This window comes from Euphorbia lathyris, chromosome 2, assembly GCF_963576675.1.
Source record: "Euphorbia lathyris chromosome 2, ddEupLath1.1, whole genome shotgun sequence".
In the NCBI taxonomy this organism is placed as follows: Eukaryota; Viridiplantae; Streptophyta; class Magnoliopsida; order Malpighiales; family Euphorbiaceae; genus Euphorbia; species Euphorbia lathyris.
In genome coordinates, this window is record NC_088911.1 from 103623400 (window position 1) to 103695488 (window position 72089).

Genomic DNA, 72089 nt, shown 5'->3' on the forward strand with positions numbered 1-72089 from the left:
GCGATGTGTATCGGCGAGACACAGTGCTGTGCTGGCGTGCCTTGCTATTGGCAGGGCCGCCTTGTCTCGGCGAGACACAGCGGGAAAAATAAAAATAATCGTACTAATTTACATGGATGAATTGAAGTGCGGATAAAATGTTCAAAAGTGCTTAAAAGGGAACGAAAAACGTAATGTAAAGAGGTTCTAATCTGGGGTGCCTCCCAGGAGCGCTCAATTTTATAGTCTATGGAGCTTATAGACTGTCCTTCTCCCTCAGGACGGATCATCCAGACGGAGATGATCGATTACTCGAGGTCTGTCATCATAGCACTTCAACCTCTGACCGTTAACCTGGAATGTCTGATTCTTATCGTCTTTGATTTCAACCATACCAGAAGGGAAGGCTTGTACTACGGAGAATGGCCCGCTCCACCTGGATTTCAGCTTACCAGGCCACAGCTTTATCCGGGAGTTAAATAACAGAACTTTGTCCATTGGCTCAAAGTTGCGCTTAATGATCCGCTTGTCATGCCACTTCTTCATTCGTTCCTTGTAAATCCTGGCATTCTCATATGCTCCTAGTCGAAATTCCTCCAATTGATCCAACTGCAACAACCGCTGTTCACCTGCAATCTTATTATCAAAGTTTAGAAACCTAGTGGCCCAAAAGGCCTTGTGTTCTAGCTCTACAGGCAAATGGCATGCCTTTCCATACACCAATCTGTAGGGAGACATGCCGATTGGCGTTTTAAACACGGTTCTGTATGCCCACAAGGCGTCGTCGATTTTTAAAGACCAGTCTTTCCTAGATAGGTTCACTGTTTTTTCTAAGATGCTTTTCAACTCTCTGTTAGTTACTTCTACCTGGCCACTAGTCTGAGGGTGGTAAGGTGTGGCCACCTTATGTGTGACTCCATATTTCTGCAAAAGCTGTGAGAAAAGCTTATTGCAGAAGTGTGAGCCGCCATCACTAATAATGGTGCGAGGGGTGCCGAAACGCGTAAAAATGTTCTTTTGCAAGAACTTAGTCACAACCCTCGCATCATTACTAGGTAAAGCAGCAACTTCCACCCATTTTGACACGTAATCGACTGCCACCAAAATGTACTCATTGTTAAAAGATTTGGGGAAAGGACCCATGAAGTCTATCCCCCAGACATCAAATATCTCACAAACCAAAATAGGACTAAGAGGCATTTCATGTCTTTTTTATATACTTCCAGTTCTCTGGCAATTATCACATGACTTCACAAATCTAACAGCATCAGCAAAAAGAGTGGGCCAAAATAGGCCAGATTGTAATACCTTAGCTGCGGTTTTGGTCGGGCCATGATGCCCACCTACCTCTCTGGAATGGCAAAAAGCTAGAACTGATTCTACTTCACTTTCAGGGATACAATGCCGAATGATGTTGTCGCCACATACCTTCCATAGGAAAGGATCCTCCCAGTAGTACTGTTTTACCTCGTGTAGAAATTTCTTTCTCTGCTGATAGCTCAAATCTGGGGGTATGACCTTTCCTGCAATGAAATTAGCATAGTCAGCGAACCAAGGTACTGATAAAATTTCCATTAACTTCTCATCAGGGAAGGATTCCTTGATGTCCTCAGAGAGGATCATCTCGTCCTCCTTGTTCTCCAAGCGGGAGAGGTGGTCAGCTACCACATTCTCGACTCCCTTCTTGTCTCTTATTTCTAAATCGAATTCCTGGAGCAGCAATATCCAACGAATGAGTCTAGGCTTTGCGTCCTGTTTAGAAAACAAGTACCTCAGGGCAGCATGGTCACTATACACAATAATCTTAGAAAGCACAAGATAAGATCTAAACTTGTCTAAGGCAAAAATGATAGCTAGCAATTCTTTCTCTGTAGTGGTGTAATTTACCTGAGCTTCATTCAAAGTCTTACTAGCATAACAAATAGGCTGACAAATTTTATCTTTCTTTTGACCCAAGCATGCACCTACAGCTGTGTCGCTTGCATCACACATTAGCTCAAATGGCTTGTCCCAATCTGGACTAACCATAATAGGGGCTTTCACCAATTTACTTTTAAGTTCATTGAAAGCATCTAAGCATGCATCAGTGAAAACAAAATCGGCATCTTTCAAAAGCAATTGAGTTAACGGCCTAGCAATTTTGGAAAAATCTTTGACGAATCGCCTATAGAATCCTGCATGCCCCAGGAAGCTTCTAACTGCTTTGACATTACAGGGGGGGAGGTAGTTTATCTATTACTTCGATTTTAGAAGGGTCGACCTCTATCCCCCTTTCAGACACTCTATGCCCTAACACTATGCACTCTTTGACCATAAATTGACACTTCTCCCAGTTAAGAACTAGGCTAGTGTCCTCACAGTGTTGCAACATCAACTCTAGACTTTGTATACAACTTTCAAAAGTAGATCCAAATATGGAGAAATCGTCCATGAATATCTCCATGAATTTCTCAACCATATCACTAAAAATCACTGTCATGCATCTTTAGAATGTGGCGGGTACGTTGCACAGGCCAAATGGCATTCGTCTATATGCAAAAGTCCCGTAAGGGCAAGTAAAAGTGGTATTTTCCTGATCTTTCAGATCGACCGGTATTTGCATATAGCCCGAATAACCGTCTACAGTGCAATAGAAACACTTACTTGACATTCGCTCTAGCATCTGATCGATGAATGGAAGTGGGAAGTGGTCTTTTCGTGTGGCGTCATTCAGCTTCCTGTAGTCTATGCACATACGCCAACCAGTCACCTTCCTCACAGGGATTAGTTCATTTTTCTCATTTAACATCACTGTAGTTCCACCTTTCTTAGGAACCACCTGCACAGGACTAACCCAAGGACTGTCAGAAATGGGAAAAATTATACCTGCATCCAAGAGCTTGATCACTTCAGCCTTCACCACTTCCTTCATTTTGGGGTTCAATCGTCGCTGTGGTTGAACAATTGGTTTGATCTCGTCCTCCATGTAAATCCTATGGGTGCATATGGAGGGGTTAATTCCCTGTATGTCTGCCATCTGCCAACCAAAAGCGCCCTTGTGCGTGCGTAGAACTTCAATCAACTGTTCTTCCATATCCCTGGTCAGCTCAGAAGAAACAATTACAGGCAAAGACATAGGTGGTTGCAAAAATGCATACTTAAGGTGAACAGGTAATGGTTTAAGGTCAAGGATCGGCGGTTCCTCAATGGAGGGTTTTGGAAGGGAACCAGAATTACTTACTAACTCCTCAACGTGTCGAATCCAGTAACACCTTTCTGCTTCTAACTTACTTAATTCAATAAGTTCGCTTTCAGGCACTGTGATCTCGGCAGGTGCTAGACTTTGTTCCTGATCTTCCTGGAAGACATCTTCAACAATAACATCGTTAGTACAAATAAAATTACAAGAAGAAGTGTCTACCGGATACTTCATTGATTTCACAATGCTGAATTCCACTTTCTCATCGTGTAATCGAAGAAACAGCTTCCCTTCCTCCACGTCGATAAGTGTCCTCCCTGTTGCTAGGAACGGTCTTCCCAAAATAATGGGCACCTGATCATCCTCCTCAATGTCCAGAATTACAAAGTCTGCAGGAAAGATGAACTTGCCAACCTTCACGAGTAAGTCCTCGACAATTCCGGTTGGCCTCCGTACTGAGCGATCTGCCAGTTGAATGGTCACTGAAGTTGGACTCGGATCTCCCATTCCCAATTTTCTGTATACAGAGAGTGGCATCAAATTAATACTGGCACCCAGATCACAAAGTGCATACTTGAAATGTGTACTACCTATGGTGCAAGGAATGCTGAAACTACCAGGATCCTTAGATTTTTTTGGCAGATTCGTGCTCAACATAGCAGAGCATTCCTGGCTCAACATTACAGTCTCATGGTCCCCTAACTTCCGTTTTTTTATGATTAGCTCTTTAAGGAATTTCCCATAAACAGGCATGTTTTCAAGTAGTTCAAGAAAGGGAAGATTAATTTCAATTTTCTTAAACACATTTAAATTTTTTGCATATTCCTTATCTAATTTAGTCTTGCGACTTGGATAGGGTAGGGGTACCTTAGTAGGCTGAACATTTGGGTCCGCAAATAGTTTAGGGTTAGGGACATTTACCTGAGCTGGAGCGGGGGCGGCTGGGGAGATTTTGTCGGCAAGATGCGACCCAGAGGGGTTGTCTCGCCGAGACACTATAGTGTCTCGCCGAGACGTCTCCAATGGCGGGTTGTCTCGCCGAGACACTATAGTGTCTCGCCGAGACAACTCGGGCGATGTCGTATTTTCATCGACCGAGTCTCCTAAACCGCTTCTTACCCGATTGCCACTTCTAAGTTGGATGGCATGGACCCTTTCCTTCGGATTTTGCTCACTGTTTGGGGGTAGTTGTCCCACATGACGTTCAGAGTTATTCCTTGCCATTTGCCCCAACTGTGTCTCCAACTGCTTCGTGTGAGCTTCATTCTGGACCATACGAGTTTCCATTCCTGAGACTCTCCCGTCTATCGCTCCCAATACTTTTATCATGGCATCCACCTTATCTTCCAGGGTGTCTTTTTTCTTTTGGTATTGGTTCTGATTTTGCTGAGGTGGTGCTGAAGGGGTCCCTTGATTGGAATTCTGAAATCCGGGTGGTCCCAAGGCTGCTTGGTTGTTGGACCAACTGAATCCCGGGTGATTTTGTCTCCAAGCAGGGTTGTAATTATTCTGATAAGGCCCATTATGCTTCATATAATTGACTTGCTCTAGCACTATGGGGCATTCTGTGCTTCTATGCTCTCCCACGCAGATTTTGCATTTGAAGACTGGCACGGGCGCTGGTTCGGACTTTTTCATCTCAGCCAAGACAAGATCAAGCTTTTCTGCCAAAGCTGCTACCTGAGAGTCTGACTCTGATGTCCCTACCGACTTTCATGACGGGGCCTCCACAGCAAATACACCACGTCTTGGGGTCGGCTTCTCTATCTGCCAGTGCGCACTATGCTCTGCTAGCTCCTTCACAAGGCTATAAGCAACTGTCACTGTCTTACTGAATAAATTACCACCTGCAGCTGCATCCAAAGAAGCTCTGTTAGCAGAAGAAATACCAGAGTAAAAGAGTTGTACCAAATGGTGCTTTTCAAACCCATGATGTGGGCACTTTCGCAAGAGCTTTTGGAATCGTTCCCAAGCCAAGTGTAGATTTTCACTCTCAAACTGTTTGAAACAGTTAATATCGCTCTTGAACTGTGCCGTCTTGGACGGCGGGAAATACTTGGCCAGAAATTCACTGACTGTGCTATCCCAATCCGCTAGGGATCATGGTTCCAATGAGGCTAGCCAATCTGGTGCTTCATCCTTCAAAGAAAAACGAAATAATGTCATGTATACATCTTCAGTAGTAACATTATTATATTTGAAAGTGCTGCAATAAAGGGTGAATTTATTCAAGTGGGCATTAGGATCCTCATGGTATTCTCCACCGAATTGTCCCGAATTTTGGATCATTTGGATCATCGCTGGTTTGATCTCAAAAGAAGCTGCTGCAATGGCAAGCTGTACTAAGCTAGAGGTAGTTGTAGGCCTCGTGGCCTTGAGAATCTCCATGATAGAAGGTGCATTGGCCATCTCTTCCGGGTGAGGAATTTCCTCTTCAGGGGGGATGTCGATTTCTTCCACCCTAACCTGCTGTCTGCGTTCTTTCCTTAACCTGCGCGTAGTTTTATCAATGTCAGGGTCAAAACGCAAAAGTGAATAACTTCGAGAATGTCGGTGCATAAACTAAAAACAAAACAAAATAGCGTCAAGATCAAATTTCGATTTTTTTTGACTTAATGTGCACTCGCGTGCCTCCCCGACAACGGCGCCAAAAACTTGATGCTCCTTGGATATATAGCAAAATTAAGGTCAAGTATAAACCTATCGCAACAAGTAATAAAGTGTGCAAGCACAGGTCGAACCCACAGGGAGACAGGATTGCAGAGCCACTAAGTCTAATCAAACGTCCAAATGTCAAGACAAATAGAATTGGGATGGAATTGGCATTAACTAAACATGCAATTAATTATAAAGAACTGAAAATTAATGCTAGGGATAACAATTGGTGAGATTAATGGATGAGAAATCTGGGATTTCGGATCCTTTGGTTGAATCATATATCTAGGTCGAGAGTTAAGAGTTGTTAAATCATATCGGAATATAACGGCAACCATTCTAGAGAAGGTATGAATGTGATCAGTATTCTAAAACCCCTATTCACATGTGTTCAAACAATAGCTTGGTTAGGCAATATGTTCTACAACGTGTAAAGCATTACTAAGTCCTGTTTGGTTGAACTCTAAGTCGTAGCCCGAGTAAGAACCGCACTCCTAGTGTCCTAGCGAGGTCTGACTGTATGGGTTCAGTATAGATTCTCTCCTCTCGGTCTCGAATCTATCTAAAATTCTATTTCCTTTCGGATCAAGACATTAAGTACAGACAATCAGATTACAGTTGACAATCAAATCATACCCTAACTCTAAACCCAAATATAATCATTCACACCAAATTCACCTCCATCCCAGATCGGATGGAGATTAGCTCATAGATATGTAAATCAACACAATCATAATGATAAAGATGAAATCCATAAATATATATTGAAATTCAATAGAAGAGTACAAAGGAGAAGAAAACTAGACTGTCACTCTAGTGATCGTCGATGAATCCTCGATTGAAATTCGCCAGAAAATGGAATGAGAGTAATTGAAAATCCCAATTGTTATAAATGAGCCAAAGCCTAGCTTCTAAAATGTGGTTTGCTATAACAATGGCTGCTCAAATGTTTCAGAAAAAGAAGATGATGATAAATAAAAACCTAATTCCCTTTTATAGTCACAACAAGAGCTACAAGGGCAAAAAGATAAATTACAGGAATAAAAAATGGATATTTCCAGGTCTTCATAGGGGCAATTTAGCAAAAAGAGCCGGACTTGCGTTGCTGGTTCGCGTTCTGTCTCGGCGAGACAGTAGTTGTCTCGGCGAGACAGCATGTGGCCGGGTCCGCTTCAGCTCCTCGTTCTCTCGGTTGATGTCTGATTGCTTCCTAGAGCTCCGAGGAAGTCCAAAAAGTCCTGAAAGACACTAATCATGCCATAAGGTAAAGGAAACATAATACCGACCTAAAACACGAAAACAATAAACAAAAACAGTTGAAAATAACTAAGAACAGTGAATGAAATGCACCTAAACATCTATGAAATATGGAAATATCAGCACGCCCGCACCCTAACCACACGTGACAAGGTTGAAAATTAGTATATTCCGAAAATATCGCTAACAGTTAGTAAAAGTTAAGCTTAAAATTCACTGTAAAATATGTAGAGACTAAATTCATTTTTTTTTCAAATAACTATAAAACTAGTTATATATATATATATATTTGAGAAATGCTTATAATTTATGAAGAAATACAACAAGCAAAATGTAAGAATAAAATCTTACATAATTATAGATTAATGCAAATACAATATCCACGAAGGGATAAATAAGATGTCTATCACCAACTATTTAAGGATAAATAAGTATTTTTTTCTCTCTCGTTACTTATTGAACATACTACTAACGAGTGTGATAATAGTTGTGAGGAGTTAAATAGATGTGCATCACCAACTATCTAACTTATATCAAAATGGAATTGAAATTAAAATTACATAAACTAATCTATGCTTGTTACTTTGTTTATTTTAAATATGGCCCGTATGAGAAAATGTTAATGTGAACTGAATCCAAATGCACACCACCAAATTAAAGATTGACACCCCAACATGTATGTTTCTAGGGATGTTAATATAAATTTTACACCCCCCAACAAAGGTAAAGATAATGATGCATTTTTCATTCCGCCTCTAAGCTCCAACAATTACAGAGATAAATATAAAAAATCCTTATTACAGATGATAGAAAGTCTTTGGCTGAAGTAGGAGGATCTCCATGGATACGTAATTGGAAATTCTCATGCTCATAAAAAATATTTGACTGTAAAATAACAAAGAAAATTGATTGGAATATCCGCTTGTGCTGGAAGTGATCCCTTGAAGACACTCTGACGATCAAGTCAATATAAGAGGAGTTAAGAGTGAGAAAGAGTTACCCTCAATAGTTTCGTGCTTTGGGATATTTATAAGTTTTGTATAAGATGGGGTGGGGTATCAATTGACTCTAATGCCTTAGATACATGAGTTGTTTAGAGGATTTCTTCCGGGAGTTCGGAATCGATGTGTCTAAAATTGATGGGTGGGATCGATGTTGAGATCGTTGGTCAACTTCTCATATCCTTCATTAGATGTACCCCCTTCCTTAGTGGAAGGAATTACTAGGTGCGACGTCTGTGTGTTTCATATGGGGGGGGATTTATTGTGTTTTCTCAAGCATGCTTTTTGGCTGTTCCTATAATGTAATTATTACGGAGGCTTTTAATGATTTAGGTGGTTGGACATCCATCATTATCTGTCATGTGCCACAAATAACACTTTTGGCTTTCCGGCTACTCCTATAAAAGTTCCCCCTGCTTTTTCCATTTTGTGCCTGAAACTTGCTCTTCTATCATCTTCTTTTGTTTCTTTCCATTTTCTTTGGAGCAACGATGTCTTCTCCGGTGACTTTTTTTTATCCTTGTTTATAATAATCTTTCCTCGAGGTCAGTGATTCGTATCGTTCCTTTCCTTGTTTTCTCCTTTATTAGCATCCTCCCCCCTCTATTTTATACGAACCTTTAAGGTGATTAGAGTATGTTCGGTAGTGTTAAAAAAGGAGCGTATAATCAGAGATAGGACCGTCCGGGTTAGAGAGTCTTGGTGAGGAGTTTTTGGAGGTCGTAGGTAGGAAGAAGACGATGCCTAAGAAGGTGTATATATTATCGCGGTCGGGCGGTGGAGTGATTCGTGAGAATCAGTTTATGGTGTCGATTAGTCTACTGCGACCAGACGCTGATTTATCGGTGGTCGACGTTTACTATGACATGTGAGGGAAATTATGGCCACAGGAATCTGGTAAGAATAGTTCCTCTATTGGTTTGCATTGTGGTACAGTGAAACGGCCACATGCGCTAAAGGTAAAAACCTTACTGGAGGCCCACAATATCATTATCCCTAGGGATTTAGGGGCGATGGCATTATGTTATCGTCTTGGTCAGCCCCTCATTTTATCAGTTCCATATTTAGAGGAGAGAGCGAACAATCATTGTGCTCAGAACGAGATGGTGGTCTATGAGGAATAACTGGATGTAGGGATGTGGTTGCCTCTGTTACCGGTTTTCGTGGAAGTGTTGTGCAAGTTTAACTTTGCTCGCGCCCAGATCACATGGGGTGGGTGAAGGATGATGATGGCGATGTATTCACTATTTTAAGAGGCTGGATATCGACTACTGGGGGCGGTATTTTGTGTTTCTTCGTTTTGTCCCAAGCCCGGTCTCGCAACATGTGAGCTTCCAGCATCCTCATTTCAAGGCTTTGAGTGGGCTAAAATCGAAGGTTCTTGAATGACGCCACTGTTATATCAAGGTGAAGACCACCGACCATGCCTTTACCTTTTAGGTCAATTGGAATGCGAACCCCCACCTAGCCTAGTATTTGGTTGGTGGCAAGAGAGCTGACTAGGAACGAGGATGAGCTAGTTTATAAGTTAAGACCCTTTACAATATATTTAGTAATAACCAACCAGAAGACTCTCGCACTTGCAAGAGGGGGTGAAAATCCAACTTTACTGGGCTTGGGGATGCACCCGCACGTTGTGGATGACACAAATATCATATCGAATTGGTTCCTCTCGGGCTTGCTGCCTTTTGGCTGGTCCTTAATTTTATTTTCCACTTGAACAGTTAATTTTTTTAAAATTATGAAACATTCAATGGTTACAAAGCAATTTAATTATCATCTAATGAAAATAATTTCATGATTAATTTTATGAGTTAAATATGGATATTTTCGTTCACTTTCCTGCAGTCTATCTATTTGAAAGACCTTTTCTTCAGTTTCATGTAGTGAGAACACCACAAAATCTCTGAAAAATTTCGCTCTCTTTTTCGTTCTTCCCATTGTTCTGTTTCTGTGGTAACTTTTTGCATATAGTTGAGTTTGTCCAATGGAATTATTGTATCTTGGAAGATGGTTGCTTCATTGGAGGACTTAAGGAAATTGTTTCGTGGAGGCGTCGACATTTTCTTCATGTGTTTTTTTATTCCAAAAATTGAAAAATATTATGTATTTCTTTTCATTTATTTTGTAATTTTGAATTATTAATAAAAATAATTTTATTGTTGTTTTTTTATTGATAATATCTAACATTTTCCTAACCATTCATTTTTATGTTAACAACGCAGTTCTAAAAGGGTGATATTGAGATTAAAGAATTGAAAAAAAAAGTCCTAAAGATCACAATATGAATGAAAATAAACCGAATCCTACATCAAAATTGAAAAGAGAATGATCGACTTATATTAGTAATGCGAATTTTCAATAGTACCGGAGCTGCCCGTAACCGGCTCTGGAACTATAACATTTTAAAATGTGAGATCCAAAAAATAAAATATAAACTCAAACAAAAACCGATAATATCTTAATGCCATTAAATCATACTCTTATACTAAAAAAACAATTACTAAAAAAACAATTGGGACAAAAAAAATCATCCTAATTCCATTACCTCCTAACTTGTTGCTACTTTCTAATTGTGGAATAAATGGTCTAAATGGCTCTTAAACTTAACATTCAAGATTAATTTAATCTAAATTAAAGTTTATGTACCAATTCAGTCTTTAAGTTTGTAAATTTCGACAAATTGGACCAAATTTTGTATTTTAGTATAAAAATTTATTTTATCTTAATCAATCTGTCCAATTTACTAACTTAAGAACTGAGTTAATATTTAAACTTCGATTGGGGCTACATTGATTCCGATTGTCAACTTTAGAAACTTTTTAAATCTTAGAGTATCTCCAACATGTTTTTAGTTTGTCTCGATGGAAAGTTAAAAATCAATTTCAACAATTTTTTCGTTGCTCCTTAAAATCTTTGCATCTATTAAATAGAATCTTTTTCCACTGTTTTTTTTCTTTTTAATTTATTATTTAAAAAAATTTTTTTATATCAATAATAATAATTAATAATTTTAATAATAAAATAATAAATAAATAATAAAAAAAATGAATACAAGATTAATTGGGTAAATTACACCCATGGTCACTGAACTTTATCCATTTTCACATTATGGCCACTGAACTTCATTTCTTTCCGGTATGGCCACTGAACTTTACACTTTTTAACACCGGTGGCCACTTAACGTCTCAAAACGATCGTTGATGGTTAAAAATAAAAAATCCAAAGAGTTAATGATATTCTAAGGAACTTTAATTCTTGAAATTTTTCGTTTTGAGGTCATTTGGGTGTTGTTTGGTTAGGAAAGAGAAAGTGAATTTTTAGAGAGAGAAAACTCCAAGAAATGTAATTTTCGAAAATAAAAAATGTGGTTTCATGGTAAATGTCGTTCTGAACAATATTAATTCTTGAATATTTTTATTTTGAGGTCGTTAACGATCGTTAACGGTCATTTTGAGAAGTTAGTTAAAATTGAGTGGCCACCGGTGTTAAAAAGTATAAAGTTCAATGACCATACCGGAAAGAAATGAAGTTCGGTGGCCATAATGTGAAAATGGGTAAAGTTCAGTGGCCATGGATGTAATGTACCCCAGATTAATTAGAACCGAACTATTCTCGATTTTTGGTGTATGCGTGAGGTGAGTACTAGATAGATCTGTGAGTACATTTTCACGTGAGACATCGAAAGGTGAAATGATTTGGACTTACCCCTCGCTTCTAACAATAAACAAACCGACTACAAAAACAACCAGGGTCAATTCCGGTATTTAAAACTACTTTTTCCATTTACAGCCATTAATGCACAGAGCTTTCCCAGTTTCCACTTTCTACAGTTAGGGTTTTAATTTTCTTATCTAAGTGCACCGAAACCTTGCAGATTTTTCTCATTTTCGTAGCTTGCGATATATAATTGCCTCTCACCGATTTGCTGCGGTAAATCGATCACCGATATTTTCTTGGGTGGCGAGCTGCTGAAATTATCCCCTTCTGATCTGATCTATTCTGGGCTTTAGCGCCCTGTGGCCATTGAAATCCATGATCTTCAGTGTCTCATGGACCCCTCTCAACTGCACTCTTCTCCTTCAATCAATAATGAAGAAGATGAATGGGGTATTCTTTTATTTTATTCCTTTTCTTCTTGTTTCTTAGTTATCAACGGTAAAAAAAAAATTTTGATTATTGTCGCCTTCTAAGCTTTTCAATTCTGCTAAAGTGGTTACGCGATTGAAATTGGACTAATTGTTTTGTGATTGCTGAATTGAGTATATTGGATAGAATAATATGCGGCAAAATTGCAAATGTGGTGGTTATAACTTATATGTTCAATTGGGTATGTCTTTTCTTGGATAATTAAGATGTTGATAGCTCTGCTGTAGGCTTAATTTGCTTGGTATTACTTTTAGCATATCTCTGAACTTCTAATATCCAACTTTTCAGTAGTTGTCAAAGTACTTCCAGATCAATAAGTATTGTAGAATTCCTCAGAGAGAGATTTTACTTGAATAAGCAATTATTTTGTAGCTAAACAAGCTACTCTCGTGTGAAGATTTTCTTCATTGAGAAGCAGGAGTTAGGACAATTTTTTGGAAGCAATAATAGAGGGTACCCTACCCTACGGTGATATATTCTGATGTTTGAAGAAAAAGGACAGTGATTTGTACTCTGAGCATTCTGAAATAGCTTTCTTAAGTGAGTCATACGTACTAATTAATTTTTGTCGTATATAGGTAATCCTCAATGAGTCTGTCTGAGGGGTAATACGGGAAGTTGATATAGATGATTTGACTTTTGGTGATGGACAAGAGAGAGACATAACACAGCTAACTATTAACTGATGAAAAACAATTTTTAGCCTATTATTGTGGTCCTGCATTAAGGAAACATGATTAGACTTGAAAGTTATACTAATATGAGAACTATGTATTGCTGGAGAAGTTACTATCAGAAGGAAACAATTTGTTATAACATGTATTCTAGACTATTGGGAGAATTAGATATTTGCTTCCAGCTAGTTCATTATCTTTGTTTTTTTGTGTGGTGATCAGCAGCTATATTTAGTGACATCTCTGCAACTGTGGGTTTAGTAAGATTTGAGTAGTTCAGAGTTGGGTTAAGTTCTCAATGAAATTTATGAATTTAGATGTTTGATGCATACCTGTTTATGATATACTGTTCTTCCGAACCTATGGACTAAGGCTATGATTATTGCACCATAATATGTAAGCTGTTGAACATGATGATTTTAACAAGGAATTAATCAAGAGATGCTCTAACTTTTTTCCTTGAGAACATTTAATTGAGATGTCATGCTATAATGCCATTGCCGTTTGCCAATGTTATTTGGACTTTTTGTTCTCTTCTTTCTTGCATATGCTATAATATAAGACCCTCTGGTTATTTTCTAGATGATTATGGTATCTGGATGTACAAGTTAACCGCAGACTGGGTAATGAATTTGGTTTTGCACTCTGTTATTTAAAAAAGTATTGTCTTTGATAGCATGTAGAATTTCATACATGGATGCAAAGTTAACTATTTGTTTGTTGTTCGAAATTTTGCATCTTGGCTATCTTACGGCTGGTGTCCAAATGATTGCATGACATCATTTAGCATATTAGAAGAGGTTCATAACCTTAGCATCCTTTTCGAGAAGTATTAAGGTATTGTAATTGTTGCGTTCCCTGTGTAACAAGTTGAGAAATGGAAACTGCATGCGGTTTTTTTCTAACTAAGCAGGGAACGCATGCAGTTTAAACACAGCTTTATGTTAAGAAAAACAAGTCGTATAATCTTCATATTTCGAGACATTAAGCTGTGTTTAGCTATAGTTATGGTGGGAAGGTTACTATTTTTTCCAAATTGCAGTATCCTTTTCTTGGGTATGTGCACTGCATCTTATTGTTATTGAGTTATGAAAATTGTTAAAAACATACCCATTTATACTGGCAATCTCTGAACTAGTATGTTTTGTGCTAGACACTGATGGATTTGTGATTCCAAGCTTGGGAATCGAAGATCAAGGTTACGGTGAATCTGATGCTTCTAAAGTAGAACCTTCAAAACCACCTTCTCCTGAGGTATGCTGTTAGATTTATAATCAGATGTGTATCTACTCAAATTGCTTGGAACTTATATTTCTTAACATGGGTTGGTAATTGATTTGTTGAAGTGTTATGTTGCATAGGCTAAAAAGGAAGAAAACATTTACTTAGGACCACATGGGGCTCCTCCTTCGCAATCAAAGCAACAAGAGGTGAACTCTGGTGGCCGTAAACAGCGATTCAAGCAGAAGTTGAAGGAAGCAGATAGGAAAAATAGTGGAACAGGAAGGGAAAATAAGTTGGAGAATTTGAGAGAGCTAGTGGGTGGTGGTAAGGGAAGTGGCTACTTACAAAAGGGTGCTTCTCCTAAGGATTGGTTGGATCCTCATTGCCATGAATCACAGTTCGAGAAGTGGTCTTCACATTGAGTGGAAAATTTGGTACCTAATATTATCCTGTGTTTTTCTTTGATAAACTGTTTAAAATTTCAAAATCCGTTTGTATCCATGTTTATTGAAGTAATGTAATATGACAATAATCCTCTCTGGGACAGTTGCTATTGCTTTAAATGCAGCAGAATATAAGATGGTAATTGGCATGGGTTTTGCAGGCATTGTTTTATGTTATCAGAAATACGAGACTAAGTTAAGTTGGGTTTGCAATCCAGCTAGTGGTATTATCTTTGGGATAGGGAATTAGGGATTATCCATGACTTTGCAAAAAGAAAAAAAAAAGTTTGGCTTTGTAAAATTTAGATCCTGTACTCTGTTTGGACTTTGAAAATTCATCAAGCTTAAGAAAAATACTGCTGATAGGTTTAGATTTGAAACACGAGCACTACCAGCCCACAAGATTCAAGAAACCCAGTTTCTTTTTATTTAATTTAGGGGGACTTCACCTTAACACTATAATAGTGATATTTTTGTTGCAAAAATGTCAAAGACGTGAATCATACCATTTTAGAAGATGCCATAAAATTTAAACTAATATTCTTCAAACGTTGTTTTCTAGCATTTTCTAAAATTTAAAATGCTTGTAAGTAAAACAATTTTAAATTTTTTCAATATCAGAATTTAAGATGCACAAATTCCAAATAAAAACGTGAAGAGAGAGCATTTTCAAATCAAAATTTTGATTTTTCTATGCAAACTCCAATCTGCTTCGGGTCATTGTTCGGGTCATTGTTGTCTGTTTCGGCTCACCACATTGCCACCTGTCGAAGAGAGACACTGAGGAAGTACTTCAGAGGAAAACATCATATGTATGATCTATGATGTCTGTCTAGTAAGTGTCTTGGATCTGATCACTTTTGATCCTTTTATCCTTCATCTTCTTTTATACATGTCTTTCTGTTATGTTTAGATTCTTCCTCGTACCAAGGTGTTTTTAGTGCAAATGTCCAAGGTAATTGTTGAAGTTATTGAGGCTCGCGCATTGAAAGTAGAGAATAGTCAACTTACGCCTGAGATGGCGGATCTTCAGAGCTTCACGCGACTGAGGAGGTCGAGGAAATGCTAAATGATAGGAAGGAAGCTAAAAGGATATATCGCAAGAGGAGCTGATGCAATTGGGGAAGGAGTTTGCTCATGAGAAAGCTAAGGCGACGGAGCTGAAGACTTTTTATACAACTCGAGAAGCTTGCTATGCGCTTAAATTATCTAAGTACTATCGCTCTTAATACCCTAGCATGGTTTTAGATTTCCGGGAAGTAGATCTTCACAAGCTTGAAGAGGTAGAGAGTTTCCAACAAGCCTTTAGAAGGGGGTAATGTAGCCTCCATAAGTGCTCAATCAACCCGACAACAATATGCGACTCGTAAAGCTCCATCAGACAATCCCCAGTCTCGTGATGCTTTTAATGAGGAAGTCGACTAGTCTATTTAGGAGTTTTTACTTTCTGTACTTTTTTTTTCTATAAATATATTTTCATATATACAACAATTTGAGATTTTCATGGATCTCCAATCTAGAACTCTCTTTTTTGAATATTAGGCTCTCTTTTTTGAACTAAACAATTTTATTTTCATGGATCTCCAATCATAGATTTTTTTTAGAATATTAGGCTCTCTTTTTTGAACTAGCCTTTTGATCAGGTTCTGGTGTGAACTTTTAAGGCGTTAAAGTTCGCAATATGTAGCTCAAATTTTAAAGTGGTTCAATAAGAATATACACATACAGGACCATGATTAATATATTCTTCCATGTATAATATGATTCAATTTTATGCCATGCAACGTTGTACTTGTGCAAGATTTATATTTCAGACCGAATCTAGAAGTTCACTCTTCCTAAGTTGTTCAGTTAAGAACCACTAGGTGGTTCTGAAAAAATATTTCTGAAAACGCTACTTCATTTCTTCCAATAGCACCACACTATTTGTTATCTTCTTCGAAAAGTCACCCACTATTTTTTTTTTTAAAATTTAGAACTTCATTGAACGTTTGTCGTTTGAATATAATTTTTCTATAAATACAATTAGCTCTGTAATATGAATTTAAAATTGTCTTAAGGTATTTTTTTCTACTCTACCACTCACCATAAATTTTAATACAAAGCAATTATTACAAAATTCTAGAATTCATCGCCAATCATGTCATGATAGTTGATAATGATTTCTTCGACCCTTCTTTCTTTTTTTTTTTTTAATCCTGGTGAGAATTTTCTAATAGTTGGATGGCTTTACTTTTGGTTACATTGATATAATTGATGATAATGATTTCTTCAATCCTACTTTCAACTTGATGAAATTTTTTCAAGACAAATAAACATCGGAAAATATTTTCCAATAAATTTTTTTCTAACCTAATATTTTTCAAAACATAATATTTTTCTGCAAACAAAAGGGGCTTAAGAATAGCAAAATTTATGAACATTTATATAAGAAATTCATTGAAGCTCAAGTTGGTGAACGAGTCAAATTCAAATGACATTTGAAAACTAGAACTGGTAAATTTATAAACAATAAAAAAAAGGTGAAATAGGGATAAATTATAATCATGGTATCTGACTTGTCTTTCATAATTTGGTACTTAAATTTCACTTTATACAAAAAAAAAAATACTGGAACTTAAGATGAAATGACAATATAATACATATGACTTACCACAACGCTTACAATTAAAAATGTGCGTGAATTACAATTTAGTATCTGAATTTTAACTTCTTTCACACTTTGTTACCTAGGCTTCATTTTTTAACAAAATGCATAGTTTGACTAAGTCTTTGACTTAAATATGAACCCACATAAATTGTAAACACAATTTAACCATTCATTTTCATCTCTAATCTGCCCCTTCGCTCTCCTTTATTGTTTATTTTATCTTTCAAAAATAATTTCTTACCTATTTTACTCTCTAAAAATTGAAGAAAAATTCAAAAAATTCAGAATCAATGAAATAAAAAATTGTTAACAATTTTTTTTTTTGATTCAAGGCTGGTTACCGAGGGCAGCAACGGACATCCCAGCTAGGCTGACACCCCCACGCAAAAACCCCCGAACCCTTTATTAAAAGCACAAGGCAAAACAAAAAATGAAAGAATGAAGAAATATTTAGATACACGGATTAAGAGAAGCGAAAATTAGAACCTCCCCTAATATCTCTAAGAAGAGCCGAACAACAAAAAACCGGGACCAAGTCCCACCAGTTGTAGCTCGCTGCTGATCTACCAAAGTTAGCAAGAATATCTGCCACAACATTTCCTTCTCTGAAAACATGAGAGACAGTCAGACAGATAGAATGCGTTAACTGGATGCATTTGAGCCATTCCTGACGAATCTGCCATGGAACATCACGCGATTTACTCCTGAAAATATGCACGACATAGACTGAGTCACTCTCTAACCAAATATTCGACCAGCCCCGATCAATAGCCAAACTAACTGCTTTAATTGCAGCAGATAACTCAGCCAGCGGCACAGACTGGCATGTTAACAAATTTACCGTACCATTAAACTATGCAAATTTTCTCATAATATCCCAAAATTGATTTGCTTTTTCATCAACTACATCCTGAAATTGATTGAAGTATTATTCCTATCACATCATCTGCTAACAGCATCTCCTCTATATCACTAAAAACTACAAGGTGTTGGTCCCGTGTGATTAGTTCCAGGGGGTTAAGAACTAATATAACTTTTTTTCGCTAATTAATCTTGCTGAATTAATTATTTCGATAAGTTGATTAACTCAGCTTTGGTCAGCTTGGCCGAACTTAGCATAAGACAGCTTTAGTCAGATGCTGACTAAGACTGTTTTACTTGAGAGTTGGGAATCGACACTTGCGTGGTCAGTTTCCAACTCAGCACTCCAATTTACTCAGTGTCAGCTTCTAACAGTTTATATGCTGAGTAAATATAACAATCAACACAAACACATATATATATTTGAGAGAGTGAGAAATTACTCAGTATCACTTATCCTGGTTCGGCCTCTCCGCCTACGTCCAGTCCCCAGAATCCTCCGGGCTTTTAGAATCCAATACTGAGCTCTTTAAGGGTAGAGCACAAACCGATTACAGGCAGTTGAATATGAAAGAGTACCTTCCTCTATTCGTCTACTCAACTCCTACTAAGTGCTACAACCCAATACTTAGATTTCTCTACTGCTAAGTACTAAATACCAAGTACTCAGCACGCACACTCTCAATATTACAATTGATCACACACTTGTTCCTTTTAAGATAAAGAACACTTTAGATGATTACAAACAATCAATCTAGCATTTACACAGAGAATGTAAGATTTGGTGTAAGCTTTCTCTTTTGTTTTGAGTGCTTTGAATTTGTATCTTTCTTACTTGTAATTTTCTGTAAATCAGCAATCTTCCAAATGAAATCCCTGTCCCTTTTATAGTTGAAATGTGAGGGACAAATCATTTGAATTTGATTTGTCCGTTTGAGTCCAAAACGGCTCTTTTGGGGGGACAAACTTCTGGTCAGCTTCAGATGTGCAGGCCAATCCTGTCTTCTGAATTCTTCAGACGTCAGATTTGTCTTTTTCCTGCAGACTTTGTTTTCTTGTGGCAGTTGTCTTTTAGCAACGAACAGTTGACCCATGCATCTTGGAATTTGGCTTTTGCGTAATTCAAAGCTACTATTATTGGTCCAGACAGTTGTCGAATTTGTCTTTTAGCTAACGGATCATTCATGCTGTCTTGTTGATCACTCAGCTTTACTCTGATAGGAACTGTCATTGTTTGCTTGCCAAAATTCATGTTGAGTCTTCTTTCACTCAGCTTCCTAGGTCAGCTTCGTTTAATAAGTCTTTGTTCTGAAGCAGAGTTCTCTTCTTTGATGCTGAGTTCCAATCTTCACTCAACTTTATCTTCGTACGTTTCTCTAGAAGATTATTTTCCTTCTATGATGCTGAGTACAGCTTGTGTAGTATCATGCTGTCTTTTATCCTGTCTTTCTTTGTGATATATATATATATATATATATATATATATATATATATATATTTAAACTCAACATTGAACAGACTGATTAGTACAATTAAATCAAAGCACTTAACTTTAATTGTCTCTTAATCATGGGTTAAACTTAAATGATTTTGTCAAATCAAAATCTTGTGGAAAGGTGTTTCAACACAATGATCGTGTTGTTGGTTATTTATTGGCTAAGATGGAAAGAATAAAATGGATATCATAGCCATACCATCTCCGTTCTATGTACTCGTCGCAAGTTAGATTTCTCCACCGTGCATGGCTAGATTCTGAATTTTTTGGATATTTTTTTCAAATTTTAGGAATTCAAAGATGTAAGAAATGGTTTTAGGGGGAGAATAATGAAAATGGAAGAGAGATAAATGAGAGATTATAGATGGAAAGAAATGACTAAATTATCTTTACAACTTAAATGAGTCTCATATTGAAGTCAAAGACTTAGTCAAATTATGTCACGTCAACATTTTTAATAGTTTATTTCAATACAAAGTTGAACTGAACATACAACTTTAGATTTAGGTAGGACTATAATCGAGCCGAGTCGATCCGAGCTTTGGTCTACTCATGCTCGACTCGTCAAAAAATTTGACGAGCTCAAGCCCGAGATTTTGTTTGTGAGCTGTTCACGAGCTTATTCACGAGCTTTGGTTCATGACTAGCTCGTTAATTCAGTTCATAAACTTCGCTCTCGAACAACTCATTAATTATATTGATTTGGAATTTCTTTAACATAAAACTGCATAGTTTTGAAATTTATAAAACTAAAGTTTACACAAAAATACGTTGTTTTACATTTCCCCTTTTATAAAAATATTATTATTGAAAAAATAATCGAACCAAACTTGCTCAAGAGAGTGTTCATGAACATTATGATCAAGATTGCTCATAAACCTATAATCGAGCCTGCTTGCAAGCTTTCGAGCCGAACACGATTAAACTTTTATCTTTATTGTGCTCTTTTGGGCATACTCCTTTTTAGTGCACTTCGATTTAATTTCTTGTGTAATTTTCGCAATCGAGTGATAAAACTGAGATTGGCTTTCTTTTCATATAAGAAGGGGATAGTGGATAACTCCGATCAAGAATGGATTGCGCACTTCAGCCTCCGACAACCTTGTTATTGAATTAGATACTTTGAAGGAGGAGAAAATATTCCCTTATTGCGGTGATCTTTTTTCTCTGGCGAACAAATATGCCATTGTTTTTTTTATTTCTCTATTTGTTTGTTTTTCTAACAAACAGATATGTGGCTGCTTCTTTTTATTTTTTTAGGCTCATTAGTTTTTTTTTTCCCTAACAAACAAATATGACATTATGGTAAAAGTAGATCTGTACATGGATCGGGCTAAAGCTGGGTTCGGGTCGAGCCTAACGTAGAAGTGGAAATGACAATGACGTGCATTGAATTTAGAAATTATTAATAATTAATTATTTAATTAAAAAACACATAAATTTTATGCTTATTTAATTATTTAAATTTTATATTCTAAAATTATTATATCTAAGTTTGGTCAATTATCTATTAAATGAACAATATTGTAGGTTAAAAATTTAATTGATAATTAAAAAAATTAACAATGTTTTAGGTGTTTGGTTAGGAACGGTTGTTTGCTTATGAAAAGTAACCGTTTACATAAACATAAAATTCATGCTTTTCCAATAGCAACCAAACAATAAATCAGAACAACAAACAATAAACACAGCAATATCAAACCGCAGATAAATCAATCCGACCTCAGTACTTAATTGAGTTTTAAGCCAATAATAAAAGTAGTAAGAGAAAGAAAGAATTTGGCACAATCCACAACAATGGATAGCGATAGGGATAGGCACATTCCATCCTTTGGCTTCATTTTCTAACCAGAGGCTCGCACTCATCTCTTACAAAAGATGCTACTTCGCTCGAATATCAAATCGGACCCGTGTATTCTCCTGATCCTCTCAAAACTAAATCTAAGCCGTCCATACCTCTCCCCCTTCTGACAGTTTCATCCTACGTGGAATTTAACCGCTTTTTAAATCCGGATTTCAAGTCCGTCCTGTAAAATCAATAAATAATAAAAGGCCCACTATTTTATTTATTAATTAATTAAATTATTAGATTTCAAAAATATATATGAAAATAAATGAGTAACGAGAAATCGAACCTTACAAACGTGCCCCAAGTGTGCGTGAGAGAGGGAAAGTGTGTTCGAGCTCTAAAGACTTGACCTTTGAGCTTTCAAATCATCGAATTAGGGCTCACTAATCTCAGTAAGTTCCAAGTTTTCTTGCTTAATGCAATTACGTCTCTATTACTTTCCAATTTTCATGCGATTTGCTTCTTATTTTTTCTGAATTCCTCTTGTTTGGTTGCTGTTCTGTTTGACACTTGTCCTGTGGTTCAGAATTATTTTTTCAGTCGTTAGGGTTTTTTTTGTTTTGTTTGTTTCGAAAGGAAATCTTGATTTTGTTTTTCTCCAGTTGTTTTTTTCGCGTTCTTTTATGAGAATTTGAATTCTTTATCCTCTGTTTGATGTGAATATGCTGAATTATGCAAATGAAGATTTTTTTACCTGAAGTGAACTAGTTTTTTTGCAATTTGAGGTTAATAAATACGTTTAGCTTAATTCAGCTTAGTTTTAACGCTTACTCTGTAAGAACAGGGCACTATGGGCATAAACATTTGAACTTCCCCCCCATCTGTTTCTTAGCTTGCAAACACAGGATTTTGCTAAACATTTTGGAACATTTGCTAATTTTAATGGTTTTATCTTTTTTTCCCTTCTGTTTTGGGCTATGTTCATTCCCGTCTAGATCTTGTGAGCGCATGTTAATTAGCACTTTGAAGGTATTCTGTGTCATCTATTAGTGCATTTCTTAATGACTTTATGGAAATTCAATTGTTAATTACAATTGTAATGATTGGTATGATCTATGCTTGTTTTTATTTCAATGGGCCATTCATTTTCGTACTGCCTTCCACTTGAATATTTTGTTCTAAAAGGTATGCTTTCTCACTGCATCGCAAAGTATTGATAGGAAATTTAGCTGTAAAATTCACGGTTATCATGTATAGCAATACACTATTTTTTTTATTGCAAGAATCAACTAAATATGTGATGTAATATTGTAGGAATATTGTCTATTATGGGGTTAAATATGACAATTTTATGAGTTTTTCATGTCCTTAAAAAAATAACAATTTACTGATACTTATAAGTGCATTTGAATTGAACTTGTCCTTTTTCTTTTGGATTTTGTTGGTATGTAGACCCAGCTCTGTTTTTGGGCGTAAATGATCTCCGAGTATCTCCTGAAATTACCTTCTGTTGCAGATTGAATGCTAATGGGTGAGGATGAAAGTGAAGCGAAGGTTCCTGAGATAGAAGAAAATGGGACAAGTGCACCAGACAAATCTGATCAAGCTTTGACCAATAAAAAGGAAGAAAACAATGAAGTGAAAGACATGGACGACAATACAAAAAATAACAAGGAAATTGGTGCTGAAAAGATGGATGAAGACCCCAAGGTAAATGGAGAAAATGAAAGCACAGAAGAAAAAGAAAAGGTGGTGGAAGAAGAAGAAAAGGAGCAACCTAAAACTGAAGCAGTGCAAAAAGAGACTGTGCCAGAAGGAGATTCTGAGGTTGAAGAAAAGGAGGATACAAAAGAAGAGGTGGTGGAGGAGGTTGAAGAAAAGGAGGATACTAAAGAAGAGGTGGAGGAGGAGGTTGAAAAAAAAGAGGATTCCAAAGAAGAGATTGAGGAGAAGGTTGAAGAAAAGGAGGGTACCAAAGAAGAGGTAGAGGAGGAGGTTGAAGAAAAGGAGGATACCAAACAAGAGGTGGAGGAGAAGGTTGAAGAAAAGGAGGGTACCAAAGAAGAGGTAGAGGAGGAGGTTGAAGAAAAGGAGGATACCAAACAAGAGGTGGAGGAGGAGGTTGAAGAAATGGAAGATACCAAAGAAGAGATGGAGGAGGAGGTTGAAGAAATGGAAGATACCAAAAAAGAGGCGGAGGAGGAGGTTGAAGAAAAGGAGGATACCAAACAAGATGTGGAGGAGGAGGTTGAAGAAATGGAAGATACCAAAGAAGAGGTGGAGGAGGAGGATGAAGGAAAGGAGGGTACCAAACAAGATGTGGAGGAGGAGGAGGTTGAAGAAATGGAAGATACCAAACAAGATGTGGAGGAGGAGGTTGAAGAAATGGAAGATATGAAAGAAGAGGTTGAGGAGGAGGTTGAAGAAAAGGAGGATACAAAAGAAGAGGCGGAGGAGGAGGTTGAAGAAAAGGAGGATTCGAAAGAAGAGGTGGAGGAGGAGGTTGAAGAAAAGGAAGATACTGAAGAAGATGTGGAGGAGGAAGTTGAAGAAAAGGAGGATACGAAAGAAGAGGTGGAGGAGGAGGTTGATGGATCTGAAGAGAAAGAAGAGAAGGTTAAAGAGACTGAGAAAAAGGTTTTGAAGCAACGCAGAAAAGGGAAGAGTGGTGGGGAGAAGAAAAATAGCAGGGAGAAAGTTGAAAAGAAAGGAGTAGTGAAACAGAAAAAGGAGCCAGAGCCCAGGACCCCTGCCCTTGAAAGGCCTCAGCGTGAGCGTAAATCAGTTGAAAGGCTAGTCATTTCTATTGAGAAAGATGCTTCCAAAGAATTTCAAATTGAAAAGGTTTTTATCATTATTATTTTTTTTCATTTAAATATCATGTTGTAATTTCATGCTCATTTTTGTATATTTGATTGTAAAATATGTGGGTATTTGAATTTTGTTATATTCACCTTGTAAATTGCAGGGCTGTGGTACCCCACTGAAAGATATACCTAATGGTATGGTCTATGTTTTAATTTCCAGTTCCAGCTTCATTGATTTTTGAGAATATGATTTTGCATCCGGTTGCTTGTTTTGGCATCTTCATCTAGTTATCTTGTTTAATTTGATTTTATCACTAAAATGTGATTTTACTTCAGTTGCAGGAATGTTGTCTATCTGTCTTACAGTTAAGTTAGAACCATCTAAGTATAGTTTTGGATTCCTTCCCAGTCATAAAATTTTGGAACTGTTGGGCCTATTCTAGATCTTGCGATTTTGTTCAGCCAATGGATTGAAAGCAACTGAGTTTCTTGAAAGTATGTACCATTAAACATTAATAAGATTGAAGGAAAATCTAAGCATTTCCGTTGTTATGCCTTCTTTTTTTGGTTAAAAATGTTTGAGGCATGTATTTAGGATCATGTATTCAAGGCTTATCAGAAACTCTGGTCCAGGCACGTGTGATCTATTGTATGTGAAATTTGAATTGATGTGTAAATTATGGCATGATATTGGTCGATGGAAGCATCTAATGGTTTAGATTCTAAATTTAGTGTAACACTCTTGATTTTCAGACAACTTAGAAAGAACTAAATGCTCTGCTATGTTTATTCTTCCTTTAGGAAGAGGGGATTTTTTGTTCACCCTCCTATAGTTGGAAAAAATCATGAAATGCCTTGAGCTACTTGTAGACTTGGGTATGGTCCCCATTGACCTTATTTTTGCAAGGGTTACAACTTGGTTGAAAGCATGTGGACATTTCTCTTTGTTGTAAATTTGCTGGTCAGATGTATTTCCCTATATTTCTATGCATAGCATTTTTTCATTTTCTGAAGTAAATGATTTCTACTTATTTTCTCTCAGTTGCATTCAAGTTATCCAGAAGGAAGAATGATGATACATTAAAATTATTTCATGCAATTCTGTTTGGGAGGAGAGGGAAGGTAATTCAACTGCTATTTAGTTTGTTCTTGTTTGGACTGCTTCTTTCCTATAAATGTGATCCATATTGGTGTTTAGAATGTGTGAATGCGTTATGACGTTTTCCCTTTTACACATGAAACTTATATTCCTCATTTTCACAGGCATTTCAGATCAAGAGTAATATATTCCGGTTTTCTGGTTTTGTGTGGCGGGAAAATGAGGTAATTTATTGACATTTTTCAAAGATAATTTTCTTTAGACATGATATTTGATTGATTTAAGGGAATAGTCCTTCACTTGGTCACAACTAGAATATGCTTGGCATGATATTTGATGTTGGTGTTATTGTTTTTTCTTTTTATGATCTGTCATTATTGCAGGAAAAACACAGGATTAAAGTAAAAGAAAAATTCGACAAGTGCAACAAAGAAAAATTGTTGGAATTTTGTGATATACTTGATATACCTCATGTTTCTAAATCAGCTACAAGGAAGGTGAATTACCTTTTTATGATCTTCAATCTTTATTGCATATGAATCTTCAGATGGTAATCTTGCGCATGACTTAACTTTTCACTTCAGAGATTTCAAGTTATGCATTAGATGCTGCATGCTTAATTTCTTACTGTTCTAATGGTACAACATTTACCTTAATCTCCTCAATGTCAACACTTAATCTTTAATGCATTGGAAATGCACATGCAGGAAGATATTGTTATGAAACTGATAGACTTCTTGGTGGACCCTCATGCTACAAGTTCTATGCTACTTGCCGGGAAGGAGAAGGTTTCTTAACCCTTTTTACTCGATCTTTCATATTCTAGGATACTAAATATTTCCAGCTGCGGCATCTATATTAACATTTGGAGTTTTACCTAATTGTCAGGAAAGTAAGACCAAAAAGCGCAAAAGAGTGAGAAAAAGCTCAGCCTCTGGGGGTGCATCTTCAATCCGTTCAGCAAAGGTATATTATCGTCATCACAGTAATAGATGCATTACTTTATTCTATTAAAAACATTCTGTATAATAGATGCATTACTCTATTCTATTAAGAAAATTCTGTCAACTTAGCATAGCTGGTGGATTGTTAAGATGGATTATTGTCTCATTAACAATTTACATCAACAGTGTGCTTTGTCAGCAGACTTTTGGTGTAGTTGCTTAATTGTGCCGTTTGTATTTTTTAAGTAATGACGTATCCTGAACATGATATCCTGAGAGCTCGTTCATTGAATCTTATATGTGAAAGCTAGTTTGTTTGATACCACATAAGTCATAACATATGATTGATTATTCAAGCTTTCTACTTTTGAGCTTTTATATTCATTTCTTTCCCTTGTATTTTAGTTGTATGGTTATTGATGCTATTGGCTATATTATCAGTTCACCTCATTTAAATATGTTTGGAACATTTCACAGAGACGAAAAAAGGCTGAAGATGCTTCAACAACTGATAAAAGAGATAAACATGATTCTGAAGATGAGTCAGAAGAAGAAGAAAAGGTAGAGGAAGAAAATGAGGAGGAAAACGAAAATGGCGTTCCAGAGAAATCTGATACTGAAATGCCTGGATTTTCTGAAAGTATGCAGAACGAAACTGAGGAGGAAGAGGAATCTGAAGAATATGGTAGCAAACGCAAAAGAAGATCAAAAAAACCATCTAGAAAAGCTAAATCCAAGAAAATTACAACTTCCAGTAAATCTATTGCTCCACAGAAGGTTGTAGAAAAAGATTTATCATTGAAACATTCTGAAGGTGATGATGACAGTGATGCAGGTAAAAAGGTTTTCTCGAGGAAAAAGAAAAATGAACAAGTAGGAAAGGAGAAGTCCTCAATTCCCTCAAAATTGAAGGAGAAATCAGGTAATTTTGTTTGTTCTTGGTCTGGAACCGATAAGTTTGTATCTAGTTGGCATCATTGTGTATTTGTGTGTATATATATATTACTTCAATCTAATTGCAACTTCTCATAAAAGTTAAGTATACCCATAGCATTCATTTCCTAACTGAAGTTTCCCAAAAATCACTTTTGTTATGCTAAGCAAAAAAAGCTGCAAAAGGGAAGGAAAAGGCTAAAGTCAAGGAAGAGAAATTGAAGCCATCTGATGATGAGCTTAGAGATGCAATATGCGAAACTCTTAAGGAGGTGGATTTTAATACGGTAAGATCTGATACTGAGCATGCTTCCTGTGCTTCTGTAAGTTGTTCATTTCAAAAGCAAAATGTAGGCATGAAGTTATGGCTATTATTATATAGAATGTTGAGCTGCTTTCATGTTCATGTGACTCCCATCTTTATGAATGCTTCCATGAAGCTTGTTTAGTTTTTCTATTTTATGTTCCCAATTATATTGTTTCAGATATGATACTTGAAGAGTTGGCTAAACATAGGGTTAAAATGAATCTGATTTTATGAAATAACTATAAATACTTCATTACTGTCAGCTATTAATATGAAGTGAACCTTTAACTATCACTTCGAGCTTTTAGTTCAATTGGTTCCATGACATGGTATCAGAGCCAGCGTGGCCAAGTGGTCCAGGGTTCGATTCCTGGCAGCCCCATTTGTTGAGTTATTTGCAGGACATGGTAATATGGGCCTGTGTTGTCACGCTTCAAGCCCAAGTGTGCTTTCGCGTGTGGGAGGTGTGTCAGCTATTAATATGAAGTGAACCTTTAACTATCAGTTCGAGCTTTTAGTTCAATCGGTTCCATGACAATTACTATCATTTGACAAACTGAAGTTGTAATTTGCTTTTTGCAGGCTACCTTCACTGACATTCTGAAGCAACTTGGTATGCATTCCACTTTTATGTGATTTGATTAAATTCTATTGTTCTTTGAATATTAAGAAACTGAATGGAGTAACAATAGCTTAAAACTTTCACACAGTTGTTCTGTCAGACTTCATACGATTTAAAATTATGCTCGAATGATCCTGATATAACATAGCTTCTAAAAATAATCCGTGGTTCAAAAAATTGAGATACATTTAGATTTGATAGTGCCTATTGTTAAAACAAACAATACTGGTTAATGGGAAATGAGCACCTGTGTTGATTTGAATTCTGGTTGCCTGAAAGATATGTGGATGGTTTTTACAGCTCAGCAATTTGATACTGATCTGACACAAAGAAAGTCATCCATAAAACTTATGATACAAACAGAGCTGACTAGACTAGCAGACGAGGCTGATGACGAGGACGGAGAAGAAGGTGATGGTGATGCAGAGAAGGACGAAAACCAATCTGCGGGTAAAGAGGTTGAAGCCTGAGACTGGGACATTGTACAATGACTTGTTTGATATAGTAAGGTATGCCTTGATAAGCATTACATGTACTTGTTTTAGCTTTGTCACTGTAATTTACTGTTAGTGTTTAATTTGCAACCTAATGTAAAGAAGCCAAGCAAAACTGCTGCTTAGCACACGTCGTGTACACATCAGCATAAGATGTAGGAATTATTCTTTTGTTTCAGTTTAACAAACCTTTTGAACATTGATTTGCTTCATAATTTTACTTTTATCTTTGTTGATTGATATGTAGAGGGAGATCCTCATCTTGTTGTTGATAAATGCCAAATGCTTAATGCTATTATGGTCCTATCCTATCTATGCATTGTGATGTTGGTTCAATTGTCCACTTCCATTCGTGGTATCTTCCTTTATATACACTGGTGTATTGCCTGAAATGTGACTGGAATCTGAAGAAGTGGATGAACAACTCAAAATGTTCAGAGAACATGAGATGCCGCAGGCCATAAATTTGGTCATAATCTAGTCTTAGACTAGTGAAGAGCTAATGCCCAGTTAAAATTAAGTACGAGACTTGCTTTCTGTTATCTGAGCTCAGTTTTTATAATGGGGAATAAAATACGAATCTTATTAGAATCTGATTGAACATCAAACCTAATTTACATGGATCATTTAGTCGGATTGGATGATTCTAGTTGGTCAGATCGGATGATGTAATAAATAATTAAATAATATTATTTTTATAAATTATGTATAAAAAAATCAATTCAAGATGACTTAATAGACTCATTATTTTCAAAAAAAATTAAAATAAAAATAAATAAACAAACAAGCTAACTCACATTATTTACCTAATCTGTTACTGTTTGATCCCTCTAATGAGTCGACCCTTGGCCCTTACGTCCACCCCAAAATGGCGCCATAAAAATCAATTTCGATGCCATGTTGTGTGGTGGGGGGTAATGGTTGTAACCCAACAGTTGGGTTGATCGCTAAAGATTCTAATGGTAACATCATGACATCAATAGGTATTTTTGCTGAGTGTACTTGGGTTCAGGTCTCATATGGATGAGAGTATCTGGCTTCACTACTATTTATATCAAATATGATGCAAATATAGTGGTGGATGCATCGTCTCGAGGACTCCCTTCCTAGTTCCTCTCTCTATTTTCAGTATGTAGATGCAACATCCTCATTTCTTTTCTGATTCTTTTCTGCTTAGTGGAGAACTTCCTCGGTAGATTGATTCAACACGATATTGATTCTGGTTTAATCACTCCATACTCTTATAGTGCTAATGTTGCTTTCCCGACTCATTTTCTAATATGAAGGTGATGTTTTGATTTTCATTAAATCCACTACGAGCAATGTTCGGGAGTTGAATAATATCATTCAGTTATATGGCAATCTTTCTGTTCAATTGGTCAGTAAGCAGAAATCTGACTTCCTTCTTAGTAAACATTGTTCGTCTCGACGCTCTAATGTATTGTCTAGCCTTCTTGGCATGAAATTAACGACCCTCCTTTTTACTTATACATTTTTAATTGATTTTCATTCCTTTACTAGGTTAGTACATTTCAAATGGAATATGGAATATCACACTTATTTAAGCACTTAGTCGATTAGTGAATAGACTGCTAAATTCATTGTATTTAGTATTTGTTGATTTTACGTCTGATGTAAATCAAATATACCCTTAGAAAAATGCTCAATCTCAGAAACACATATGAATGACAATTTATGAGATCCAGCAGTTGTGGGTCTTTTCTTCACTATTGATAGGCTTTTTTCCTTCATTATGTACTGTTAAATGATTCTAATTTAAGGGCTATCTTCTTATCTTTAACATTTTATTCACATATATCATATCATGTCTAGTATATATATATATCTTTGAACTTTAATTAAGTTGGGACCTCCCCTATTCACTTTCATCTATTGGAAATCTCTATTTGGATACCCTAAAATATTGCTTAGCTTATATACATATATGCTTGAAATTAATTCCAAATGGCAGAGTAGATAGGGCTATATCTGACAGAATTCTCTAGATCGTGGAAAACTGAGAAATGTAATTTACTCCAACATCATCAACAATAGTTGTGCTTTTAATTTTTCGGCTTTAGTATCTTCGTTACCACTGGCTGTCTCCACCTAATCTTTGGTTGAAATGTAATTTTGATATACCATGTTTGGTCAATCATTTCATTTTAGGTTTGGGTGTGGCATTAGCGGAAGAACTAGAAATCCAAAGTCGGAGAGACTAATTTTAGCGTTACATGTATTAAAAAAAATAGTAGCAACTTGCAAATCTTGTGGTACCAGGAATGGATCCTCGAGACAATGCATCCACCAGTAATTAGGAATCAATGAAGAAGGATCATCAGTCCTTGTCGACCTCTCAGCTTGCGAAGCAGGGTCATTTCTTTCAACTTGACGAGGCTCAGAAGGAATCCCTAATTGAGCAGCCAATGTATAATCTCCGTAACCTGTCTTTGTGGAAAGTACGTTCTCGACCTCAACATTATCACAAGCATTATGAGCCTCTATTTCCACTTGAACTGGAGGATCTAGTTCATGGGAGGAGAGTACCGTGTGAACTTCAAGGTCAATTGAGTCCATAGGCTCTATTAAGCCCTGGAAAAGAATCACTTTTTTTTTATTTACCATTGTAAACGTTATAGAAATCACATCGGATGTATCTTCTCTAGTCAGAACTTCCACTTATAGGATCCGTGAATTTCGTGCTAATGTTTCCTTCGACCATCGCTGGAGGAACATTCATGACTTCAAACTCCTCCTCTTTACCTTCCTCCGAGGCATGTAAATGAGCTGCCATGATTTCATGAAGATACATGTTAATAGATGCACTTGCATCCAAAATGGAAAAGGAAAATAAAGTCAAAAGGCTAATCACCTCTATTGAGGCTTTGATATCCTTTAGTGTCTTTATATATGCTCTTCCCTTTTCGATTAAGAAGAGCTGAAGGTATGTTCGATTGAATCATATCCAACATGACAAGGTAAGGTCATCGAACATAATACACAGACAAAAGCTTCAACCCAGCTTCCTCTTCTTCGGTCAGACTTCGCTCTTTCACCTAAGTGCTTGAATTACATGGATCTTCATTCCATTTAGTTTGAAAAGCAAACCCTTTATTCCAAACAGGGTTAAAGGGAGGGAAGGGTTTCCCTTCAGCTAAACCCATTTTGGCTTAAAATCTATTATGCTTTGTATCTTCCCTGTTAATAAAGCTTTTTTATGACAACTCATTTGCCAGTAGATTATATTGTTTGTCACCCTTTTTCAGAGGCTTCCAGACTGAAACAAAGGTTTGGATAAGTTAATATCCAAATCTTAGCAAAATTTCACGAAGTTGAGAAACTCCAACCATGCATTTTGGCAAATTCGGCAGGGACACAAATTGAACTCCCTCAACATGTTTACCATCTCATCAAAAAGGGGAAAATGCATACCCTATTTCAACAGATGAATAAAAACTCCCAAGTATCCTTGGGGAGGGTCAAACGCTCTTTGCTTATCAACTGGAAGTTGGGCATCCATCTCATTCAACTTGGGGAAGGAAGTCATGATATTTATATAATATGTTATCATCAAGATCGATGGCTCATCATAAATTAAGGGGTTCACCTGCTTGGAAGAACCAGCTTTCTTAGACGATTAGTCTTAGCTTTTTCTTAACAGTCTTGGTGATTTAGACTTTTTGGGAGCAATTTTGCAGTGCATGAAATGAGTATCAACACTAAGGGCTTATTCGAGTTCTTCCGTCTCAACCCTTCCATACAATAAGGGCTTTATTCGAGCTCTTTTGTCTCAAACCTTCTATACAACAAAAATAAAACAGGGTAAGAGAAAAAGAAACTTACAGTTTAGGAACTTGGAAAAGAGGAATGAGAGATGCAAGAAAGAGCAATAAATTTTTAAAGGGCTTTGATGTGGTTTTTATAGTTTTATTAGGAAGATGAAGAGGTGACACATTTAATTAAAGAGATCGTAATTATCGTGCCCTATCCCAAAATAGCCCAAAGGCCTAGAAAAGGGTAATAATAACCTTGATTAATGCAAAAGTGCGTGCAAAAATGACATCTGTCAGGAATTCGAAAGGTTAGTAGAGAAAACAGAGAAATGATGTCATGTTTCTCAACTCACATGTCTGCCAGAACCTGATGACGTCACTACCCTCACACAAGGGATAAAAATAAACATAAAAAAATAACATGTCACACTCTAAAAAATGAAAAATAAAGAGTTTGGAATGACACCTTTTGTAACACAACGAAAGACTGAACTCAAGGGGATTCAAACTTCGGTCACACTATGAAACGAAGTCCTAAAGCACTTTAGACCGGAAGATTTGGAAGGACATCTAATATCACACCATTCTTTATGAATACATGTATAATAATGAAACACCCCCTGCCTTAAATGTAAATGCTAGAGCACTTCAATAAAAAAAGGTCTTAAATATCATACACATTCTGAACCATATCCAATGGCGTAATTAAAAAAACCAGAGGGACATCTTTTATAACCGTTATTGAATGCTCCATTAAATGAATGACATGTGGTCCTCTACTCACATTTAAAGCGAACAATCTAGATTTTCTATAAATATAAGGTACATATAGTACTCAAAAGGTATTCATTCATTCCTATTTGTTCATCTAAGTTTACATACTGCTTATTATCTGTTTCTTTACTGACTTAGGAATCAGAATGGGGATTGTCGGTTATTGACTCTCTTTGACCATTTTTTTTTCTTATCTCAGGCACCCTAAGATTCCAGCAAGCTTGATTTAAATTCCCTCACATCACACATCAGTCCATAAACTAAATTAGATTATTTAATTGATTAATATATGATAGTCTATAATTTAGTAAAGACAACTATATAGATTCGCCAAATAAAAGAAATTATCATTCTCATTATTTGTTATTTTAATAATGAAATCATTTCATTATTAATATTGTTTGTATATTAGCTTTATAATACTATTTGTAACTACTAGTTATTTTTAAAGATTTTTAGTCACTTGAAATTGTTTGACCAATATATAATAATTTAAGGCTGACTTATGAGAGTTGATTGATGACCATTTGATATATGGAAATACAAATAAAACTAATGAATATATATTAAAGAATATAGTACTATATTAATTTACTATGAGATCATTACATGAGTTAATATGATAGATCGTGCCATTCAAAAATTTTAGACATGATGTTATTATGAATTTTTACACGAATTCAAATATTATCTTTGACGAGATAATCACAAAGGCTGTGATTGTGTATAGCCAAAACCACGTAGAGGATTCTTAAAAAAAAATTAGAGAAAGATAAGTAATAAGTGTTATTGTATCTCTTAATATCATTTTGGAAAAAATAACACTTATTATTTATCAACTTGAGACTTTTTTTAGAAACAAATTTAAATATTTAATGGATAGATGAAGTTTTGGAAAATAAGTAAAGTGTCTTTGTATTCTATTCTATAAGATATTTTCAATGATATATCATAGATTCAAAACGGATAAATAAGAAATAAGAAATTAGAGTTCAAATTGAACTACTTGAATGGTTGTACAGAGTAAAAACATTTAAATTGTTTTAAATTCGGAATGATGATTACTAGAAAATTAAATTTTAGTAATGGAACTAAATGAAATTAATGTTCATTACTAATTCTATTAAAATATTTTAGTGGTTATACTAGTTTTATTTGTTATTAACGTGAATTAATCCAGTAAAATTAATTTTTTTATTAAGTGAATCAATTCTTGAATTAATTGAGACGGAAAAAAAACAGTCCAACAATCTGCTAGAGTTAATGTTCTTCTAATTCGAAACATATAACAGTTCATCATGCCTTTTTATTCTTCCATTCATCTAGTTGATTCAAAAATTTATTATATTTAATTTGTTGTAATTTTATTATTTCTATTCTTCAATTTAATACAATATTTATTATGTCGATGTTATAGTTTTTTAGATACCGGTAAATATATAGCCTTGCTCAAATGAATTAATAAGATGATCAATTCGATTTGTTTTATTAGTCTAATTCGATACTGAGAAATACTATTTTTCAACAGTAAAAGATGACACTGACTGTATAATTATATTCAATCTAGGTACGAGACAAAAAAGGATTGTGACATAGTGTCTTTTTAGCCACATCAACTTATTTAAAATAATTTACTGACCATCTGAATTTATTTAAAGTGACCTATTGACCTCTTAAACTTACTTAAAATGATCCATTTGTCCCTTGAACTTGCTTAAAGTGATATAAATTGCAAATTGCCTAAATCCATAAAAAAAATCAAAACTTAAAAAACAAAAGTCTATTTCGTAATTTTAAGTCTTTAAAACAAATTAACTTTCTGTTTTGTATATTTTATAATATTTTTATAATTTATAGACTTAATTATGATTTTGGGTAGTCATGTCATGGGTCTTCATAGCCGCAACCTTATTAAAGCTATTAAGAGACTTAGCCCCTCATTTGATATCCTTGAGTTCAGCCACATTTTTCGGGAGCAGAACCGTGTTGCAGATCACTTGGCGGCGGCAGGCCATGATGGGGTGTTAGGTGTTTCTACTCTTACCGTTCCCCCTATCGCTCTTTCTCCTCTTCTTTTAGAGGATAGGATTGAGGTTAGCTTTCCTAGGCTAATCCCGGTGTAGTTGCTTGTTTTGCTTTGCTTTCCTTTCATTTTCTACCAAAAAAAAGACTTAATTATGACACGTTAAATAATTTTAGGAGGCTAATGAGACAATATATAAATTCAGAGCATCAATCAACTATTTTCAACAAGTTCAGGGTCAACTGATGTATTAAGCCCAAAGTACAAACAAAGATGAAAGAATAGTATCTTAATTCATTAAATCTAAGATGGTGACGAGACATGATGAATCACCTTTTATATATATGCTATTTGATTTTGGAATTCAAATGAAAATGATAGTTATTTTAAATTACCATAAATAGGCGTAATAATAAAAAAAAATAGGCATAATAAAATCAGTTTTTATTATTTTATATTTTTTTAATAGTTTATCTAATTTTTCAATTCGAGTCTCATTAGACATCTTTTAAGTGCATCTGCCCACGATAGATTCCAACTCAAAATCTAGTTTAAACGATTTGAGATGCTTAATCATTCAAAAACAGCTTTAACTGGTTTTTATTTTATTTTAGGGTAAATTTCAAATAAAACCCATATGGTTTCACTAATTTTCATGTAAAGGACTATGGTTTACTTTTTGTCAAAACGAGATTGAAGTTTTTAACTTTAGCAAAATAAAGACTTTTTCGATTGATACTATTAAAATCACCATCGACGACTACAAAAATGATATATTTTAAGAACTACTAATATTCTAAGCAACTTTAATTCTTCAACTTTTTTATTTTGAGATTATTTAGATAAAGTTTGGTAAAGAGATAGAAAGTTCCAAAAAGATGATTTTCGAACATCGAAAATGTAGTTCCATAGAAAATATGACATTGAACAACTTTAATTCTTGAAAATTTTGATTTTCAGGTCGTTAAAGATGATTTTAATAACATTAATCCAAGTGTGAAATCTCAATCCTCGTTTTGACAAAAAGTAAACCACAGTCCTATCTGAAAATTAGTGAAACCACGTGGGTTTTATTTGAAATTTACCCTAAATATATATAGACAATTTTTTTAAAAGAATATATATGGCAATGCTAATAAAAGGGTTTGAAAAAAATTTTTTTTTTAATCAAAATGTCTACAATATTTACACTGTTATTAATATAGTTAAAAAAAAACCAATAAAAATTTACAAAACTGTTTCAATTTGTAGACAAATTTATTTTGAAAGTCCAATATGATAATTAAATAACGGTTTAATCAGTCTTTTCAAATAGATCTTGCTTGAAAACGTATAGATTAAATTTATCCAATTTAATACGTTACTTAAATTTGCACTTGCTAAAAACGTTAGGGTTTAATTCAGTTGTAACCCTTTTTTTTATATACATTTTTACTTATTTTTATTTTTGGTAATGGGCATTATATATACTTGTCTCGCATAAACCTGAATTCTTTAAGCATTTCTTCTTCTGCTCATAAAACAGGATTCCAAAGTTGAATGATGGCAGACTCAGATAACGAATCAGGCGGAGGAGGAGGAGGAGGAGCGAACAATTATTCAAACGCAAACGACGGAATATCGGCGAGAGAGCATGACCGTCTCTTACCCATAGCCAACGTTAGCAGAATAATGAAAAAAGCTCTTCCCACAAACGGCAAAATCTCCAAAGAGGCCAAAGACACTGTACAAGAATGCGTATCGGAGTTCATAAGCTTCGTCACCGGAGAGGCGGCCGATAAGTGCCAGAGAGAGAAGCGGAAGACGATCAACGGCGACGATCTTCTCTGGGCCATCTCCACTTTAGGGTTTGAGGACTATGTGGACCCCTTGAAGGTTTACTTGCAGAGGTTTAGAGAAATTGAAGGGGAGAAGAATGCTGTGGTGCGTGAGATGGACGCTCCTAATCCCGGTAATGGAGGAGGTCGTTTTGCTGCTGACGGCTACACTGGTTACAAGGGCTACGTGTACGGTTCCGATGGCGGCTTGTTTAATCCTACGGATGCAATTGATTTGGGAAAAACTGGTGGGGCTAGTTTTAGTGGGCCAGGATCTGCTCTTGACAGGCCCAGATGAGCATAATGAGAGTGGGCCAATCTTGTGATTCATAGAAGAGAAAATTATGGTAATTAAATAACTAATTTTATTTTATTTTATTTCTTGAGAATTACTATTTTATTATATTATATTATATACATTAATGCTATTGGTTGGAACTTTGAAGGGGTAGGTAGATGAGGCCGAGTAAATTGCCCTTTGGGTTTTGGAAATTTTATATTATTACTTTGAGAGAGTTATATATTCTTTGGATTTTAGTTTAATTCTATAATAATCATTTCTAAACTTCTATATTTTATTTACATATTTTTAATTATTTTCTGATTTACATTGAATTTTTAAGATATGAAAAGGCTAAGAGATGTCTCGGTCAAGTATTGAATATTAATAAAGTGTTGAACTTTAGTTATGGAATATTGTAAAGTATAAATATAAAATTGCTGGATAAGTAACAAAAGTAAAAATAAGTATTGAATTAAAAAAATATGGGATTTTTTTAAAAATTAATTTATGAAATATTTTGAGAAAAATGATAATTTCAATATATTTAAAGAGTATATATATAATTTCTATTATAAAAATATAGAATGTTATTATTGAGGGATGAAAACGGATGTGGGTTTTGCGGGTGTTAGATATTATTTATTGCGGGTTTTGTGGGTATTAGATATTATTTGATTCTAACGGAACTATCTGAATGAATCATGTATAAAAGGGTTTGGAATGAGATTCAGATTTAGAAATACATTTATGACAAGTATGATGCGGTAATGAGAATACTCTCAGGGTACTTGTGCTATGTAACGTGCGATGTATTTGTTGATTTGTATTTTTTACTTTTTAAAGTTTAATAAATGCACACTTAAAAATGAAGGGAAGCAATAAAGAATTTAAATATTAAATATTTGATGATTTGTATTTGTTGTTGAATTATATATTATGTTATTTAGAATTTTAAGTATTTGAATTTTTGTTAAATTTGTTAATGATTTTGTTAAATTTGTGGCATATTAAGTTTATGTATGCGTTGTTAAATTTATGATTTGATTTATATATTTAAACAGGTAAAGTTACCCGTAAATTATGTGGAATGAGAATGGGATAAGAATTTTATACCCTAATTAGATGAATAATTCAAAAAATATAAAAACGTAAGGATATGAGTATAACATTACTCATGGTGGGTATTCTACCTGTCGTCATCCTTAATAACATCCAAGTTAAGTAAAAACAAGCGAAACCTCGAGATACATCATAAAGTGAAGATAACTATAAGGAAACGCTAAATGAAACTTTATGCATTATTATTTTTTTATTTTTTTTTGGAAAGACAAAAATTTATTCATGAACTCTCAAAACAGTTACAAGAAAAAGAAAAAAAAAGGGGAGGGGGCAAAACTTTATGCTTCACAATCACACATAGAACTAATCGTACTAGTTAGAACATAGACAAATCGATTCACACATTGTTTTACAAACTTCAAAGAACGCCTAACTAAATCATCGAGGAGGATTTTACAATCACAAAAAATGTAAGCAAACATAGAATCTATCTCTTCTTGAAAATGAAGAGCCTTAATAAGAGCTTGAGAATGAGATTCTATAATAATATTGTAATGTTGCATTATCTTTTAGCCAGCTTGCAGAGCCTCCCTTACACACAATCAAACCTTCTACCATTAAAAAAATTCAAAGAGCATAATAGAATGTTGTTTCTAGTTGCAATAACATTTGTGTTTGCACTGCACACAATAAAGCCAAAACTAGCGGCATTAAAATCAGTAAAAAAAATTAGAGGCATCAACGTTATATTTAAGCCAATCTTCTATTAGAGGAGCCCATACATCAAGAACACTAGTGAGGAACTAATTGGAAGTAATATGATGACTGGCTCGTCTCCATCGTGACAAAAACGTCGTTACTAAGCAAAACAACCGTAAGAGCAAAGGAGTTATGTCAAATAAGGGAATTTTGGTTATTCCATAAGGTCTTACAAATCATTATTGCAAGCTCAATATCATATTTGTTTTTATTTGAATTAACAAACTTCCATAAATCAGTCATACTGCCTAAAAGACCATTAATGTTTATGATATTTGAAAATATCCATAACCGATAGGCAAAATGACAATTGATGAGAGCATGGTAGTCGTTTTCCTCAAAATCCAAGCAGAGCGTAAAAAATGTGTTGACTGGGATATGGTTGTGATGAAGAGTTGGCATTGTTGGTAAGCAACAAAAAAGAACTCTCCATAAAAAAACTTTCAGATGAATAAAGAGGTGCCAAAGTGAGTTCTAGAGATTACTATTGCTGTTAGCATCAGATTTGTTAATTGACTCCATGATTTTTCTATAAGAACCTTTCACAGAGAAATTTTTGTTCCTATCTCACATCCAATACCATATGTCTTCGGAACAATGACTAAGGGGTTATAAGACCTCTACCCCTAACAGAAAACAACTATAACAGCAAAGAAGTATTCCACTTGAAACGTGTTACATCCTTAAGCTTAGAACTAAGAGATATGGTGGTTAATGGGGGCTGAGGTTTCCACAAAAGGTTACTAACATCCGAAAGCCATGGTCCTTCCAAATGTTAATAGTGAAACTTGAACCCACCAAAGAACAATAAAAAGTGATAAGTGCAATTTATACCTGAATATTTAAGGGGTTAGACTCATTTAAGAACCATATTTTATCCATAAATTCTTATAAATTGCCTTATCTGTGCAGGTTGTTCTTAGCTGCGTCTGCTTGTTTTCTATTGGGGTCAAGAGAAGTCAAACCATAATGAGAGTTGGGAGGTCACGAGATGTAGCAACATAGGGAAAAGAAGTTCTTATTTTCAATAATGACTGTAATAAGTTAAAACAATAGTTATTCGCAGGTTGTCTTCTTGTGACACGTGGAAAGTTGAAACATTTGTTTGTTTGTGAATAATCTGTTGTGTGCTTGTTCTCTTTTGTCCGCACATGAGCAAATTCTTTTGTCTTACTCAATAGGTTGTTCTGTCTCACTCAGAGACTATTCTACAACTGCTGAACTAAATAGTTGTTTTATTAGCTCCTTGTGAGGATGCTATGAACATATGTAATTTTATCTATCAATTATTATCTATCAAAAATCATTAGTGCTTTTGTAATTTTCTCAAATACCTTTTCATAAGTTGAATATGAACATCAGTGAGTAGTCACCCTACGAGTTGAAGCCAGTCTTAGGCTGGTGGATGTAAGTATTTTCTTCCTTAATTTCAATGAAAATATCTTTAGATGATTGTTAAATGGATCTGTAACTCATTATAGGTCTATCTAACCTATATGTTAGTCAAATAATTGCGAGGAGACTCAGGTTAGGAGATGGAAACACCATTTAGCACACACTGCTTAAGGATGGAGACACTATTAATAATGTGCCAAGGGTTTCTAGCTTATCATTAGAATGTTTTCTTAAGTCTTAATGCTTAGGAGTTGTGTAAACATAAAAGAAATTAGTTTGCATGCTCTTAAAGAATCTTGGGAAGGTGGGAGAACTGGTTCAAGTGAAAGTAGCGAAAGATACCTTGGTCTATGCTTATAATATCATTCATTAGGGAGAAATTTGCTTGTTCACTACCTGTCTAGCTGCACTTCCAGTCTGTTCTCTTTTATCTTGATCCGCTCTTAATTTATTTTTCATGATGATTATTAGCTCTGATTTATTTACTATTCGTCTTGCATTTAATCTTAGTTATTCAAATCCTAATTTAAGTCACCAAACTATATGTTCTAAGAACTTGGTTGTTATATAAAAATACCTTTTACTTTTGAATGTTCTATCCTTGTGGAGATGAGAATCTACTTACATTTTATCACTTGTACCTAGTGCACTTTCGACAATAAGAAGCTAGGATTACTCTTAGCCTTGGCATTCAAAATGTGAGAATTAGGGTAGCACCTATCTTTATAAACTTGAGCCATCAGAGAGTTAGGTGAAGTAAGTAACCTCCACCTTTGTTTTTCCATAAGAGTGAGATTGAACAGGTGAATCTTTTGAAAACCTATACCATCCTTTGATGGTGTGATACAGCCTTATACCTTCATCCAAACCATATCTCTACGCATTTTGACAATCAAATCTAAGTTAAGCATTATGAATTACAACACTAACACTTTCGTGCCAAACGTTGTGCTTTATTGTAACTAATCAAACATCTATATTCTTATTAATTAAAACCTTTTATAACCATTCATTTATAAACCTCATTTTCTCAAACGAAGGTGGATAAGTAGATCAACGGTGCAACCACAAAGCTCAAATTAAGCTCATGTTATAGAATACATCAAAGATTAAATACCCAAAGTTTAAGAAGTCATTACCTACGGTCTTCTCTTTCTCTCTCCTAAGCCATATAAGTCGACTACTCACTCATTCTCATAAACAATTCAAGAATGAACAAATTCTTCACAGATTCTATGAAAAGATGCATGAGAAATTATATTGAAAAGCTTAAGTAAACTAGCTGCCACAATGTTTCAGAAATAAATGCGGAATAAGATAATCTAAAAGGAAAAAAGACACTCCCTTAAATAGCTATGAAAAACAAAATAGAATTGTCTTAACGTGCAATTAAAAAAAGACTAAATTACCATTGTATTATTGGGAACAATCCATCAAAAGAGAAAGGTAAAATAGGTGGCAGTACTATTGACACCACTGTCCTATTACATCAAAAGTCCACCAACTTCTCTTATCATTATGAATCTTCCTCTTTTGCTTCCAAATCCAACATCTTAAACCCACAAAGGACCTACGAAATTAAAAATGACCCAAGCCTGGATAATAAAGCAATAATGCATAATTAGTTCATAAAATAATAATAAAAAATCACAGGTTGCTACTTAGTATAGTGCTCTTTATAACACAATATATGTTCATTTATACTCGTACCATTTATTTCTTCACATTAGTTAGTTATAACTGTCATAGAATCAATTGAACTAAAAACTTAAGTTGATAGTTAAGGCCCAAAATAGCTTTTATATTAATCTCTGACACACCCCCTCGCGCGACTGTCCCTTGTGCTTGAAGCGTACATAACACATGTCCATCTCACCATGTGTTTTTAATTCCACCAATAATAAGGTTACCAGGATTTGAACCCTCGATTGTTTGGTCTAAGAAGCTCTAATATCATGTCATAAATTCTAACTTTAAACAATTTTAGATCTGCGTAACGATACATGTAGTACTTTTAAACCCATCAAAACACGTAAAATGAAACACTTATTATCTGAGCCTAAAGGCGGACATAAGGGAGCACAAGGGTGTCCAAATCTGGTGACAGACAACCATAAAGATGATAACATCATGCTCCAGATTGGCCAACAGCTTCCCACTAACACCATCTACAAACCAGTCGAGATCATAATGGAACAAGAAAGCAAACATCAACTGGTTAGGGACAAGTAAAATGGAACACTTATTATCTGAGCCTAAAGGCGGACCTAAGGAAGCACAAGGGTGTCAACGCATCTCAACAGTAAAAAAATTATAGGGATGGTTCTGCCCATGCCTACACCTCCACCTTTATTTATCGTCAAAAATCACCCTTTATAGGATGGTTCTACCCCTGCCTACACCTCCACCTTTATTTACAGATTGCACTCCCAATAAATGAAGATTTATGTTTTTTTTTTCTCCAGTCCAAGCTAAAATAGGGTTGTTTTGGCTTGGACAGAAACAAAAAAAAAAAAAAAAAACAACAACAAACCTAACATATACGAGCTAGGTTTATTTTTTGTATAACACAAGAATTCTCTGTTGTTTTATATTTAGATGGAAAACTTATTATTACGAATTTACACATCAAATTCTAGAGTTGGCCATCTATATAAAGACTATAAAAGAATTGAAATGCCAAATAGTGTAACAAAATCATTTTTTTCATCAAAAACGAAATGTTACTCTTTAATTGTCAAAAAGTAACAAATGTAAATCAAGAACAAAATAAGACCTTAAAATCCGAAGTGTAAGATAGATATAGAGGGAATGAGAGGTTAAATAAGATAAGAAGGAAGAAATAATAAAACTTTAAAATGATTTACCAAATAAAGTGAACCAGTAATACAAAATTGTACAGATATAAACATCATTTTTTGTATAGAACAAAATCAGATCAGCCATATTCATATAATACAAAATTGTATTTGTACAATTCTCAGGGCTTTAAAAAAACTGCCGTTGACTAAAATGGTAAAAAGAAAAAAAAAATACAACAAAAACTGCATGGCCAATCTGGAGGTATAAACAAAACAGAGGAGGAGGATACAACAGAACAGCTAGCTAATAAGAACATGGAACATCATCAGTAACAACCTCTAATCTAAATTCCTATTACATCACATATTCATAAGGTAATATAACCTATCACATCTCAGCAAGTTTAACCCATAACATAATCCACAACATTTGTTTCATCAACTGTTATTAACTCAAACATTCAAATGTCTAACCAAAGCTAACAACTTTTAAAACCAAAAGTTCCACTTCTACATCCAAGGCACCACGTAATTGTCCCCGATACACAAGTTGATATCGCCATCATCTCCAAAGGAAAACACAGAACTCTGTCCAACACCTCTGGTTCTCAACATCATATATGCCCTTCAAACTAACAATAAAACAAATATGTCATCAGAAAGAACCGAATATTTAACACAAAAGGTAAACAACTCACTATCTTCACATTAACATACAAATATCCAAATCTCAGTTTAAGTGAGTTCATACTTGTCTAATCTTAACTCTTATTTCAGGCAATATCCTAACAAGCATACTGAGTGCTATAACCTGATGAAACCTCCTTTTTTAGAAGTATACATTACTGCAAGTGCCACGACACCTAAAAGAACACCTAATTTCAAAATATGAGAAACCACAAGTCACCTGAAATCCACAACAAAATACATCCACCGGAAAATAATAGAAGGCCTCGTATTTTTAATGCACTAGAAGAACTTTTTCCAATGATATTCCAGTCAAACTAACGAGAGATATTTCCTTTCAAACTCCTATCCTAGCTTACATTTTAACAGTTTATTGCTCTGAGTGTGAACTAAAAAGAACATACAAGTTGAGATTATATTTGAGCTCCAATTTACATTATTTTCAACAGCTACACCCAATTAGTAGACTAGACTTCGATTGATAAGGTAAATAACAAGTCAATGTGATAGTCAGACTCGCAACAATTTGAAAAACAGAAAATTATTGCAAATATTTGATGGGTCTGTATTGCAGAAGCAGTTAAAAAAAAAAAGGAAAATGGAACACTGATGCTAGATAACCATCACAGAATTAGTCCACACACTTTTAGGACTATTAACCTATTCAAAAAGCATAATATTATAAGCAATACATGAGCATGGATATATAAGAACTTACTCTTTTTGCATCATAAGGGATCCATGCTGCCATGAGATGAAAGCATATAAAGAACTTCAGACAATGAACTGAGAACTGCCATCCAGGAAATGAAGAATCCAGTAACACCTCTTGAAAGAGACTTGGGATGAATAACCCGAAACCAAAGTTTGTTTGCTTTCTGACTTGCTTCTAAGGAATAGTTTCCAAAGTAATAGGCATATAACCAGTTACTCAGAAGTAAGCCGCCGCCTCTTCCCATAATCAGCATCCCTTGATCTTGATCGATGCTCGTCCTCTTGCGATAATCTTGATTTGTTGTGAGTCCTTGATGACCTACTCCTATCCCAATCATCATCATGCTCTACATCACGGTCCCTATACCTGTGATGATCAGAGTATCTATCCCGCTCTTCTCTATAACGATCACGGTCTCTGTCCCGATCACGGTCTCTTTCTCGTTCTCGCTCTCGATCTCTAGAACGTTCCCTGTCTCTTTCACGCTCTCTCTCCCTTTCTCTACCAACATCCCTGTCATCACGATGCCTTCTATCTGACCAATCATGATCAGGACCACCAGAATCTTTTTCTCTAGGTACATCTCTATCATATCCTGCTTCCCTATCATCACGGTACTTTCTATCAGAAGATCCAGACCAGTCTCTTTCCGAAGTTCTATCTTTTTCCTTCACTGTGTTCTGCCAAGCTCCTCTATCATGACTTACTTCAGCATACTGATGATCAGAAGCAGCTTCCTCTGCATAACTAGACTCACCAGCTCTACCTCCACCATGCTCTTCACCTCCCCATCCACCCATGCTAGGATCTGACCACATTCCCATGTTAGGGCCATCGACACCACTAGGTTGCATCATTCCCATTCCAGCCATCGGCATTCCACGTCCAAAAAATGCAGGATTTACATGAGGAGCTACTCCAGGCAGCCCCACACCTCCACCAGGTGGGAAGGAAGACAAAATTCCTGAAAATGGAGGCGTAGGTGCCCCAGGAAAACCGACATAACTTCCCATTCTCCCCATGGGTCCAAATGCTGGATCAAAACCCTGTCCCATCATCGAATTGGGATGCAATAGAGGAGGGGCGGCGCCCATTCCCTGGCCAAATCCATTTGCAGCATTCCCCATTATACCTCTCCCACCCATGCCACCAGCCCTGTTCCTCATTGGACCAACAGGCCCTCTACCACCCATCCCTTGCCCATTCCCTCTCCCCCAATTCCCTCTTCCGAATCCTCTATTCCCATCTCCACCTTGATAATTCCCACCAGTTGCAATAGCACTACCAGTTCCAGTACTAGCGCCACCTGCAGGACCACTCTTTACCCCATCGTTGGTCCCCCTTCTTGGTTGTGAAAGTGCAGTCTGTGACGTCTGTTGATTCCTGTTAACCTGAGCCTCTCCCATTCTCTTTACACTGTAAGGCGATGCAAAAGCCACAACACATGGCCTTCCATTAAAAACATACCCATTCATCCCCTCCTTACAAGCAGCAGCTGCAGCAGGGTCATAAAATTCAACTTGACAGTATCCTTTCGACTTTCCACTAGCTTTCTCATCAAAAAACTTCACTTCCTTCACCACACCATACTTGCATAACTCAGCCTCCAGCTCTGCATCAGTTGTCCACCAATGCAAATCCCCCACAAACAATATAGTACCACCTCCACCACTACCAATAGCCCCCCCACTAGCAACAGCCACAACACCAGTACCATTGCCAACCACATTTCCTCCATTTAAATTTCTAACTATATTCTCATTGGGTACATTTCCCATAATCCCCGTAGCAACAACACTGCCATGAGATTGCTGACCAATATTTCCTTGAGCACTTAGATTATTGATGTTACTGTTGCTAATGACGTTGGCATTGTTACTCGTCTGCTGTTCAATATCGCTCACCTTAACAGAACTCTGCCCCAGTTCAACCCTAAGCCCACCTGACCCAGCGGTGGGCACTTTCTGGCCCGTATCACTCCCTTTAAAAACTTGACTTTCATAACCAGAAACCCTAGAAACACTACTTTCTCCAGGCAAGCTAGTACTAGGATTTGGAGCTATTACAGCAGGTGACTCGATTTTTTTCTCAACGTTAGCGTTGTTAATATTATTATTGTTACTATCTTGATTTTGAAACCCTAAATCCTCATTTTTCCTAAGAGATTGCAAGAAACCCTCACCGACATTGACGTCGTTGTACAGATCCTCGTAATCGTCATCCTCTTCGCCCAAAAATCCATCATCTGCAACAGCTGAAATGGCCTCGTTCCGGTGGAACTGATCCAAATGATCTCCGCCCTCCCCTTCGTCCATGCGTCCCGGTGGCCGTAGCTTTTGGTTCTTTCGGTTTGGTGCTGTGAAGAATATGTGCGATACCGAATCAGCGTATTTCAAGAAGTAGATGAAAACCTATTATGGCAGAAAATAAGAGATCTCATCTCGCCTGGAAAAAAAAAATGGAGTCAGTTATAAACGAGAGAGATAGACAGAAACCCTAATCTTGACAGTTGTGAATGGTGAGAGATTGGGAAATTTCTGGGAATTTCTTTCGTGTGACATAAAGTAATCTATTAATCCATAGTCATTTAGTAGCTAAAGTGCGCTAGGGTGTTCGATACGCACCAATACCATCCTTTGATTTTGTGATGTGAAAGGGAATGACGCTAAAACCCACGGTTTTGGGGGATTAAATCATTAAATGAACTTGATAACATTGAAGTTAGAGTTAATTTCAAATAATTTATTGAATTTTATTTTAGGTATAACCCGAGTTATTAAAACCGGACCGGTCAAAAAAATCGGTAAGAATAAAAGGTTAGGAATTTAAGATTCAATCGAGATTAAATCGGGGTTGAATTGGAGTCCAAAAAATCCTCTAAAAATTATTATCTTTATTTTAACATAGAAAAACATTTAAAAATTTCTCTCAAATCCTTAATTAATTGACAAATTCTACAGAGATTTGACTCGGCATGAAACTTGAAATCCATTAAGTGATGAACTCGACATGAAACTTGAAATCCACCAAGAGATTAAGAGAATAATTTATAAATAAAAACTACCAATTAATCCTAAAATACACTTTTATAAATTGAAAATAGGATATACGAAATAGAAAGTGAAAACTCAATTGGAAATTATAACAAATTAGAAATTTTAAGTATTATAAAATTATAAATTCGAAAGTAAAAGAGTTATAATATGTTTGTATCAATATGGAAAAAACTTAAAGTATGACTAAGGACTAAAATAATAAAATAAATTATATTGTATAAATTCTCAATTTTCCAAAAAAAAAAAATATCTAGTAGTTTTTTTTTTGAATGAAGGTTGGGACGCGTAGACAGTCCGAACATCCCAACTAGGTTGGCACCCCCGAAGCAACCTACAACCCGATTATATTATTATCAAAAAAAAGGAAAAGAGAATACAGAGGGGGAGGAAGCAAAGAAAAAAGAGAAAAAAGAAAGCAACAACTATCTAATACGAACATGAGCTACATTGAATAAATCATCTGAAACGAAACTCTGACAGGCTGACGGCACCGCTGTCCATCACAATTTAGCCCTTGATGATTGTCCAATGCTTGCAAGACAGTCCGCCACTCGATTGCCTTCTCTGAAGATGTGGGATGCTTTCCAGGTCATTCCTGAGAGTTTCTGAAGACAGGAGAGCCACTCTTTTCTGATTCTCCAAGGAACATCCTTGGATTGCTTGTTTAGAAGAGTGATAACACAGCTAGAGTCCGATTCAATCCACATCGACTTCCAATTCCTGTCCCAAACCTCCCCTATCGCCATAATGACAGCCTGCAATTCTGCAATAAGCGCAGAAGAGTTCTGCAATGGAGCAGCAAAGCAACCAAGGACGAAGCCCCTGTGATTTTGGAAGATGCCCCCTACACCTGCTCTTTCGTTGGCACCCGAGGCACCATCCGAGTTGAGCTTGAGCCAGTTTATTGGCGGCGGAATCCAGCGAATGATTCTGATATCCGGTTCAGGCGGCGGACGATTTCGGGCAACAGCAGTCACCGCAAATTCATGGATAAAACGCAGAAAATTGTAGTTAATCATTTGGATTGAAGGGAGCTCTTGGTCAAAGATTGCATGATTCCTGATAAACCAGATATACCAGACACAGGTAACAGCAGAGAAGAGCCAACGTTTCCTGCATCTCTTATTAGTTCAAACGTCTCTGATCTGATTATAGAAATCCGACAAGGTGAATGTCGGGCATCTAACCGAATTAGCACAGCATACCATCCTCCAAAGACCTGCTGATATTTTACAATTGAAGAACAGGTGGTCCAATGTTTCGCCATTCTCTTTACATAGTTCGCACCGCTGTGCTAGGTAGAAGCCTCTAGATTGCAACTTTTCTTGGACCGTTAAACCTCCATGAATCAACAGCCAACAAGTGAGTGCTCTTCGAGGAGGGATAAAAGGATTCCATATCATTTTACTCCAATTAACTGCTTCCCTCTGATGCATGTTATAGTAGGCCTCTTTAGCTGTAAGTCGTCCAGAGTCTGCGGGTTGCCATATACAGCAGTCATCAGTGCCAACGCTGTCAACTTGCCTGATGTTATCCTGAATATGAGAAGGAAGAAAATCCAGATTACCCCAAGTTTCGTTATCCCGGAGTTCATGCAAAGGCTTGAAGAGCTTGGATTGATTTTTCCTTGGAATGTTCAACTGGTCAGCAACAGCAGGAACTATCCATTTTGTAGTCCAAAAGTTCAAGTTGGAGCCTTCCCCAAACCACCATACCGAGTCTCTTGTGACAATTCCATACGTATTTTTCAAAGAGCACCAAACAGAGGAGTTAATGATGAAGCTCTTTTCCAAACCCGAGGGATCCATGAATCTGCTTCTAAGCAGGGAAATAATGAATCCGCTCCCCTGCAGTAAATCCCAGCAAAGCTTGGCCAAGAGAGCCAAATTAAAGAGGCTAAGATCTTTGATACCTAAGCCTCCCTGCTCAATGCTCCTACAGCAGACGCTCCAAGGAACCGTGATGAACTTTCATCGATCCCTGTCCCCAGTCCAGAAAAAATTACGGATAGCCTTGTTGATTCTCTTAATTAATCCAAGTGGCCATTTATAGATCATGAACGAATGAACAAGAGCACCAGTCAAGGATAATTTGATTAGGGTTAGCCTACCAGCCATTGATAAAGATTGACCTCTCCATAAGCTGAAACGGGTGAGGAATTTGTCAGTAAGTGATTGCAGATGCCGAGTGCGGGGAGCTCCTTGGAACAACGGAACACCGAGGTAGGTGATGGGAAGAGAAACTGTCCTAATTCCTAGAATGTCCGCCAATCGAATTTTACGAGATGTAGGGATATGGTTTCCAAAAATAGCATGCGATTTATCCCAGTTAACCGCCTGACCAGACATAGACTCATAAAAATAAAAAATTCCCTTAATGCACCTCATATTTCTTATCGAAGCCCTGCAAAATAACAACATGTCATCAGCAAAGAGGAGATGAGATGGGAAACCAACGTCCTTGGTATATCCCATAGGAAGCAGACTTCCATCCTCAACCATTTTGGAAACCCATCTGCTCAGAAAGTCCTCAGCCAGCCCAAAGAGAGTGGAGGAGAGAGGGTCACCCTATCTGACACCATAGGGGCAGCTAAAGAAACCTTTAATACCACCCCCAATAGAGACTGACATTCTAGCGGATCTTAACATCTCCAGAATCCAGTTCCTGGACTTGAGCGAAAAACCAAAGGAATCAAGAATAGCCAGCAAAAAGTTCCAGTCTAAGGTGTCAAAGGCCTTCCTGATGTCTATTTTAAAGGCCAAATTACCCCTGAAACATTTCTTTTTGAGCAAGTTGACCCCGTCAGATGCAGCAGCTATGCATTGATGAATGCTTCTACCAGTAATGAAGCCAAATTGATTATTAGATGTGATTCTGGAAGCAATCGGCGCAATTCTGTTTGAGAGAATTCTAGAAATGATCTTGTAGCTGAAGTTTCCCATTGCTACCCGGCCTGAATTGATGAATTTCATTGGCACCCTCAACCTTGGGAATAAGAGAGATGATGCTCGAATTCACACCAGGAAGCATGTAACCAGTGTCAAAGAAGTTGAGTATCATCCCGCACACATCAGGACCAACAATATCCCAGCAATGTTGGTAGAATATCCCTCCAAACCCATCTGGCCCAGGCGAACTGTCTCTGTTCATACTGAAAACCGCATCACGAATTTCAGAGTTACTCGGCCGCCTAGTGAGGTCCTCATTATCCTGTTCAGTCACACTGCATGGGATGACAGAATTAATTGCATCATAGTTTATACTTCTTACGCTGCCAGTGAAAAGAGTCTTATAGTAATTGATCACATGTTGCCCGATCGCCCTTTCATCATTCACAATGGCATTGTCTATCAGAAGGCTATCCATTGAGGATTGCACCTTTCTAATCTTAGCCGAGCGCTGGAAAAAGGAAGAATTCTGATCCCGGCATTGAGCCACTTTTCCCTGCTTTTCTCTCTGAGAAGCATTTCCTGTCTGATCAATTGCATCTCCAGATCATCCTGTGCCTCATTCTCCTGAGCAATCCGGGTGTCGCTTATACCATCCCTGGAGATAAGAGCCTGTACTTCCTCTAGCTTCTTCAAAGCTGTAGCAATATTTGTTTCCACCCTCCCAAAAACTTCAAGATTCCAGGTTCTGAGCTTAGGACGAAGAGACTTAAGCTTATGGCAAAGCAGCTGAGCTGGAGGCAGCGATATGGAGCAGGAAGCCCAATGATCAGCGACAAGCTTGTACAATGATTCGTGAGTGGTCCACATGGAGTAGAATCAAAATCTTCCCTTACTGACAGCTCCATTAAAACATGTGAGAATAATCGGACAATGATCCGATTTCATTTGAGGGAGAACCGAGCAACTAATTCTGTCCTAGCCGTCCATGAAATCATCGCTAACCAGGGCTCTGTCCAGCTTGCTTTTAACATGATCAGAACCTATTCTACCATTAGACCAGGTGAATGGCAACCCAGTGCTTTCCACCTTTGTCAATTTCGCAGAACCAATGAAATCCCCGAAGTCCCTGCAGCTTCTGGAAGAGGGCGGTCTTCCAGTTTTTTCATGCGCACCTCTAACTGCATTAAAGTCCCCAATCACCATTCGGTTCACATTATCCCTCATCTCAGTAATTGATTCCCAAAGCAAGCGACGCCTTCCTGTGTTGTTATTCCCATAAACAAATGAAAAATGAAAAATCTGAGATCCCAAACTGTAACTCAAGGTGATGTGTTGCTCGTGGTTGAGAATGATTTGACATCGGTTGTTGATTCCAATCTTACAGAAGAGCCATATAGAGTTGCTACCATTCCTGCAAACAGATTGAAGGCCCAGAGATCTCCAAAAGCTATCAGAAATCCTGTCAAACTCCACCAATGGTTCCGATATACACACCAAATCTGGTCTATTAGTGTTACATAAAAGCTTAAGCGCCCTTTGGGTACCTGCGTTATGGATCCCCCTACAATTCCAGTACAGACAGATCATGTAAAAGAGCTACTTGATCGAACACGGCCCTTCAACCGGGATTCGGTAGACTTAGCTTTTGATTTTTTCCTGGAAGTAATCCACTGGCTTCCCTCAGCAGCATACTCAACACTATTTCTTCCTTTAGATCTAAACAAATGCTTATTCCATTCAAGAGACTCAAAAAGAAAGTTTACCTCCATTTCAGCAGTATTTATGTCAGAGCCCTCAGCTTGATCGACAGATCGCAGCTCGTCATCATCAATTGATGGATTGGAATCAGATTTAGCTTCCAAAACTTCCTTTCCCTTGGATGCTGATTTGTGCAGAATAATCTGCAAATGATTTTCATGATTTTCCTCCTTCGCATTCTCTGCATCACCGGAGACATCCGTGAAGCTAACATCATCATTTTCTTGGTTCCCCTTTGCCATGCCATCCGAGGAGGGCATGTTCCTGTCAACTTCATTTCTCTGTTTATTATTTTTTGAGCTTCTACGGGTTTCAGCCTTTGCGTTGCGCCGACACTGAGCAGATGAATGTCTAATGGAGGAGCACGTGCCACATATGTCAGGGAGATTCTCATAATCCACATAAACCCATTGTTTGTGATTAGCCGTGTCTAATCTAAGCTCAGATTGAAGCTCACTAGACAAATCAATATCTATTAATACTCTAGCATAGTGTCCAAATTCACCATTTACAGTATTGTGATCAAACCTAATAGGAACTCCTATCGCTCTAGCAATACTGGCAATAATTCTGGTGTCCCAGAATTCCCAAGGCAAATTGTAGATACGAACCCATACCTGAGCCGATGTGTTCTAGTGCAGGTCAGGACTGAAACCCAGAGTCCAAGGCGAAAACCTAATGATGCCAGGTTTTAGAGCAATGGAACCAAAACCCCAAATGGATTGGAGGGAGCTTTCAGATGGCATGATAATTTGATAAAATCCTTTCCCCAGGGATATTAATTGCCAGTCAAAATTTCTCTTCCAAACTTGATTCAGTTTTTTCTTGAGCTCAGCGTGTCTCCATGGACGCTCTCCTCTATTCAGCATAACACGGCCAATCACTGAATGTTGAACCGTCTTAATTCTCTCTTCATATATATCTTGTGGAATTCGAACCGCCTTGAAGCCACCCTCCTCCGAAATGAGTGGTTGCGTTGGGGACGGGATCGCAGTCTGATTCACACCGCCCTTAGCAGCATCGGCAAACGTTGGTTTGATTTTGGGCGTCGAGGAGGAGAATTTTACGAAGGCTTTTCGATCAAAAAGATGGGCAATAGTAAAGGGCGAATCGCCGGTTGCCGGAGAAGAAGAAGGCATCGCCATGGTTTTATCAGAGAGAGCGCCGCCTCGCCATCAACAAATCTATTATATCGTTATTTTTATTCATCTAGTAGTTAATTCATTAAAAATTTATTGATAAATAATAGTAAAATCAAACATAAATTTAGATTTCCTTAAGAGGTTTAAAATTCTGATCCGTGAAACCCACTACTATGTGACTTGTTTTTCGGTTTAATGGTTCTACCAACTGGTACAATGGGTTTTAAGCATGTTTTAGTAATGTTTTATTTTATGTACTTTTGGACCGATTTGCCTACCGAATCTGGTTCAACCATATTGAACCAATCTGGCCGGTCTGGGTCTTAAAACCTTAGGCATAACACTCGTTTGACATTCCAAACTAAAGCTTTAAGTTAATTATGATATTAAACTATCAAAATCAGATCTCTAAACTAAACAAAAGTCATCAATTGAGTCCTAATCCTAAGTTAAAATCATCAATTGAGTCCTCGTCGAAAATCGATTAGTTGAATAGTTCCAGACCTTCTTCCTCAAAGTCATTTTGAGCCAACACAGATATCATTACAGTCCATGTCAAATAGTCACAATTTTTTATTTTAGGATAGGATGATGACTCAATTAATGATTTTTACATAGTTTAAGGATCTAATCGATGATTTTGATAGTTTAAGGTTCTAATTGACTTCAAAATTTTAGTTTAAGGGGTCAAATGGGTGTTATGCCTTTATTTTAGGGCAAAGTACGAAAAAATGCTCGTGGTTTGCCTTATTTGCAAATAGAGGTCCGTGGTTTAAAAGTTTACAAATAGAGGTATGTGGTATATTTTTTTTACAAAACAAAGTATTTAATATTAAACTTTTAAGTAATTGATAACAATAAGAGCATTTTTTTAATTTTTTTCAATTATATTTATATATTAACAAAACACAGATCCCAAAATCAAATTGAAATGGTGTAAAATGAATTTAAATATCAATTTAGTTTATAAACTGTCAGATTAGTAAAAAACGTAAAATTTCACCATATTATTTATTGTTTCGATTTTGGGAAGTTGTTTTTTTCGGGGGTTATGTTTTGCTGATATGTAAGAATAATTTTTTAAGATAAAAATGTCTTTAGTTGTAATCGGAACATAACTGTGTAATTGTAATACTTTGTTTTGTAAATAAAACATACCACAAACCTTTATTTGTAAAATTTTAAATCACATACCTCTATTTGCAAAGTGGGAAAACCACATGCATTTTTTTCGTAATTTTTCCTTCATTTTTATTTTAATAAAGTTATTTAATTTAAATTTATTTTTGTTATTTAATTTTTACTTCCCTTTTCTTTATATCACTTCATTTAACTCTCACATCCATTTATCTCCAAACTCCAAATAAAGGCTAAAGTTCAATTGGTTTATATTAGAGATTTTAATCTTGGTCCTAATAGCAATGAACCATATATTCGAGCTAATGCTAAATCTCATGGCGTAACTGTATTTTTTTTATCAAAGTATTTACCTAGTTTTTCCAGTCCTCCATTTTCGAACCTTTACTTCTCCATTTCTTAAAGAGAAATGATCTAGTCCACAAGTCTTCTTGTGATTCATTTGTTCTTCTCTCGCATCAGAGTTCTGGTTGCCTAACGTCGTTGACTGTTCTTCATTCTCTATGAAAGTAATTGATGTCATCTAGTAACAGCTAGAAACAAATGCAAATTGAAGTAACAGCTAGAAACATTAATTAAATTTTTAATAAATAAAAAAAACAAAAAAGTCGGTTTTTGAGAGTTTTTTCTCTCCTAGTTAAGATTCAGTAACAACTAGAAACAGATGCAAATTAAAGAAAATCGATGGTGATTAATTAAGTTTTTAATAATATATGTCTAATGTCATTTTGATTAAGAATGTCTTTGTATTGACGAGTTTTTACTCTGAGATTTCTTTTCCTCTTTTTGTTTTTCTCCTTTCTCTCTCCGATTATGGAATCCATGAATGAGTCGTATGTAAAAATAATTTTAGAAGAAGATAGTGATGCAATGGGTAGTTGTTAGCCATGACGATGATGAGGTCCAACCAACACTAAAAGCTCTGAGCTAGAGTCTCATCGGCAAATTTCTCACCAATAGGGGTATTAAAATTCTGATGATGAAGAAAACAATAATGGATCTTTGGTGTCCGTCCAAAGGGGTTATGTGTGTTAAGAGACTCTGCTAATTTTATTCACGCTCGAAATGGTTGTTTGTCTTTCACATCTGATGTGCTTATCGCGGAAGACATATAGAATCTGGAAAGTTTTGAGCTGTTGAAGGATAATGGCTTTCAAAATGTCATAATGGAATTGGATTCTCAACGTTTAGTCAATACTATCAACGATCCAACAGAATATGAATTCTATGTTAGGCCTTATTGAATATGATTGGAAATCCATAACTGTTGTGTTCGGTTTGTCAAGGGATCTGCGAACACTATAAGAAATTTGATTTTTAGCAACGTAAAATGGTGTTGCCAAAAATATTTTATGCAACTTGTCCTTTTTTGCAACTACTACTGCTCGATACGAGAAGATCCGTTGCTAAAGGTTTCTGCAAACGACATGTCTGTCGTTGGTAAATAACGGTTTTTGCCTTGTTGTGAAAAAACTAGCGTTGCCAAATTTGGTGCTTATAATGGGAGACGAAATTTATGTTTTACAACAACGTATGGTGTTGCTATATATGTTTACGTTTAGCAACAGGGTAGTCGTTGCCATAAATTTGAGGTTTAGCTACAACTGTTGTCGTTGCTAAATATTATGACGTTTGCCATAGTTTATGTCGTTGTTATATACATTTACATTTTTACCATATAGTTTACTGTTTTGCAACAATGTTTGTCATTGCCATATATTCTGATGTTTCGCAATAAGGTATTTTGTTGCCATACACTTTGACAATAGCAACATTTTTTTTTATCGTTGCTATATATTTCAATGTTGCAACATGTTTGGTGTTGCCATATATTTTGATGTTTGGCAATGAATTGTTGTTGCAAAATAAAACTTAACACCTATATATATAGAACAACACTAAAATGGAATACAATAATTACCATGAATAGAAAGTTAATTAATATCCGCAATTAACTACCAAGTCAATATATATTCTTCTTTACATAAACCATATCTAATTATATAGTCCGAAATCTTTCAAAGATTGCAAAAAACTTGAGTATGAATTTCACAAAAATTATAACCAAAAGTTAGTTAACTATCGAAAATGGTCTATTCTCTCAAGCATGAATTCCTCTTTTATACTTCACTTTCATTCAATGATCATCACTGTTATCATGGAACTCCCTCCTAAATAAGAAGAAGAAAAGAAAATAAGATAAACAAATATATAAACAGGGTCATGATAAAATAAAATAAACATGACTAACATATATCTTTCAAGAAATGATCATGAAATTGACTAGCATATTCCTTACTCCTATAAAATAAAAGAAACAAACCAATTTTGAAAAAGCAATCCCATTGTCCACATTCTCTCAATAAAACATCAGCAACATTGAAAATATAATTCAAAATAATTTTATTTACAGCTACAAATAATTGTCACCTGTTTCATCAATTCACTTTTTAAGAATACATGCTTTAAAGAGATGCAAAGCACAATAAAATGCAATTAAATGATAGAATGGTAGAGAATAACAAATAAAAATAGAATCAACAGATAACTTTTCAAGCAGTAACAAGAAGAGGAATTTCTTATCATCATCAGAACAACCAATTCATATAAGTGTTGATCTTCATATTAAAGACATTTTTCTAATGAGTGGTAATTGGGAGTTAAATACTATGACAACGATAGAAAATAGTTACTAATCTATGCAAATAAAAATGGATATGTAAGTTGTTCATCATACATGTTGTTCCTTTTTATCGTTTGCATAAGACGATTCTCCATATCTGCCATAGAGCATGTCTGTTGTGCTTTATATTCTTCCATTTGCTTCCAGCTTATTTTGTAGATGAGTAATATGCTTTTGACATCCTTCTAGCTCACTCTGTAGATGGGTAATCTAACTTTATGTAAATAAGATGGTGGGTTACAATAATTATTATATAGGGCATATTTTATTAGAGAAAAAGAAAAGAATGTGATAACTTTATGTTTGACTCTTTTCTTTACATGCTAGAAGCAGAATATCAACTAAATTCAAAGGCATTATTAAGGAAAGAAGATGAGATATTTGCATTTCTAGAAAAAGGAGCAGTAAAATTTTCAATTCTTCAGAAAAAGGAATAAGAAATCCTAATATACAAAAGTAATAGCATGAAAGTGACCTTTTCCCATTGCAAGGTTCACTATAGGGAAAAGAGAAATATTTTAATTAAGCAAAAATGTTGACTTCAGTTATTAAATTTGAAGTTCACTTTTGATTTCATTAACTATATAGTACACAACTAAGAAATTATCAAATTAGACCCAAATATATGTTAGGGATTATAGCCAGTTAATCAACTGTAGCGCAGCGGAATTGCGGTTTAAAATTTATTTCTAATCCCTTATAGCTAGATCTTTGTCCGTTAACCATTGATTGAATAAAACCTTTTGGATCCGTTTAAGGGTAAAAACTTACCCGGATTGTCTCTTCTAGAGATGGCTGAAGAATCCACAAAGTAGTAAGATCTCCGTAGTCAGGTGCACGAATAGCTATCGAGCTAGAACCGGTGCTAGTCGAAGAACGAAGAAGAACTGGAGAGATTTTGTAATTTTCCAAACAAATCCCACTTTTGTCAAAATGGTGGTTCTTGCGAAAATCAATAGTGATTTTCTTCTATGGTGGTGGCCGAATTTGTGTATTAGTTAATTAGGGTTTTAGTGTTTTAATTTATATATATAGTATATTCCTAAACCTAATTGGTTTAGGGTTAATTTGTTAATTACAAAACTAATCCAATCCTAATCTAATTACATAAATAAATACCAATAATATTTATTCTATGCAATTAATTATGATTAGATTAAATTTAATTACCCCAATTAAACAAACAACACTAATTAATAATTTAACGTATTAGTTTAATTAATTATTCACCGAATGCAATTTCATTAATTTACAAATTAATTAATTACATCCCGTAAACTAATTAATCAATTAAATACTCAACACTTAAGACCATTAATCAATTACCTTAATACAAAGTATCAATTAATTAACCACCAATTAATTACCTTGATATTTTACTATCAATCAATTAATTAATTTCATCTCTCCAATGTACCGTTCTATAAGTTCTAACTCAGATGTTCGATGTGCACGATCCTATGGGACTGTCCTTAGCTAGCAGTGGGCTGACGGCCCACAGACAGTAAGTGGGTTCTAGCAAACCATTACTGCCCCTAACCAAGACAGAGTTTCAGCAGTCTAAAGACGCAGAGACCCTGTAGTTATCTCTTAACGTCTTTTACCATTTGATATCGATATTATAAACTAGAGGCATGGCGGCTGTCATCCTCTCTGTTGTTTATGATATTTCTTGATCTTAAGTAGATTAATGAATCAGATAAGTAAACTACTTATCGGGGTGTGGCCACACACTTATCAATCTCACTTATCAAGTGGCATGTGATATCATCTCACTGTTATGTGAGTGGTAATTCCATCACTTCACTATCAATACTAATGTGTTCACCTGTTCACCCAATCATACTCGTATTTGGCATCCTGTTACAGACCTGTTAGGCGTATGTCAAAGTGAACCGGATCCCACATTGATATTATAATGAAATCTGGTCTGAAGACAGTTAGAGACCTACTTAAGAAAAACTAATGACACAACCACTATGTAGTTTTCTCGGGCGAATCGATCCAGTCACATGTATACAACATGTACCCATATTCACAACTAACTTATCAAGTGCTATGGCTAGTATCAATTACTACCATACAGTCGTCGAATATACAAGTCTGTGGTCCTAATCATTTCCATGATAGAATAAACTTGGGATATGGCTTTAGACATGCATTTTTTCAGTGTCCCTTCTCATTACACTCATGGCAGATATCATCTGCTGAGGCCAACCTACCTTTAGAAGCTTCCGCCTTCCTAGCCTTGGGCTTGGCCTTTTGGGCCTTCGCTTTGGACTTGGACTTGGCCTTTCCCTTAGGTACGTTCCCTTTGTTATCCAGCAACACTTCTGGAGTCCTCTTGCAGGATTGCTCAGCAAGTTTCAACATGCCATGCAATTCTACTACAGACTTATCAACGCCCTGCATGTGGTAGTGCATGATAAACTGATTGTAGGATGCCGGAAGTGATCCAAGAATGATGTCGACTGCTAGTTGTGCAGGCACTGGTGAGCCAAACCTTGATAATGTGTCAATAAAACCCTTCAACTTTAGCACATGTGTGCTAACAGAAGTCCCGGCTTGCATCGTAGTGCTGCATAGCGCCTTTGTTGTCAAGTATATTTCCTGACGAGCTTGATCTTGGAACATCCTTTTGAGTTGATCCATGATCTCAAAGGCGTGCTGCTCCATGAACTATTTCTAAAGATCAGGAACCATGGTACCCAACATAATGCATGACACATCTCTATCATCCTTAACATGTCGGTCGTACTCCGCCACTTGATCAGCGGTTACGCCCTGACCTGTAGGACGAGCTGCTGGTAAGGCAGCAGTCAGCACATATTCCTTCGACTCGTGTCTAAGAACTATTTGCAAGTTCCTGGACCAGTCAAGGAAATTAGTCCCTGAAAACTTTTCCTTTTCCAGGAGTGGTCTGAGTGAGTTGTTGCTTGTTGCAGCCATTTAATTTTCTTTTCGTGTAATTTTGATGTGGAGTTTAATCTACGTGGAAACAATTACATTAGAGTTAGAATAAAGGGCTTAAGCCAAAGATTAAATTAATAATCCATTTTAATTCGTTATTGGTGATATTTATTTGGCTGTCTTGACCAAGATCCACAATCCTTCAATAATCAACCGAGCTAGGGCTCCGCCGTCGACCATTGACGATTTGGTAGGATAGACTATCCAATCCTCCACAAAGACTCTTGGTTTGATGGGCTTTGTGACACTTAGCCCATCTGTGCTTAGGGCCCGCTCTGAGTTAATGCTACCCACGTTGAGTCCAACCACTATACACGCGTTAGCCATACCGAAGTATCCTAACCCTCGACGGCCCACTAATTACTACAGCATACCTGCTAGGGCACGTCATACACTGTAGCACTACCTGGGAGGAAGAGGTGTGAATCTGGAAAGCACTTTTAAGCGACTCAATATTTCATTATCCGGATTAATTAAGTGATACGGCTTTAACATATAATTATCACGGGTGATGATCTGGTGATCGTTGCTACTTATATTTCATGTTATACTAAGCAATTGTATAATCAAAATAAACATAGAGACTCTATGGGCCTTATAATACATCCCAGTGAAACTAGATATACTATCTAATCTTCACGGGCTTGCTTCAAGTCTCCTTGGGTTCCCACCATGGGCTTGGACCATCTGGGCTTCTTCACGACCAATTACAATTTATGAATAGAACCTATTCTAAAATTACATTAATGAAAGAATGGCACGCGGGCCATATTTCCCAAAATAAATTAAATTACAAACCGACTTTAATTTAGGGCCCATAGAACTCTATAACACATTGCTGCACGGTAAGACATATAAATATAATACATGATCATGGCATTCCAAAATCATCTAATAAAGTTAAGCCGAGTTACTTAGGGTGAAATCGTCAATTTTACCATATATGACTAAGGCCCATAAAGGTCCAAACGGTTAACATCCATTGTATGCAAAATTAAAATTTTGCTCCCGCTGAATTTTAGGGTCGTCACATATCTAAAATTTAGCCCTCCCAATTTAAACCGGTGTCACGGTCTATTGGGCCAATTTCACAAATTAACCATATTCAATTTTACACAAATTATCAATTCGATTAAAATTAAATATGCATGCCAATAAAAAACGTTTTAATACCAATTAATTTTCATTCAAAACACGTTTAATAAATTAAACGGTATTAGGGTCCTGATTTTATTAAAATTATCCGTGAAAAATTTAAAAAATTAAAATCAGTCCCTATAATCTAAATTTATACTAAATTTAGACCCAAAAACGGACCCGAGACAGTAACGGAGCTACTGTCTGGCGGACAGCACCAGTGCTGCTGTCCGCCCAACAGCAGCCGCGGGGCTGCTGTTCGCGGACAGCAGTCCCGTGACTGCTGTTCGGTGTCCGGAACTATTTTTTTTTCTTTCTCTGTTTAACAAAAAAAAACGCTGCTGTATATTTTTTTAATTAATTTAAATTATTTAAAATAATTTCAGAACCAAACAAAAACAAAATACAGACAGAAATTAAAAAATAAAAACTTCCTAGATCAATTTCTACATGAGGAATTTAATAGGAAATTTCAAAAAATTGATTTGGAAAAATAATAAAACCAAATCATATTAATTTTTCAATCAATCAAAATGGACTAAACCATAGCTCTGATACCACTGTTAGGGATTATAGCCAGTTAATCAACTGTAGCGCAGTGGAATTACGGTTTAAAATTTATTTCTAATCCCTTATAGCTAGATCTTTCTCCGTTAACCTTTGATTGAATAAAACCTTTTGGATCTGTTTAAGGGTAAAAACTTACCCGGATTGTCTCTTCTAGAGACGGCTGAAGAATCCACAAAGTAGTAAGATCTCCGTAGTCAGGTGCACGAACAGCTATCGAGCTAGAACCGGTGCTAGCCGAAGAACGAAGAAGAACTGGAGAGATTTTGTAATTTGCCAAACAAATCCCACTTTTATCAAAATGGTGGTTCTTGCGAAAATCAATAGTGATTTTCTTCTATGGTGATGGCCGAATTTGTGTATTAGTTAATTAGGGTTTTAGTGTTTTAATTTATATATATAGTGTATTCCTAAATCTAATTGGTTTAGGGTTAATTGGTTAATTACAAAACTAATCCAATCCTAATCTAATTACATAAATAAATACCAATAATATTTATTCTATGCAATTAATTATGATTAGATTAAATTTAATTACCCCAATTAAACAAACAACACTAATTAATAAATTAACGTATTAGTTTAATTAATTATTCACCGAATGCAATTTCATTAATTTACAAATTAATTAGTTACATCCCGTAAACTAATTAATCAATTAAATACTCAACACTTAAGACTATTAATCAATTACCTTAATAGAAAGTATCAATTAATCAATTAATTAACCACCAATTAATTACCTTGATATTTTACTATCAATCAATTAATTAATTTCATCTCTCCAATGTACCGTTCTATAAGTTCTAACTCAGATGTTCGATGTGCACGATCCTATGGGACTGTCCTTAGCTAGCAGTGGGCTGACGGCCCACAGACAGTAAGTGGGTTCTAGCAAACCATTACTGCCCCTAACCAAGACAAAGTTTCAGCAGTCTAAAGACGCAGAGACCCTGTAGTTATCTCTTAACGTCTTTTACCATTTGATATCGATATTATAAACTAGAGGCATGGCGGTTGTCATCCTCGCTATTGTTTATGATATTTCTTGATCTTAAGTAGATTAATGAATCAGATAAGTAAACTACTTATCGGGGTGTGGCCACACACTTATCAATCTCACTTATCAAGTGGCATGTGATATCATCTCACTGTTATGTGAGTGGTAATTCCATCACTTCACTATCAATACTAATGTGTTCACCTGTTCACCCAATCATACCCGTATTTGGCATCCTGTTACAGACCTATTAGGCGTATGTCAAAGTGAACCGGATCCCACATTGATATTATAATGAAATCTGGTCTGAAGACAGTTAGAAACCTACTTAAGAAAAACTAATGACACAACCACCATGTAGTTTTCTCGGGCGAATCGATCCAGTCACATGTATACAACATGTACCCATATTCACAACTGACTTATCAAGTGCTATGGCTAGTATCAATTACTACCATACAGTCGTCGAATATACAAGTCTATGGTCCTAATCATTCCCATGATAGAATAGACTTGGGATATGGTTTTACGATTATCAATCAATGGATTCTCTATTCATATTATAGCACAAGATATAAATGAACTAGATTAATGCCTTTATTAATGTGACACAAATACATTTTATAAGAACCAATGCCTATGAACTAGGGCACACCAACAGTCTCCCACTTGAACTAGTTCTAAGCGGGTATTGCCCTAAACACTATAGATCTATTACTACCAATTGCCTTGGTAAACTGATTAGTGACATTGTTCTCATTGTCAACCCTCTACAATGTAATGTCACCGGATAAGGTGTTACTATCTAAGTACGCATTTGGATCTCTTGTGTGACATGGGATCTAGTGCTTGTGCTGTTGTCCCATTATTGTCACAGAAAACATCAACTGATCTTAGGAGAGTTTGACCTACTCCTAAATCAGTTATGAACTTCTTAATCCAAACTTCTTCCTCTGCATCATCGCATGCAACGATGTACTTAGCTTCCGTCATAGAATCAGCAATGGTTGGCTACTTTAAGGATCTCCAACTAATGGCATCGCCATTCAGGAGAAATCCATACCCAGTTTGTGACTGGTTATCATCCTTAAAACCTCGATCAGTGTAACCTGATATTGCCATTCCTCCTACTCATTGATAGTGCGCGACGCCTAGTGGTAGAGTTTCTGCGACGAAATGTATATATTATGAGTGCGGACTATAAATCTATGGATGTGATCTTTATGAATTACTCTTAACTCTACTAGACGCTACGACTACTTAGGGGAAAGTGTACCCCGTCGTATCAAGTAATAATCCGGTTAAGATCGGGAATCGAATCCACGGGATTTATAATTACAAGTATTAGACGACTCAGTTTCGTATGTTATTTAAGCGGCGATTACTTTGGGGTAAAGTAAGACACAACTACACATTATTCCTAACTATTGGCGACTCAGATTTGTGTAGCTAAAACCCTATGAAGTGGGATGAATATCGATAAGTTATAACCACGATAAATAACGACTCTAAATGTATACGGATAATAATTTACTCTTGCAAAGACGACTAAGTGTAGTAGGACCGACCCGTGAAGCACTTAGACTACGTGATTCCTAGTCAAGGCGTGTCTAATGCGGGGGAATTAGAAACTAAGGCTCGTAAGTTCCGTGGCTTGTCAATTCCTACGATTTCCAGTTTGTCACTTCCGGTAGGGCAACACCTATATAACTCCCTAAGGATAGCCCGAATGGCGTCGGAAATCGCGTTCTCCTACACAATAATCAATTATCAACATCAAAACAAGTAGCAAACACTAACACGTAAAGGGAAATAGAGATTATAAATCATGAAATTATAAATATGAAATGTATATAAATGGAATACAACCAAGCCTAGTACATAGGAAGAGTACAAGCTAATTAGCACGTAAAAGGGGAGAATCCGCCCTTGAAACTAACTAACCGGACTCAAAGCCGTCTCCTAGGTCGTGGAGGTGGAACTCTCGAGCTTGGTGACGAATGGTGGAGCGGAACTTCAATGGAATGCCGGAACAACCGAACAAGCTCTCGAGGTGGAGAGTTTAGCTACAAAAATTGAATCTATACTACAACAATAATCAAAACAAGTATGGTTTGCTCTCTAGTGTGTAATTATTTCTTGGTATCAAATGAAGTTCAAGAGCTTCCTATTTATAGACATCAAGCAAGGGCAAGTTTGTAACTTCACAAAGTGCAAGTATGGAGCAACATTATTTGGTGTAGAAATCCCATGATACGCCCCGCGTAGGTTGGTCTACGCCCCGCGTAAGTGCCCATTCCGTCAGAAATCTCCTGCATGTGGACCAATTCGTTGTCTTGTTGTCTCAAGCACGCCCTGCGTAGCTAAAGTACGCCCCGCATGTTTGAGTCTCTGAAGTTTTATTGCTTGAATTGGAGCTTTTACGCCGTGCGTAGCTGAAGTACGCCCCGCGTAAAAGAGTCTCTGAGTTTTTATCATTGAGGAAATGCTTGGTACGCCTCGTGTGTATGGTTATACGCCCCGCGTACGAAGAGTTGACTCAGGGAGACAGTGCAGTCTGACTTTCAGGATTAGGCCAATTATTTCCGACATGTGTCATACGCCCCGCGTAGTGTGGCATACGCCCCGCGTATGCTGAGTCAATTCCACATGGCGCCTACGGATAAGGCAATTATTGCTGACAACATGTTTCACGCCCCGCGTAAAGGATTACACGCCCCGCGTATTTGAGTAGATTTTTGCTCCATGCTCGTACCTGAAATACAAATCTTGCGAGCCGAGTTAGCTTGACGTTTTTATTTCCTAAACTAATCAAAAGCACGGAAAATTAACTGAAAGTACGAGATTTATTTTTATTTCTTTATTTTATCAAAACACTTTATTTTTGTAATTAAACTTATTTATTTTATCCAAAATCAACCCGTAAATCACGCTAAAAGATAGGGGTAAAATACCCCTATCAAACCTCCTCGGACTTTAAAGTTTTACTTGTCCTCAAGTAAAAGAAATCGAAAGACAAGGGATTGAGAAAATTAAGAAACAAACCAAAGGTTGGTTTTGCCAAGTGCGTGATTTCAAAGTTATGGTTTTGTGCAAAGGTTTCGGTAAGTACCTACGCAAACAATTGAGTACGAAACTCGTTTGAAACCTCCATGATCAAGATTTAATAGGCAATATTAACGGGGGTTGATTAGCTTTTGAGAACCCGATAGTACCTCACCAAGGGAATTCGCTCTTACGCTCAATTTTAGGTGGGTCGGTGTTTTAGCACTCTTCTTTGCACTTACTCGAGATCATGTTGAATTTGCATTTTCATCCGGGTTTTTCCTCCTAAAATATGGTTAGGCAACATTAAAAATGAACCTGGAGGGGGGTTGTAATGTGGGTGGCTTCTTTAGTGGTTAGTTTAAAGAAACTCGAGCTCAAAGATACCGTTTTGTGATTGCACCGTATTTTTGTTATTTCAGCCTTGGCGAATTTTACAAAATATACTTCAAAATTGCTCAGGTGGAGCTTGAGAATGCCTTTTTATTTTTATCGTATCCTTTGTTTTGATAGAGGCACAAAAACAAAATTTTGAAAGCTTATGGTGCTCGTTTGCTAAGGCCATAAGAGGAAAAAGGGTTAAATGTTTAAACGGGTATTAACAAAAAGGTTGGTTAATAGGCTCGAAGGGGTTTCCTAATGTTCAATGAAAATGAGAAAAAATAAATTAAGAATTAGCCTAAGTGTGTTCGGTTTATCATCTATTGCCTTTTTACAAAAAATAAGTGTACTTAACCCGGTATTGGATGCAAATTCTATGAGTCGAGTGAAGTCAAAGCTCTCGAAAAATTGTGAAAGAATTAGAGTTCTCGTACGAACTCTTTTAGGCTCAAAAATACCTCACAAAGATTCGGGTTTAAATTGTGTACTATCAAGTCTTCGCTAAATTCTCAACTATCTCGTTTTTATTGCCTTTTTAAAGTTCATTATGGAGATGACATGTGAGTTAGGACTCAATGCTTTTGTTTAGTACTAGCCTAAGCTTTTCATAAATTCCCTAACTTCAAAACCAAGACTAAAATTTCTCAATTAAACCATCCTTTGTGTTCCGATGTTTTTATTTTTAACGACAAATAACGGAACTTTAATTAATTTCCGAAGGAGGGATAGCGTGTCGGGAAAATTTTGAAGAGTCAATAAATGAGTTTAATTATTTTGTTGTTATTAAATTTTTATTTTTATTCTTGGTAGTGCAAACCAAACTAAAAGTGCGGGGTTGCACGACCCTCCGTGTTATTTAAAATGACGCCTATTCCAAGGGCGTCGCAAAAAGAGGTTAAAACAAAAACAAAAATAAAGTAAGGAAAGGAAAAGAAGACCCTTAGTGGTTAGGGGCCCTACGCGAGGCGTGCCCAGGGGGGCGCCCCGCGTGGGGTAGCATTTCTATTGCTTTTTGAGTCAGAGACTCAAATACGCGGGGCGTAATAGGGGTGGCGCCCTGCGTAGGGCGGCATTTTTATTGCTTTTGGAGTCAGAGACTCAAATACGCGGGGCGCAGGAACAGGGCGCTCCGCGTGTTTGAGTTTCTGAACTTTGGGAGCCACGGAAAGGAACTCATACGCAGGGCGTAACAGGGGGTACACCCTGCGTGAAAGGTGTCCCTTGCATAATTTTGGATCAGAGGCACAAAGACGCGGGGCGTGCATAAGAAGACGCCCCACGTATTATGTCGGATTGGGATTTGGCTTTCCGTGGAAGTGAAGCGAAACGAAGAAAACAAGAGAAAAAAAATGAATGGATATATACAGGGTTTGAGAGCATCAAACCAGCGCTACATTTAGAGTCGGAGTAGCTCGACTTTCCTTGGTGATGCGCAAGCTCATGGTGTGGCGAGGAGCGTGGTTTCGCCTTGTTGTGGAAAAACGCCGCCGCGGTATATCTTTAGACGGTGGCCATTGACCCGGAGGGTTGCATTGTTGGGACCTTGGATCTCAATTGCTCTGGAGGAGTGTACATTGATTACGGTGTATGGTCCCGACCACCGACTTTTTAATTTTCCGGGGAATAACCGGAGGCGAGAATTGTAGAGGAGAACTTGATCCCCCTTGGTGAACTCCCGAACCTGAATGTGCTTGTCGTGCCACCGTTTTGTACGTTCTTTGTAAAGTTTGGTATTTTCGTACGACCCTAAGCGAAGTTCATCAAGAGTATTGAGTTGGAGGAGGCGGTGTTCTCCTGTAGCCGCGTAGAGTTCTTCGTCGGGAAAGGTCTCCTTAATCTCAATAGCTTCCGGAGATTCGCCTTGCTCGCCTTGCAAGCGAGAGAGATGATCGGCCACAACATTCTCCACTCTTTTTTTATCTTTGATCTCGATGTCGAATTCTTGTAGGAGCAGGATCCACCGTATCAAGCGTGGTTTGGCATCCTGCTTAGTCATCAAGTACTTGAGAGCTGCGTGGTCAGTGTATACGATAATTTTGGATAACACAAGATATGACCTAAATTTATCGAAAGCAAAAACAACGGCAAGCATCTCCTTTTCCGTGATGGAATAGTTTTGTTGGGCCTCATTGAGCGTTTTGCTCGCATAATAGATAGGGCAAAAGAGTTTATCCACCCGTTGGCCCAAACAAGCACCTACAGCCAAATCACTCGCATCACACATGAGTTCAAAGGGGAGGTTCCAATCGGGTTTCACCATGATAGGTGCATTAACTAGTTTCTCCTTTAGCGTATTAAATGCAAGTAAACATTCGGGGGAAAAACTAAATTCCGCATCCTTTGCAAGGAGTTGGGTCAAGGGGGTTGCTATTTTAGAGAAATCCTTGATGAATCGTCTATAGAACCCCAGATGACCCAAGAAACTCCGAATTCCCTTAACGTTGATTGGTGGAGGTAGTTTTTCAATTACCTCGAGCTTGGCCGGATCGACCTCGATCCCCTCCCCGGACACCTTGTGTCCCAAAACAATGCAATCTTGAACCATAAATTGACATTTTTCCCAACTGAGCGCAAGGTTAGTGTCTTCGCAACGTTGGAGGACTTTATCAAGATTACTTAAACAAATCTCAAAGGACGACCCAAAAACAGAAAAATCATCCATGAAGACTTCAATGAAATCCTCAATCATTTCGGAGAATATAGCCGTCATGCACCTTTGAAAGGTGGCGGGGGCGTTACAAAGCCCAAATGGCATCCGCCTATATGCAAATGTCCCATACGGACAAGTGAATGTCGTCTTTTCTTGATCCGAAGGATCGACGGGAATTTGCATATAACCGGATAAGCCATCGAGGGTGCAAAAGAATTTATGACCCGCCATTCTTTCCAACATTTGGTCGATGAACGGCAAGGGAAAATGATCTTTTCGAGTGGCTTCGTTAAGTTTTCGATAATCAATGCATACTCGCCACCCGGTTACTTTCCGTGTGGGGATTAATTCCCCTTGATCATTTTCCATCACCGTTGTGCCCTCCTTTTGGGAACACATTGGACCGGGCTAACCCATGGACTATCGGAGATAGGAAAGATTATACCTGCGTCGAGGAGTTTGATTACCTCGGCCTTCACTACCTCTTTCATATTGGGGTTAAGCCGTCGTTGCGGCTGCACGGAGGGCTTGACTTTATCCTCCATAAAGATGCGGTGTGTGCAAATGGTGGGGCTAATCCCTTTTATGTCGTGAATGGTCCACCCAAATGCGCCTTTGTGTTTTTGTAACACCGCAATTAATGCTTCCTCCATTTTCGCTGTCAAAAGCGAAGAAATAACAACCGGTAAGAAATTAGGAGGTTGCAAAAATACGTATTTTAAATTAGGAGGCAAGGGTTTAAGTTCCAAAGTTGGAGGTTCCTCAAGAGAGGTCTTCGGCTTTGCTTTGCTATCCCGGTCTAAACCCTCAAACCGGCTCCTTGCCAACAGACATTGTTCTATTTCGGAGGAGTATTCAAACGGCTTGTTCAATGGCTCCTCATCCAAATGCTCAATACCATCTATTTCCGAAGAGGTTCCCGCAGAAGACCTATCGCAAAATTCTTCAACAAAAAGATCAATAGAGTCCACGAAGTTTAAAAAATTGCAATCCGCCACGGTATTAGATGGAAATTTCATGGAGTTATACACGTTAAATTCTACCTCTTCGTCTTGCAACCGTAGGATGAGCTTACCTTCGTGGACGTCAATGAGAGTCCTACCTGTTGCAAGGAATGGTCGTCCTAGGAGGATTGGTACCGAATCGTCTTCCGCCATATCGAGCACTACAAAATCGGCGGGGAAAATGAACTTGTCCACTTTCACTAAGACATCCTCCACAATTCCTTTTGGCCGGGCAATGGATCTATCGGCCAGCTGGAGCGTCATATTGGTAGGCTTAGGTTCTCCCAAGTCGAGCTTCCTGAATACAGATAAAGGCATTAGATTGATGCTAGCACCCAAATCACATAAAGCTCTCCTAAACTCAACATTACCAATCGTGCAAGGGATAGAAAAACTACCTAAATCCTTGAGTTTAGGTGGGAGTTTGTTTGTTATAATCGCGGAGCATTCCTCCGTGAGCGCTACCGTCTCATTATAATCCAACTTCCTATTTTTGGCGAGGATTTCTTTAAGAAACTTCGCATATGTGGGCATTTGCTCCAATGCTTCCGCAAGTGGAATGTTAATATGAAGTTTCTTAAAAATTTCCAAAAACTTGCCGTATTGGTGGTCCAATTTTTCCTTTTTAAGTCGTTGTGGAAAAGGGAGCTTCGGTACGTAAGCTCCAATTGGATCACACACATTTTTATTCTTATCCAAGGAAGTCGCGGGTTTTGGATCCGAACCGGGGTTGCTTACCACTTCCGGTTCGTCACTTACCTGTGGAGCGGGTGGAGTCGCCTTTGGAACCGGTGGTTCCAAACCCTTACCACTACGGAGAGTTATTGCTTATGCGGTCTCCTAATCTTTTGGTCTCGAGTTTTGTTCGGTGTTAATCGGGGGAGACCCATGTTGTCTCCCTTGTCGTTGGCGACTTAATTGGGCCACTTGCTGTCCCAAGTCCCTGCAAAATGCTTCATTATTAGCAAGACGGGAAGATATTTCTTTAAGATGATCAATTACCATTGCGTCTTGTGCATTGCTCGGAGGTTGTGATTTTTGCCCTTCTTGGTCATGAGGGAATTGGCCCAACCCTTGTTCCACAAATTTACCATGGAGTTCGGACGGGGGCTTCAACACATTCCGCTTGTTATCATAAGATGGAATGTGTTGAAGCCTCCTTCCGTTATTATTATTGTTATGGTGGTGATAAGCATGCGTGTTAGGATAGGAGTTATAATGAGAATTATACCTTTGTTGTCCCCCTACATAACTTACGCTTTCGGTGTCACCGGCAAAAGGGCTTCCGGCTTGACAATCCTTACCTTGGTGGCCACCACCACAGTGAGAGCACACTAGGACTTGTGCTGAATTTTGGAGGCTCATTTGCGCCATTAAAGCATCCAGTTTCTTATTCATTTCGATCATGAAGATTGTGGAAGCCTCATCCTCTACGGTAAAGGTTTGATGTTGCGAGGGTCCGGCAAGCCGATCTTCTTGCCATTGGACGCTTTTCCTAGCTAATTCGTGAATGAGCTCATACGCCTCGCTTGCCGATTTGCGAAACAAATCCCCACCTGCGGCAGAATCAACGGTTGCACGATTAGTAGGCGTTAAACCATGATAAAAAGTACTTACTAGATCATGCTTAGGGATATCGTGATGGGGACAGCTTCGGAGCAACTTTCGGAACCTAGCCCAAGCTGAGTGGAGGGCCTCGTATCCAAGTTGCCGAAAGGAAGTGATATCTTTTCTCAACTTAACCGTTTTAGAGGGCAGGAAGTAGTAAGATAGGAACTCCTTCTCGAGTTCCTTCCACGATGTGATCGATCCCGCCTCTAACGAGTGTAACCATTCCAATGCCTGCCCTGTCAAAGAAAAAGGAAATAGTTTTAGTTGGATGGCCTCAACCGGAACATCGTTTAGCCGTGAAGTTTCGGCACACATAAGAAATTTATCAAGGTGTTTGTTAGGGTTTTCATGGGGTTCCCCTCCGAATTGACCGAATTGTTGAATTAATTGGATCATGCTAGTCTTTATTT

At 36.9% G+C, this 72089-nt stretch overlaps 4 protein-coding genes across 5 annotated transcripts; 3 read left to right on the forward strand and 1 right to left on the reverse strand.

Annotated features, from left to right (window-relative positions):
- The first annotated feature begins 11847 nt into the window (after positions 1–11847).
- On the forward strand, positions 11848–14709 carry LOC136219244 (uncharacterized). The gene is made up of 3 exons (XM_066006569.1): positions 11848–12180; positions 14047–14147; positions 14255–14709. Exons 1-3 carry the CDS (start codon positions 12123–12125, stop codon positions 14537–14539), a joined length of 444 nt encoding a protein of 147 aa, XP_065862641.1. The 5' UTR covers positions 11848–12122; the 3' UTR covers positions 14540–14709.
- A 6952-nt stretch (positions 14710–21661) lies between these two features.
- On the forward strand, positions 21662–28760 carry LOC136219245 (DEK domain-containing chromatin-associated protein 4). 2 transcript variants are annotated; one of them, XM_066006570.1, is made up of 12 exons: positions 21662–21807; positions 22872–24199; positions 24324–24357; positions 25205–25284; positions 25426–25485; positions 25645–25758; positions 25969–26049; positions 26150–26227; positions 26683–27127; positions 27307–27425; positions 28028–28058; positions 28368–28760. In XM_066006570.1, the coding sequence occupies exons 2-12, from the start codon at positions 22877–22879 to the stop codon at positions 28535–28537; spliced, it is 2535 nt and encodes an 844-aa protein (XP_065862642.1). In that variant the 5' UTR covers positions 21662–21807; positions 22872–22876; the 3' UTR covers positions 28538–28760. The 2 variants fall into 2 exon arrangements, with proteins under 2 accessions (XP_065862642.1, XP_065862643.1); XM_066006571.1 differs by having other exon boundaries at positions 21689–21807; positions 22808–24199.
- A 7841-nt stretch (positions 28761–36601) lies between these two features.
- Positions 36602–40285, forward strand: LOC136219246 (nuclear transcription factor Y subunit B-1-like). Its single transcript, XM_066006573.1, has 2 exons — positions 36602–37295; positions 39962–40285. The coding sequence occupies exon 1, from the start codon at positions 36671–36673 to the stop codon at positions 37244–37246; it is 576 nt and encodes a 191-aa protein (XP_065862645.1). The 5' UTR covers positions 36602–36670; the 3' UTR covers positions 37247–37295; positions 39962–40285.
- Positions 40286–43431: 3146 nt separating this feature from the next.
- On the reverse strand, positions 43432–47225 carry LOC136219247 (uncharacterized). The gene is made up of 2 exons (XM_066006574.1): positions 44651–47225; positions 43432–43877 (listed from the first exon to the last, which is right to left on the reverse strand). The coding sequence occupies exon 1, from the start codon at positions 46960–46962 to the stop codon at positions 44860–44862; it is 2103 nt and encodes a 700-aa protein (XP_065862646.1). The 5' UTR covers positions 46963–47225; the 3' UTR covers positions 43432–43877; positions 44651–44859.
- Positions 47226–72089: the final 24864 nt, after the last annotated feature.

What these genes read in the sequence shown, in the direction of transcription:
- LOC136219244 (XM_066006569.1), top strand. Translation starts at nt 12,123, where the DNA reads ATGGACCCCTCTCAACTGCACTCTTCTCCTTCAATCAATAATGAAGAA. An exon ending in TAATGAAGAAGATGAATGGG is followed by an intron (nt 12,181 to 14,046) that starts GTATTCTTTTAT and finishes GTTTTGTGCTAG; the next exon opens with ACACTGATGGATTTGTGATT. An exon ending in CAAAACCACCTTCTCCTGAG is followed by an intron (nt 14,148 to 14,254) that starts GTATGCTGTTAG and finishes TATGTTGCATAG; the next exon opens with GCTAAAAAGGAAGAAAACAT.
- LOC136219247 (XM_066006574.1), bottom strand. Translation starts at nt 46,962, where the DNA reads ATGGACGAAGGGGAGGGCGGAGATCATTTGGATCAGTTCCACCGGAAC.
- LOC136219246 (XM_066006573.1), top strand. Translation starts at nt 36,671, where the DNA reads ATGATGGCAGACTCAGATAACGAATCAGGCGGAGGAGGAGGAGGAGGA.
- LOC136219245 (XM_066006570.1), top strand. Translation starts at nt 22,877, where the DNA reads ATGCTAATGGGTGAGGATGAAAGTGAAGCGAAGGTTCCTGAGATAGAA. An exon ending in TTGTGTGGCGGGAAAATGAG is followed by an intron (nt 25,486 to 25,644) that starts GTAATTTATTGA and finishes TCATTATTGCAG; the next exon opens with GAAAAACACAGGATTAAAGT. An exon ending in CTAAATCAGCTACAAGGAAG is followed by an intron (nt 25,759 to 25,968) that starts GTGAATTACCTT and finishes ATGCACATGCAG; the next exon opens with GAAGATATTGTTATGAAACT.